The 72,089-nt window shown below is 38.8% G+C and overlaps 2 long non-coding RNA genes across 2 annotated transcripts; both read left to right on the forward strand.

The window, feature by feature from the left end:
- The first annotated feature begins 40,396 nt into the window (after nt 1-40,396).
- On the forward strand, nt 40,397-45,782 carry LOC147353343 (uncharacterized). Its single transcript, XR_015145551.1, has 2 exons — nt 40,397-40,487; nt 42,065-45,782. It is a non-coding gene; the product is annotated as an uncharacterized LOC147353343 (long non-coding RNA).
- Nucleotides 45,783-50,856: 5,074 nt separating this feature from the next.
- Nucleotides 50,857-57,423, forward strand: LOC147353344 (uncharacterized). Its single transcript, XR_015145552.1, has 2 exons — nt 50,857-51,543; nt 56,261-57,423. It is a non-coding gene; the product is annotated as an uncharacterized LOC147353344 (long non-coding RNA).
- The last annotated feature ends 14,666 nt before the right edge of the window (nt 57,424-72,089 follow it).

Genomic DNA, 72,089 nt, shown 5'->3' on the forward strand with positions numbered 1-72,089 from the left:
GAACCAGGGCTTTTCCCTTTTATTGGCCACACAAGTGAGGTTTCTCTGTTATTCCCTTGCACCCTGTATTGAAAGACATGGGACAGTGTTATTGCTAAAGAAATAGAAAATTATGTAAACTAGAAAGAGATCCCTAGACTGAAAATACAGACAGCTGAATTCTAGTGTGAGTTCCAGTGTTTATGAGAGCTTGAATAAAGTACTCAAAATCACTGGATCCCAGTTTCCACGATTTTAAATGAGGGTCTTGTGCCAGATTAGTTCATGGTGAGAGGATTTACAGTATTTCTTACCCTGGCTAGCTAGGTAGCCTGTGAGTGGGAATAAAATCTTTTCCTATGTCTTAGAGTTTCACACCCTCTGGTGTACTGTGTGGAGGGGTATTGTGAGAGTTCACCCCAGGATAGGACCCTATCCCCCATTTGTGAGGGCTGTAAGGGTGGAATTGCATGCCATGTATTACCTTGCTTGACGGTCACTTTAACTGCTAGAGTTTTTCCAGGACCAGGTGTCTTGGCATAATGATAAGAGGGGTTGCTCCACTACAATATGTTGGGAGGTGGGAGGATTAGAATGTGGGAGGAGTCTAGGGTGAGAACTTGTCTTGAGAATCATTATATGTCTTTCTTAGGCATCTAGTATCTTCCAAACACTATGCTGTACATACTATTGTCTCTGAAAATATTATACCTATTAAACATTAAGGACTTCTCTGATAGTTTAGCATGTAAAGAATTATGCCTGCAATGCAGAAGACATGGAAAATGCAGGTTTGATCCCTTGGTTGGAAAGATGCCCTGGAGGAGGGCATGCAACCCACTTCAGTGTTCTTGCCTGGGTAATCCCACGGACAGGGGAATCTGGCCGGCTACGGTCCAAATGGTCAAAAAGAGTTGGACAAGACTGAGTGACTGAGTACATATACACACACGTTAAACAGAAATGAGATATTATTCCAATACTTTGGCCACCTGATGCAAAGAACTGACTCATTAGAAAAGACCCTGATGCTGGGAAAGATAGAAGCAGGAGGAGAAGGGGATGAAAGAGGATGGGATGGTTGGATGGCATCATTGACTTGATGGACATGGGTTTGGGTGGACTCTGGGAGTTGGTGATGGACAGGGAAGCCTGGAGTGCTGCAGTCCATGGGATCGCAGAGTCGGACATGACTAAGCGACTGAACTGAACTGATGTCAGTGAGGAAACAGCAGTTCAGTTCACTTCAGTCACTCAGTAGTGTCTGACTCTTTGCAACCCCATGAACCGCAGCACACCGGGCCTCCCTGTTCATCACCAACTTCTGGAGTCCTCCCAAACCCATGTCCATCGACTTGATGATGCCATCCAACCATCTAATCCTCCATCGTCCCCTTCTCCTTCTGCCCTTGATATTTCCCAGCATCAGGGTATTTTCCAGTAAGTCAGCTCTTCACATCAAGTGGCCAAAGTATTGGATTTTCAACATCAGTCCTTCCAATGAACACCCAGGACTGATCTTTAGAATGGACTGTTGGATCTTCTTGCAGTCCAAGGGACTCTCAAGAGTCTTCTCCAACACCACAGTTCAAAAGCATCAATTCTTTGGTGCTCAGCTTTCTTCACAGTCCAACTCTCACATCCATACATGACCACTGGAAAAACCATACCTTGACTAGATGGACCTTTGTTGGCAAAGTAATGTCTCTGATTTTCAATATGCTGTCTAGGTTGGTCATAACTTTCCTTCCAAGGAGTAAGCGTCTTTTAATTTCATGGCTGCAATCACAATCTGCAGTGATTTTGGAGCCCCCAAAAATAAAGTCTGACACTGTTTCCACTGTTTCCCCATCTATCTGCCATGGAGTGATGGGACTGGATGCCATGATCTTATTTTCTGAATGTTGAGCTTTAAGCCAACTTTTCACTCTCCTCTTGCACTTTCATCAAGAGGCTTTTTAATTCTTCACTTTCTGCCATAAGGGTGGTGTCATCTGCATATCTGAGGTTATTGATATTTCTCCCGGCAACCTTGATTCCAGCTTGTGCTTCTTCCAGCCCAGCGTTTCTCATAAGTTAAATAAGCAGGGTGACAATATACAGCCTTGACGTACTCCTTTTCCTATTTGGAATCAGTCTGTTGTTCCATGTCCAGTTCTAACTGTTGCTTCCTGACCTGCATACAAATTTCTCAAGAGGCAGGTCTGGTGGTCTGGTATGCCCATCTCTCTCAGAATTTTCCACAGTTTATAGTGATCCACACAGTCAAAGGCTTTGGCATAGTCAATAAAGCAGAAATAGATGTTTTTTCTGGAGCACTCTTGCTTTTTCATGATACAGCGGATGTTGGCAATTTGATCTCTGGTTCCTCTGCCTTTTCTAATACCAGCTTGAACATCTGGAAGTTCACGGTTCACATATTGCTGAAGCCTGGCTTGGAGAATTTTAAGCATTATTTTACTAGTGTGTGAGATGAATGCGATTGTATGGTAGTTTGAACATTCTTTGGGATTGCCTTTCTTGGGGATCGGAATGAAAACTGACCTTTTCCAGTCCTGTGGCCACTGCTGAGTTTTCCGTATTTGCTGGCATATTGAGTGCAGCACTTTCACAGCATCAACTTTCAGGATTTGAAATAGCTGAACTGGAATTCTATCACCTCCTCTAGCTTTGTTTATAGTGATGCTTCCTAAGGCCCACTTGACTTCACATTCCAGGATGTCTGGCTCTAGGTGAGTGATCACATCATTGTGATTATCTGGATCATGAAGATCTTTTTTGTACAGTTCTTCTGTGTATTCTTGCCACCTGTTCTTAATATCTTCTGCTTCTGTTAGGTCCCTACTATTTATATCCTTTATTGAGCCCATCTTTGCATGAAGTTTTCCCTTGGTATCTCTAATTTTCATGAAGAGATCTCTAGTCTTTCCCATTCTATTGTTTTCTTCTATTTCTTTGCATTGATTGCTGAGGAAGGCTTTCTTATCTCTCCTTGCTATTCTTTGGAACTCTGCATTCAAATGGGTATATCTTTCCTTTTCTCCTGTCCTTTTCGCTTTCTGTCTTTTCACAGCTATTTGTAAGGCCTCCTCAGACAGCCATTTTGCTTTTTTGAATATCTTTTTTGGGGGGATGGTCTTAATACCTGTCTCCTGTACAATGTCATGAACAGTAGGTAAGAGAAAATAAGTAGCTGATGTTCAAAGAAGTTTTTTTTTTAATTTAATTTAATTTTTTAACTTTACAATATTGTATTGGTTTTGCCATATATCAAAATGAATCCGCCACAGGTATACATGTGTTCCCCATCCTGAACCCTCTTCCCTCCCCATACTATCCTTTCGGGTCGTCCCAGTACACCAGCCCCAAGCGTCCGGTATGGTGCATCAAACCTAGACTGGCGACTCGTTTCATATATGATATTATACGTGTTTCAATGCCATTCTCCCAAATCATCCCACCCTCGCCCTCTCCCACAGAGTCCAAAAGACTGTCTATACATCTGTGTCTCTTTTGCTGTCTTGCATACAGGGTTATCGTTATCATCTTTCTAAATTCCATATATATGCGTTAGTATACTGTATTGGTGTTTTTCTTTCTGGCTTACTTCACTCTGTATAATAGGCTCCAGTTTCATCCACCTCATTAGAACTGATTCAAATGTATTCTTTTTAATGTCTGAGTAATACTCCATTGTGTATATGTACCACAGCTTTCTTATTCATTCATCTGCTGATGGACATCTAGGTTGCTTCCATGTCCTGGCTATTATAAACAGTGCTGCGATGAACATTGGGGTACACGTGTCTCCTTCAATTCTGGTTTCCTCAGTGTGTATGCCCAGCAGTGGGATTGCTGAATCATAAGGCAGTTCTATTTCCAGTTTTTTAAGGAATCTCCACACTGTTCTTCATAGTGGCTGTACTAGTTTGCATTCCCACCAACAGTGTAAGAGGGTTCCCTTTTCTCCACACCCTCTCCAGCATTTATTGCTTGTAGACTTTTGGATCGCAGCCATTCTGACTGGTGTGAAATGGTACCTCATAGTGGTTTTGATTTGCATTTCTCTGATAATGAGTGATGTTGAGCATCTTTTCATGTGTTTGTTAGCCATCTGTATGTCTTCTTTGGAGAAATGTCTGTTTAATCCTTTGGCCCATTTTTTGATTGGGTCATTTATTTTTCTGGAGTTGAGCTGTAGGAGTTGCTTGTATATTTTTGAGATTAGTTGTCAGTTGCTTCATTTGCTATTATTTTCTCCCATTCTGAAGGCTGCCTTTTCACCTTGCTTATAGTTTCCTTTGTTGTGCAGAAGCTTTAAATTTTAATTAGGTCCCATTTGTTTATTTTTGTTTTTATTTCCAATATTCTGGGAGGTGGGTCATAGAGGATCCTGCTGTGCTGTATGTCGGAGAGTGTTTTGCCTATGTTCTCCTCTAGGAGTTTTATAGTTTCTGGTCTTATGTTTAGATCTTTAATCCATTTTGAGTTTATTTTTGTGTATGGTGTTAGAAAGTGTTCTAGTTTCATTCTTTTACAAGTGGTTGACCAGTTTTCCCAGCACCACTTGATAAAGAGATTGTCTTTAATCCATTGTATATTCTTGCCTCCTTTGTCAAAGATAAGGTGTCCATAGGTGCGTGGATTTATCTCTGGGCTTTCTATTTTGTTCCATTGATCTATATTTCTGTCTTTGTGCCAGTACCATACTGTCTTGATGACTGTGGCTTTGTAGTAGATCCTGAAGTCAGGTAGATTGATTCCTCCAGTTCCATTCTTCTTTCTCAAGATCGCTTTGGCTATTCGAGGTTTTTTGTATTTCCATACAAACTGTGAAATTATTTGTTCTAGCTCTGTGAAGAATACTGTTGGTAGCTTGATAGGGATTGCATTGAATCTATAAATTGCTTTGGGTAGTATACTCATTTTCACTATGTTGATTCTTCCAATCCATGAACATGGTGTATTTCTCCATTTATTAGTGTCCTCTTTGATTTCTTTGACCAGTGTTTTATTGTTTTCTATATATAGGTCTTTAGTTTCTTTAGGTAGATATATTCCTAAGTATTTTAGTCTTTCCATTGCAATGGTGAATGGAATTGTTTTCTTAATTTCTCTTTCTATTTTCTCATTATTAGTGTATAGGAATGCAAGGGATTTCTGTGTGTTGACTTTATATCCTGCAACTTTACTATATTCATTGATTAGTTCTAGTAATTTTCTGGTGGAGTCTTTAGGGTTTTCTATGTAGAGGATCATGTCATCTGCAAACAGGGAGAGTTTTACTTCTTCTTTTCCAATTTGGATTCCTTTTATTTCTTTTTCTGCTCTGATTGCTGTGGCCAAAACTTCCAAAACTATGTTGAATAGTAATGGTGAAAGTGGGCACCCTTGTCTTGTTCCTGACTTTAGAGGAAATGCTTTCAATTTTTCACAATTGAGGATAATGTTTGCTGAGGGTTTGTCATATATAGCTTTTATTATATGAGGTATGTTGAGGTATGTTCCTTCTATTCCTGCTTTCTGGAGAGTTTTTAACCATAAGTGGATGTTAAATTTTGTCAAAGGCTTTCTCTGCATCTATTGAGATAATCATATGGTTTTTATTTTTCAATTTGTTAATGTGGTGTATTACATTGATTGATTTGTGGATATTGAAGAATCCTTGCATCCCTGGGATAAAGCCCACTTGGTCATGGTGTATAATCTTTTTAATGTGTTGTTGGATTCTGATTGCTAGAATTTTGTTAAGGATTTTTGCATCTATGTTCATCAGTGATATTGGCCTGTAGTTTTCTTTTTTTGTGGCATCTTTTTCAGGTTTTGGTATTAGGGTGATTGTGGCCTCAAGGAAGTTTTTTAAGTTGCCCAAGATCATTTATGAACAAGTCAACAATTTTGGACTCTGAACCTGCTTGTTACTCTTTCAAAGTCTGTCTTTGAATATACAGAAGGCAAAGTGCCATTATAATACTGAAATCAGTAAAGTCTGTTTCAGATAGTATCTTGTGAGACTCTTCCCTTTTACCAATGAAATTATTTGAATTCAAAGAAAGAGAAAGGTTTATTTTTCTGAGGCCAGCTAGATCAGTCCTAGAAGTAGATAATCAGAACTCCTAGCTACCAAACTGATACTCTTATCACTAGAGAGGGATTTTTTATTTCACAGCATTATGTTACGGTTCCTTTTTTTCCCCATATTATTGAGGGTGTCTATTCTATGAGTTTGCAGATGATGACATCAAGAGGAAAAGATGCTCAAAAGATTGAGCATCTATTTTGGATGAGTTGTTCTGCATTTGAATCCTCCCTCTAATCATGATGTAGCACAGAATAACAGGGATGCTGAGGTCGGAGGTAGCTTGACTTCCCACCACTGACAGCAGAGCCAGGATTCTCTATTGGTCTGACTCCAATTCTCTGTATATAAAACTCTTTGAAAAGTTTAAATTTTTAGTTTTCTATAAAATGTTAAACAGTTTGAATTAGAGGATATATTATGCCATCTCATTATTTGTTACATTTTATAATGCTTCTTAAGTTCTTTTATTCTCATTTTCCTCCCAGAAGGCAAGAATAGTTCCTTTGAACTGTTACTGCTACAGTTTTGTTGTGAGTCATTTTGGATGTGTAAATTCTGTGCATTTGGATAGTTCATGAGCTGCTGCAATCTGTTTTGATGATTCTGCCCTGCTTAAGCTCTAAACCCATGAAGAAAGCAGGAAGGCAATTCATTTGACTTTCTGTAATGCCTTATTAAAAGATGATCTTTCACAATGGCTGATTCAAGTTGAGGTTTGAAAGAAAACAACAAAATTCTAAAAAGCAATGACCCTTCCTTCAATTAAAAACTAAATGAATTAAAAAAGAGATGATCATTCACAGAATTGTGAAATTTAATTGTTGCTTGAAAATTAGTGATATGAGCTTCTTGATGTCACCATCAGTTCAGTTCAGTTCAGTTCAGTTGCTCAGTCGTGCCTGACTCTTTGCGACCCCATGAATCGCAGCATGCCAGGCCTCCCTGTCCATCACCAACTCCCGGAGTTCACTCAGACTCACATCCATCGAGTCAGTGATGCCATCCAGCCATCTCATCCTCTGTCGTCCCCTTCTCCTCCTGCCCCCAATCCCTCCCAGCATCAGAGTCTTTTCCAATGAGTCAACTCTTTGCATGAGGTGGCCAAAATATTGGAGTTTCAGCTTTAGCATCAGGATAACATCAGGATGCCACCATAAGTATATATTTATAGTATCTTTGTTATTTTGGTTTTAATGTAAGTCAGTACATATTTGGAAATGAGTTTAATGAATTCATGAAAAGAAGCTTAGATTATTCTTATTCAGGTTAGATTCAAACAAGGGAGTAAAGGAATTTAGATAGATTGAATAGATGATAAACTGTTAGAAAGAGTTCTATTAGACTATAGTTGATTTATAATGTTGCATTAGCTTTCAGTTCAGTTCAGTTCAGTTCAGTGGCTCAGTGGTTTCTGACTCTTTGGGACCTCATGGACTGTAGCATGCCAGGCCTCCCTGTCTATCACCAACTCCTGGAGTTTACCCAAACTCACGTCCATTGAGTTGGTGATGCCATCCAACAATCTCATCCTCTGTTGTTCCCTTCTTCTCCTGCCTTCTATGTTTCCCAGCATCAGAGTCTTTTCAACTGAGTCAGTTCTTCACATCAGTTGGCCAAAGTATTGGAGTTTCAGCTTCAGCATCAGTCCTTCCAATGAATATTCAGGACTGATTTCCTTTAGGATGGACTGGTTGGATCTCCTTGCACTCCAAGGGACTCTCAAGAGTCTTCTCCAACACCACAGTTCAAAAGCATCAATTCTTCGGTGCTCAGCTTTCTTTATAGTCCAATTCTCACATGTATACATGACTACTGGAAAAACCATAGCCTTGACTAGATGGACCTTTATTGGCAAAGTAATGTCTCTGCTTTTTAATATAGTGTCTAGGTTGGTCATAACTTTTTCTTCTAAGGAGTAAGCGTCTTTTAATTTCATGGCTGCAGTCATCATCTGCAGTTATTTTGGAGCCCCCCAAAATAAAGTCTTCCACTCTTTCCACTGTTTTCCCATCTATCTGTTTGCCATGAAGTGATGGGACCAGATGCCATGATCTCTTGAATGTTGAGTTTTAAGCCAACTTTTTCACTCTCCTCTTTCACTTTCATCAAGAGGCTCTTTAGTTCTTCTTCACTTTCTGCCATAAGGGTGGTGTCATCTGCATATCTGAGGTTATTGATATTTCTCCCGGCAATCTTGATTCCAGATTGTGTTTCATCCAGCCCAGCGTTTCTCATGATGTACTCTGCGTATAAGTTAAATAAGCAGGGATAGTCAGTATTTAATAATTTAAATACAATATTGTGTTAGCTTTAAGTGTTCAGAAAAATGAGTCAGTTAAACATATGTTCACTCTTTCTTTAGATTGTTTGCTCATATAGGTCATTATAGAGTATTAAGTACAGTTTCCTGTGCTATACAGCAGGTTCTTGTTAGTTATCTATTTTATATATAGCCGTGTGTATATGTTCCAATCTCCCAATTTATCCCTACCTGCCTCCCTATCTCCTGGTAACCATAAGTTTTTTTTTCTATATCCAGAGTTTTACTAACTCTTAGCAAGGGTCTAAGTAGTCAGATATAGCCTACCAGACAGAAAGAGAATAGTAGCTTCTCTAGTTTAGAGAAGGAAATAGACGGATGTAGTTCAGTATCTTGGAGTGTTCTTCGAAAGGCAAAACAAACAAAAACACAGCAGGAAAGAGAAGTTCTGCTGAAGGTTTTTATATTCAGATCTCACTTTGAATGTTCAATCTGTTGATTCCCTTAGGACCAGTTTTTTTCTTTCTTGAGAGCAAGCTATAGACAGTTGGCTCTGTTGATTGTACATCATTCTTTTTTTCATGTGTATAGACATTCATAAGAAAAACACCCTCTAGTCTCAGTTGTTCTTTTTTCTCTGGTTATAGAAAAGTTGCACATCATAAAAAGACTTTAGTTATAAATATTTTAGAATGGAAATTATACAATACATCTGTGTGTTGCTTAATATTTAAAGAACTCAGAATAATATGGTTTGATGAAAAAGCAATGCACAGAGGGATTAATGTAGAACACAGTGGTCAGTGGGGCTTCCTGAAGTGGTAAAGAACCCACCTGCCAATGTAGGAGACCCAAGAGATGCGTGTGCGATCCCTGGGTCGAGAAGATCCCCTGGAGCAGGAAATGGCAACCTACTCCAGTATGCTTGCCTGGGACATCCCATGGACAGAGGGGCCTGGTGGGCTATAGTCTCATGAGGTCACAAAGAGTCGGACTCGACTTAGTGTCTAAACACACACAAACACACACGCACACACCGTGGTCAGCAAAACACATTCCCAGGCTAAATTGGACTACCTGGAAGTTAAGAATAGTTTTAACATTTTTGTAGGATTAAAAAAAAAAAGTACGTATTTCGCCTTCAAAACCTAAAGTATTTATTTTTGACTCTTTATGAGAAAAACTTCCTAACTTTTGATTTAGAATAATGTTTTAAAAAATATTTAAACTTTACAACGTACCTCATTTCTATTATTAAACTTTTGTCTCCATGAAATGCAAGATGACTTTTTGTTGTAAGTAAATTATTACTAACCCATTTTATAGATGAAGAAATTGAAGTTAAGTTACAAGTCCATGATTATTTGTCTTTCAAATTTGTGGATAATATGAAGCTCTAAATTTCATCTACTACATAAATGTACAAAGCATTGATAATCAATGATTGTGTACAGTGATATTTGGCCTGTGTGTGAATAAGGTAACAAGATGAATAAAACTTCCATTTATATCCATATAATACACTTTACTCAAATAAAATGTAGATAAACCTTTGACTTGACAGAATGTTTGTAGTAACACCTAACAGGTGACATGAGCCAATTGCAAACTAAGCATATACTATTATTGTTAAAAAGAAATTCTAGCATAAAAACATGCACAGTCCTTGGAAATCTCTACTGGGGCAACTTTGTCCTTCCACAGCTCCAAACTGTGAAAATGGCTAAACATTCAAGGGGCATTTGTATGCCTCTTGTGGTGAATGTGTTGGAATTCATTCATGGCAATGGAAAGTTGATGTGAAACAAATATTTAAGATAGAAACTAGAATGTACTCAGGGAAATATAAAATTTAGTAAAAGAAAGACTAAATTCACCATATTCTCTGGACCAGTAAATGCAATTATTCAAAAATATGTGATGAACTCTGAAAACTGATGAATACTGAAAAATTTCCTAAAGTGTGGGTGACACACACCGAACAAGTAACAGACTCTCTGTCTTCATTATAATATAATCAATAATATGGATAATGATTTAGGAAGCCTCGTTAGCAAATATGTAAATGGCACAAAGCTGGGAGAGGAACATCTCATTCAGTAGTCGTGGGTTTTATTAGTGTGTACCAATAGATGTTCATCTTTTGTACATTTTGCCTGGAGATATTGTAATATATATTGAAATATTCACAGCTAGAAACTGTGAAGTTTCAAAATACCAGTTTGCAACAACAGCTGTTTTAGATATTTTGCTTGACAGGATTTTTATCTCAGGTGATGCTTCTGAATGTCCAGGTTAATGAAAACACAGTCCCAGCTTACTTAGCACCAGTCATTAAATTTATAATTCAATAAATTAAAAAATGATAATTTATATAAAGCAAGTATACAGATACTCACACTTGACAGGAAGCTGTTTTTGAGTCAAACAAGGTCACTAAGAACCAAAAACTGTGTGTGTATGCTCAGTCGTGTCTGACTCTTTACGACTCCAGGGGCTGTAGCCCGCCAGGCTCCTCTGTCCATGGGATTTTCCAGGCAAGAAAACTGGAGGGGGTTGCCATGCCCTCCTCCAGGAGATCTTCCCGACCTAGGGATTAAACCCGCATCCCTTGCATCTCCTGCATTGGGGAGCAGATTCTTTACCACTAGCACCACAGGGAAGCCCAAACACAGTAGTACATATGATATGTACTGTGATCAACTGAAGGGGTTGGGTAGTATTTAGCATATGGGGGCAGATCAAAAAGGTTGTAAAATCTGTATGTTAATCATTTGATCCTTGTGTTTTAACTCCTGGATGAAAGCAACCTAAAATACTACTTTTTGGCTATTTCCAAAATGCTCTGGACTTTTTCATGTATCTCTTAACATTCTAAGGGTTTAAAAAAGAAGAGAACACTCCTGTGGTTAAAAAAAAAAAAAAAATATTGTCATCAACTAGAGTAAAACTTCCAGTCTTCCCTGGTGGCTCAGAGGTTAAAACGTCTGCCTGCAATGCAGTAAACCTGGGTTTGATCGCTGGGTCAGGAAGATCCCCTGGAGAAGGAAATGGCAACCCACTCCAGTATTCTTGCCTGGATAATCCCATGGACAGAGGAGCCTGGTGGGCTACAGTCTACAGGGTCGCAGAGTCGGACACGACTGAGTGACTTCACTTTCACTTTCAGAGTAAAACTTGCTTAGGTCATATACTACGAACAATCTCTTTATTCTGATGCTCTTTAATCCTTTTTGTAAGGGTCACTGTGAGTCCAAGGACTTCTTGAACAGGAGATGTCTGTGACCTAGACTTATTAGATGAGCTGTATTGTAGATGTGCCAATTGTCCATTGTGTTTCCCGGAACAGTGAAAAAGAAAAAGAAAAAAAAAAGTGAAAGGTAATTCTCAGAATAAAAGTATGTAGACTCAAATATTCAGCTTACTAATTTGCAGACTTTCTTCTTTAATAATATAGCCAACTCAGAAAATTATAATAGGGGCTAAGAAGTAAACTAAAGAAGCCAAAGAAATCTTAAAGTTAAGAAAATTGCTGTATACTGAAAAATAATCAAAACAACAGACAGCATCATCAGAAAAAGTTGCTTCTTTGAAAAGACTCATAAAATTACCATTTATTGGCCAGACTGTTGAAGAAACTTAAAGAATATTTTAAAATATTAGGCAAAACAGAGAGCTTCACTACAGCTATATGTAAACATTTTGCAATAAATCTGTGTATAGATTGTACATATAACCTATAACATCTGATTAAAAATTTTTAAACATAAGTACTACACATAATTTGATGGCAAGCTGATATGAATAGTGTAAGAAAGGGAAATTTTTTACAGATGCTTGACATTGGGACCAAATTTCATTGCTTTGGCAGCTACTTTTAGTATGACTTTTTAATTTTTAAAAAATTTTATTGTATCAAGAACACTTAGTATGAGATCTGCCCTCAATTTATTTTTTTTCCTAATGAGTAAGAGTACATTTTTTGGTAGATAGATTACATTCCCCTGGGATTTATATGAAAGAAGTGCTTCCTAGCAAGCTTGCTTTCTTCCATTTCCCTCTTATCGTAATGCCACAAATAGACTGTTTATGACTTTCATCTACAAGTTATTTTGCTGCTACTATTTAATTCATTTTATTTATGAGCTGAATAGAATGGCCCGTACTTTTTCAGCACTCACTGGTATAAATAATCAATAAAAATATAAATAAATAGTATTAATTTACTTAGCAATGCATATAATATAGGCATACCAATTTTGTATTTATATTATCTCATTTTTTTGGCCACACTGCTCAGTGTATGGGACCTTAGTTCCTTGCCCAGGATCTGAACTCATATACCCTGCAATAGAAGCATGGAGTCCTAACCACTAGATCTCCAGGGAAGTTCCTATATTTTCTCATTGAATCCACACAACAGCCTCTTGGTAAACATGATTCCCCCCTTGCAGATGCTCAAACTGAGGCTAAGGGAAGTTTGATAAACTCAGAGTTGGCAAACTCTGAGCTGCTGCTGCTGCTGCCAAGTCTCTTCAGTCGTGTCCAGCTCTGTGCGACCCCATAGACGGTAGCCCACCAGGCTCCCCAGTCCCTGGGATTCTCCAGGCAAGAACACTGGAGTGGGTTGCCATTTCCTTCTCCAATGCATGAAAGTGAAAAGTGAAAGTGAAGTCGCTCAGTCGTGTCCAACCCTCAGCGACCCCATGGACTGCAGCCCACCAGGCTCCTCCATCCATGGGATTTTCCAGGCAAGAGTACTGGAGTGGGGTGCCATTGCCTTCTCTGCAAACTCTGAGCTAGTAAGTACTTAAATTTAATGATAAACCAAATCAGATATTCCAGAGCCTGCATTTTTGATGCTTTTATTTTTCATATGGTATATCCGAGTAAGACTCAAATCTTTTTTGTTATTCAGTCAACCAAAGATAAATGAATTTGGGGTGAAAGTAGCACAAAACTGAGCCACCAACAAAAAGAGGGAGAGGATGCATAATTTTTTCTATCAAGAAATGAGAAGGAAAGTCTCCATGCCTTAGGAAAATCCTCTTGCTTCGCATGGGGTACTCATAATGAAATCTCAGCACAGTTAGTGTCAGCCTGCTTCCTACCATCCAGGAGAGCTCCACAAAGCCTTACTTTAGGGAATCAGTCTGTGGCATTCAAATCTAGTGGGTTCAGTGTGCCAACTACCATCACCCTATTTTTCAATCAACTTAAGGATGAAATGTTAGGGAAAGTAAGTCAGAGGAGCCCTGAAAGTAGCTCAGAGGAAGCTATTTCAAAAAATGAAATTGTCAGTTGCTCAGAGTTGTGTCTGCCTCTTTGTGACCCCATGGATTGGAGCACACCAGCTCCCCTGCCCATGGATTTACCAGGCAAGAATGCTGGAGTGGGTAGGCATTCCCTTCTCCAGGCAATGTTCCTGACTCAAGGGTCGAACCTGGGTTTCTGGCCTTGCAAGCAGATTCTTTACTGTCTGAGCCACCAGGGAACATTCACTTTTCTGAATTTGGCACCTTGGTGAGATCCTGCTCTCCTTGATGGTTACTCTGCTCTCCACATCTGGCACATGTTCTGACTAGAAGAAAATATAGTGAACAAAAACTTAAAATAGCCAATATTCCTGGAGGCAAGGCTCTTGTCCTATCTCATCTTGCCATGTATACCTACAAAAGGGTCACAATATTCCTCTACTAAAATAGCTAAGCCAACAGGAACATGAATATTCTTGATTCATCAGATCAAAATCTATAGCTAGGAATAGTTGCAGTGCAAATTTACAAATGTAGACTCAGATTAGGGAAGGTTAAGTCATCTCAAATCCTGACATTATCTTTTCATTCTAGCTAAAGTCTCAACATTTTTATTACTTCCAGTCATTAACAAGAGGCATTAATTAGCATTTTTACCAGAATACATTTCTGTTTCAAAGTGAAATTTTAAGGAAAGAAAGCTATAGTCTTTGGAATAGTCTTTGATGCAATAGTCTTTGGAAATTACCACTATAATTTCTGTGCTTGACTCAGGTGTTCATGGAGACAATTATGATGAATTCATCCTCCCAATATAATAAAAATAGATGATGTTCACTTGCCACTTATTATGGGTTAGGCACTGTGCCAAACATTTATCATGTATTAACTCATTCAGTGCTCTCATTACCTTATGTATAAGATAGTTTAATTATTTTTACTTTATAGAAGAACTAATAGAATCTCAGAGAAATCCATGTGCCTAACTAAGTTCATATATCTAGTGAACTGATAAAAAATAATTCTAATTCAAATAGTTGATTTTACATACCATGTTCTTAACAGCTATTCTATACTGCCTATAAAAATGTAATGGTACAAAAATATTTTAACGATAAAATGTCAAAGCAAAAACTAAAAAAAATGCACCCTCCATCAACCCTGTTATTGATTTCAATTATTCATTTCCTTTCTCATAATTTTCCCTCATATATTTTCCCTTATTACATGTATTTGAAATAGTACCATATATGCCATTTTATAGTTTCTTTTCATGTAAACAGATAACACATTTTCTATGATAGATTATTTTGGAAATTATAATTTTAGTGTTTGCTTAAATCCCCTACCTTGAACTTTGAATCTATTGCCAACCTTATGTTGTTATATTTAAAGCTTTACTTTGTATTATTTCCTGAGAAAAAGCTACCAGGAAAGTGATTCTTGGGTCATGTTCTTTTGTGTGTAGATGCTCAAACTGTATACTTACAGATGAGAACCAGATGATCTTTCTGAGTTTTTTTTTTTTTTGCACTGTTGTGGAGCACTGATGATCCTTTAAGAGCATCTGCTTGTGGCATCTGATTAACATTATATGATTGATGCTTAGTGGGAAGGTTCTCTTCGTTCTCATTACTATACGTCAGTTTTCTTTGACCATCATGCCCTATTGAACCTGTCTAATAGAGGCAGACTTGTTCTTTCCCAAGGTGTGGAAGGAACCATGTTTCACTACAAGGAGATCTTTAATCATTATCATCTGTCCTCTTGTAGTATATGCTAATTAACATCATAAGGAAATGCTTGTAAAGCATCATTCAGTTCTTTAATAAAACCTGATAAAAGTTTAGATTCACAGCAGCCCACACATACAAGGTACATAAAATAACCAGCTGATGTTAGTGTTTAAATCTCAAAAACAGATACAATTTAGTAGGTCTAAATTCACACAGCTACTAATAGCAGTAGAGCAGAGAGATCTTTGAAAAGGATCTCATGCTCCTCCTATGTGATCTTGGCCCACCTTTTTACTCTAGATGTTGCTCTAGCAAATAGCTACTCCTGATAAATCTGTTGCATATCTAAACCTGGAAATAAAGAATCTATGTGCCAAGCAGAAGACATGGGTTCAATCCCTGGGTCAAGAAAACCCTCTGGAAAAGGAAATGGCAACCTACTCCAGTAATCTTGCCTGGGAAATCCCAGGACAGAGGAGCCTATTGGGTTACAGCCTATGGGACCTCGAAGAGTTGGGCATGACTTAGCAACTAAACAACAATACACTCTGCATGAGACAACTCTTGAGGAGGTGCTGGTGTACAAAGGTATGTGTGCTAATCCCTTCAGTCATGTCTGACTCATTGTGGATTGCCATGCTCTCTTCCAGGGGATCTTCCCAACCCAGGGATCTAACCGGGTCTCTTACATCTCCTACATTGGCAGGCAGGTTCTTTACCACTAGCATCACCTGAGAAGTCCCCAGTTCTCTCTTCTTTACACCGGGGGAGATCTAGTGTGCATTCTACTTAGCTCCCAGAGGCCCTCTTGTGTGTGTCCTCGTTGTGCACGCATTGGTGAACAGATCCAAATCACACTTCTGAATTTGTTTTCTTCTTTCCTCTTTTCCTCTTTCAATTTCCTAAATCCTGTTCCTTGAGGTGATTTCCAAAATTAAACTACCTGTATGAAAACTTTGCTTTTTTGTGGAACTTAAGCTAAAACGTGGATAATTTCTGTGTTTAATTCAAATATATAGAAAGTTTTAAAAGGAGAGTTTAGAATAAAAATTCTGAAACTTAAGATGACTAACAGCAGTTTCCAATATAAGGATTCTTTTGGTTATTTGTTTCCAGTATATGCTAACTGCTAAACACTAAGATTAAAAACCATGGAGTTTTTTAAAAAGAGAAAGAAACTTACTAATATTTTCAATTCCTAGAAGCAGTAGTTATTAATATGTTGATATATATCATCCATAATTTTCATGCATATTAATGTATTTTCTTCAGAAAACCACATGAACTATGTTAGTTTTGTACATGAGGATTTGTACTTTTCCTTATAGATACTTTAAAATGGGCTCCATGGCTCAGATGATAAAAAAATCTGTCCGCAATGCAGGAGACCCGGGTTCAATCCCTGGATTGGGAAGATCCACTGGAGAAAGGTATGGATACCCACTCCAGTATTTTTGCCAGGAGAATTCCATGGACAGAGGAGCCTGGCAGGTTACTGTCCATGGGGTTGCAAAGAGTTGGACATGACTGAAGCAACTAACGCTTTTATATTGAAGCATTATAGTACACCCAGAGAAGGCAATGGCAACCCACTCCAGTACTCTTGCCTGGAAAATCCCATGGATGGAGGAGCCTGGTAGGCTGTAGTCCATGGGGTCATGAAGAGTCGGACACGACTGAGCCACTTCACTTTCACTTTTCACTTTCCTGCATTGGAGAAGGAAATGACAATCTACTCCAGTGTTCTTGCCTGGAGAATCCCAGGGATGGGGGAGCCTGGTGGGCTGCCGTTCTATGGGGTCGCACAGAATTGGACACAACTGAAGCGACTCAGCAGCAGCAGCAGCAGCAGTGCACCACATGGATTCACTTGACTTTTTTACTCTGTCCTAATTTTTGGATATTATCCATAGATTTTCAAAAATTGTCATTTAATAATGTATTTACAGAAATATCAAAGTAAAACAAGGACAATAGAGCCATCTTTCTGCTGGGAATTTTGTATTATGTTATTTTCAATCATTGGTGTATGAAAGTTCTCCCTTCGCTACACTGTCTTTGTTATTCCGTGCGTTCTTGTGTATAATTTGAAAGAAAAATGGTATCTATATTTATTCATAGGTGTTTACATGTTTGATAGTAAAGTTGAGAATTATTTAGGGTTTTTCGTATTCAATTGGCTATTTGTACTTTTTATTTTTATGAATTATTAGAATAGCAATTAACAAAAGAAAAAGTTTCAACTGTTTATAAAGCAGAGGATAAGTAATTATGAAAAAGATAATATTAGTTTTAAAGATAATATTATAGTTATCTTTAATATTTAAGATAATATTAAAGGTAATATTAGTTAAAAAAATATTTAAACCCCATATTCACACACAGAGAGATGGGTATTCATAGAAATTAAACCTGTCAGATAGAACTGTTCCCAGTATTTTAATCTTAAAAGGACATAAGAATACAAAGTATTAAGAATCCTCACAGAACAAAGAGGAATCTTAAAAAAAAAAGACTATCACTGTATTTCATTTCTTCACTGATCCGCATGTATATGTACACCAACATGTACAAACAAATTTATTTTCATGCACAAATATGGGGAATATGGGTACCATGAATATTTAATCATGGGAGATGAATATTAAGGACATAGGATTGGAAAAGGTCAGTTTTCATTCCAATCCCAGAGAAAGGCATTGCAAAGAACGTTCAAACTACTGCATTCACATGCTAGCAAAGTAATGCTCAAAATTCTCCAACAGTATGTGAACCAAGAACTTCCAGATGTTCAAGGTGGATTTAGAAGAGGCAGAGGAACCAGAGATCAAATTGCCAACATCCGTTGGATCATCAAAAAAGCAAGAGAGTTCCAGAAAAACATCTACTTCTGCTTTATTGATTACGTCAAACCTTTGACTGTGTGGATCACAGCAAACTGGAAAATTCTTCAAGAGATGGGAAAACCAGACCATCTGACCTGCCTCCTGAGAAATCTGTATGCAGGTCAGGAAGCAACAGTTAGAACTGGACATGGATAGCAGCCATTCTGACTGGCGTGAAATGGTACCTCATTGTGGTTTTGATTTGCATTTCTCTGATAAAGAGTGATGTTGAGCATCTTTTCATGTGTTTGTCTTCTTTGGAGAAATGTGTTTAGTTGTTTGGCCCACTTTTTAATTGGGTCTTTTATTTTTCTGGAATTGAGCTGCAGGAGTTGCTTGTATATTTTTGAGATTAATTCTTTGTCCGTTGCTTCATTTGCTATTATTTTCTCCCATTCTGAAGGCTGTCTTTTCACCTTGCTTATAGTTTCCTTTGTTGTGAAGTGAAGTAAGCCAGAAAGAAAAACACCAATACAGTATACTAACGCATATATATGGGATTTAGGAAGAAGATAATGATAACTCTGTATGCGAGACAGCAAAAAGACACAGATGTATTGAACAGTCTTTTGGACTCTGTGGGAGAGGGCAAGCGTGGGATGATTTGGGAGAATGGCATTGAAACATGTAAAATATCATATGTGAAATCAATTGCCAGACCAGGTTTGATGCATGATACAGGGTGCTTGGGGCTGGTGTACTGAGATGACCCAGAGAGATGATATGGGGAAAGAGGTGGGAGGGGGGTTCAGGATGGGGAACACATGTACACTCCTGGTGGATTCAAGTCAATGTATGGCAAAACCAATACAATATTGTAAAGTTAAATAATTAATTAAAAAATAAAATTTGGTAAATAACATATAACACAAACACACAAAAAAGAACTGGACATGGAACAACAGACTGGCTCCAAATTGAGAAAGAAGTACATCAGGGCTATATATTGTCACCTTGCTTATTTAACATGCAGAGTACATTATGTGAAATGCATGGATAGAGCACAAACTAGAATCAAGATTGCCGGGAGAAATATCGATAACTTCAGATACGCAGATGACACCATCCTTATGGCAGAAAGAGAAAAACTAAAGATCTTCTTGATGAAAGTAAAGAGGGGAGTGAAAAAGTTGGCTTAAAGCTCAACATTCAGAAAACTAAGATCATGGCATCTGGTCCCATCACTTCATGGCAAATAGATGGGGAAACAATGGAAACAGTGAGAGACTTTATTTTTGGGGGCTTCTAAATCACTGTAGATGGTGACTGCAGCCGTGAAATTAAAAGATGCTTACTTCTTGAAAGAAAAGCTATGACCAACCTAAACAGCATATTAAAAAGCAGAGACAGTACTTTGCCAACAAAGGTCCATCTAGTCAAAGCTATGGTTTTTCCAGTCATCATGGATGTGATAATTGGACCATAAAAAATGCTGAACACTGAGGAATTGATGCTTTTGAACTGCGGTGTTGGAGAAGACTCTTGAGAGTCCCTTGGACTTCAAGGAGATCCAACCAGTCCATTCTAAAGGAGATCAGCCCTGGGTATTCATTGGAGGGCCTGATGTTGAAGCTGAAACTCCAATACTTTGGCCACCTGATGCGAAGAACTGACTTCTTGGAAAAGACCCTGATGCTGGGAAAGACTGAAGGCAGGAGGAGAAGGGGGATGACAGAGGATGAGATGTTTGGATGGCATCACAACTCGATGGACATGAGTTTAAGAAAACTCATGTTTTTGAGTTTCCGGGAGGCCTGGCGTGCTGCAGTCCATGTGGTCCCAAAGAGTTGGACATGGCTGAGTGACTGAACTGAACTGAGGATGATGATTAAGGAACAAAATGTCAAATCAGACTGAAATTTTTGGTGTGGGTCCCACTAAGCAGAAATTCTAGATTTGATGTAGCTCAAGGGGTGAGGAAAAATCCTAACATTTGTTTGGTTGTTTGGCTGAAAGGTGGATCAAAAGGTGGCCAACATTAAATGAAATTGAAATGCCAGAACTTCCCTGGTATAAAGAGCTTCCCAGGTGGCCCTAGTGGTTAAAGAACCCCCCTGCCAATGTAGGAGACATGATCCCTAGATCGGGAAGATCCCCTGGAGGAAGACATGGCAACCCACTCCAGTATTCTTGCCTGGAGAGTCCCTTGAATGAGGAGCCTGGTGGGCTACAGTCCATAGACTTGGAAAGAGTAGGACATGACTGAATCAACTTAGGACACACACATGCATGCCCTGGTATTCTGGAGAGGAAGGGATCCAAAATCTTAGTGAGATTGGAATGTTAGGGTGGATTTATCATGTCAGACCTGCTCACCCATCTTGGGAGGAGGGTCCAAAGGACATACCTTTCACTACTACTGTGAAAGAATTCACCACTGGGAGAGAATCCATAGAATTCTCCAGGCAAGAATACTGGCATTGGTAGCCATTCCCTTCTCAAGGGAATGTTTTCAACCCAGGAATTGAACCTAGGTCTCCTTGCATTGCCAGTGGTTTCTTAGTCATCTGAGCCATCTGGGAAGCAATACTATTAAATACTATCATATCAGACCTGCTCACCCACCCTGGGATTTCAGAGGACACACCTTTCACCATGATTTTGAGAGAGAAAGTTTTGAGGGGAGCCCAGTGTTGCTGCAGAGCTCTATGGTCACTTTTCTCTGTAGGTCAGAGTTATAGTGGGAACCACAGTTACTAAACTAGGATCCTTAAATGCAATAGGGATAATCAGATTCATAGGTGGCAGGGGCCAAAAGTCAGCACTCAGTCATCAAGGACAACAAGGGGGTGGTTACTACAATGGGCAGCAGAATCCAAGCAGTAATCAGCAGAGACCTATGGCATCAGCTAGTTTATCATTGTGTCTCTAGAAAAGAAATAGATGTGCAGTCTACTAAATTCTTACTTGAACTGTCTAAAGAGAAGTATCTGAGGTCAAATGAACTAAATTCTAACTTGAATCATCAGAACCATGTCACGGCCCCTCCATTAATTCCCAAAGTTGAGCCAGTTAACAAACCGAGTATCCCTTGAATGGAGGAGAGGCTGGGTTCCCTGGAGAAAGGACCCTGCTATGCTGCCAAAAGGGTGCACTGTTAGTATAACCCCGGTCTTCCTCCAGTTGGATTTTGTCAGGCATTAAGGAAAAGGAACGGAGAGGGCAATGGCAAGCCACCCCAGTACTCTTGCCTAGAAAATCCCATGGATGGAGGAGCCTGGTAGGCTGCAGTCCATGGGGTCTCGAAGAGTCGGACACGACTGAGCGACTTCACTTTCACTTTTCACTTTCACACAATGGAGAAGGCAATGGCAACCCACTCCAGTGTTCTTGCCTGGAGAATCCCAGGGACAGCAGAGCCTGGTGGGCTGCCATCTATGGGGTCGCACAGAGTTCGACATGACTGAATCGATTTAGCAGCAGCAGCAAGGAAAAGGAAATAATCAGATTCCTCAGGGATTAATGGATGCTGGCTCCAAACTGATGCTAATTCCAGGAGACCTAGCACATTGTTTGGTTCATCAGTTAGAGTTGGTCCTTGTGGAGGTCAGGTGATCAATGGAGTGCTAGTTTAGATCTATCTTGTGGATTCAGTGGTTCTTTGAACCCATTATGATGTTCTTTCTCCAGTTCTGGAATGCATAATTGAAGTAGACATAACTGAGCAACTGGCAGAATTCTCATACTTTAATACTTCTGTTTAACATATTTATATTATGACTATCTCACATAAAGCTGAAAATGCATGTCTCATCCCAAAACCAAAATGACTGTAAGCCATGCTCGGTTGCTGAATCCAGAAAAAAGTCCTGGATCTCTGGACAATTCTTTCTTATATCTCTTAGCATTATATCAACATCTTTCTTATTTCATAAAGTGATCATTGAATAAAATAGTGCACATACAACTTTTGTATAATGTCCGTGTAGTTACTACTACTCACTAGCACTTTCTACCATCATCGTCCCTGTCATTATTCAAAATAAGGGAATTTCAAATTTGCAAGAAATTATACATAGGAAGAGATGAGATAATCTCTACTCCTGGTTAACATTGCTTTGGTTTGTGCCTATTTCTACATTTTCGAAGACTAATGTTTATTATTTGCCATAATAACAGCAGTCACTGTTCATTCTAACTCACATCTAGAGAACAGTAAAATGTAATCTTCCTAAAGCTTGGTGTTCAAGTTACTTTTCAATAAAAAAGATGCAAGTGGTTCAGTTACATTTCCACACACCCCATTTGGTACCGATTTTACTGAAAACTACAGTTCTAAGATGTTTAAATTGTATTTTTGTCCACTGATGTGAAAAGCTACCCTTTCACAAATGTGCTGTATTTTAGTCCATCAACCAGTATATTTCAACCTTGTGCAGTTAACATTGCTAGAAGCATCTTAAGCACACGATGGAAGAAATCTCCAGGAAATGGATATGAAAACAATGATCTCCTTGTTATATGTCCCCAAAGCATTTCTTAAAGGCATTTGTTCAGGCAAGAAATCGTATGAGATTTCATCTGCATTATGTCGCTAATGATCACCAAGTGAATATGCAAAGTAAGGCCAACCCCTTCCACCCACATTGCCTCAGGGGCTGTGATAGATCAACAATTCAGAACATGAGTACTTTATGATTTGGCAGAGAAGAGAGAAAGGAAAGTTAGAAAACTACAGAATAACTTCCACAGTACCACATTTTGACTGCTCTGAAGTGCATGCAGTGGCAGAATTTCTTGTTTTATGTAAAAGTGTACATGGGTGGAAAAGCAAGAATTATGACCTGTAGAAGTCTTTAGCTATCAGGGGAAATTCCCACTGCAAAGGCAGGGGAACTGAGTTGGGAAAACACACAATTTATTGGCCCCTAACTCATACTTTTCTTTTCGCAAAGCAACCTCAATGGATAGAAGCTGCTTCACAGGAAAGAGAGAAAACAGCAATGCTGTGTGGCTTTGTTTTAGAACTTTGGTTTTGTTTTTCCTTCTATTTCTTTTTATTTATTTAATTGTTTTATTTTCAGAAGAAGAAACAAGACAGATCTTAGTTTTTAAAATTCTGTGGTTTGTGAATATTTCTATTGTTAGGAAAAAAGATTTTCAATGATAAATTTGACGGGATTAATCCATAGGAGGTCAAAATATTGGCAGTCTTGTCACAAATGCCCCAAGAAATGCAAATCCTTGCTTCTCTATACAACACTGATGGCTTTTAAGCCCCATTAGCTTTGGCCTCAAAGATGCATAATACAAATCAGCATTTATCTTTGTTTCTGAATTGGCAGCATCTTTTTGGCTTAAAAGGTTCTGGACTGAATGTGTTAACACACATCTTCCATTGTATTAAAATTATATAACAATGACAGTAGTGACATATCCCAACATACATTGATAGTCTATTTTTTATTTTGTAGACTTATAAACATCTTACAAATAAAAGAAATATATATCACCCGATACTTTTAAATTTAATAAACAATATCGTATAAAATAAAACTGTACAAAACAGACTGTGGCAAAAAGCCAGAACTTAATTCTACTATGTTTAAACTGTATCGCATTAAGATAGAATGCCAAGGAAGAAAGAGATTTAAATAAAAAAGTACTTTACTGGAACTGTTAAAGGATAAATCCTAACTCCTTCCTTCCCCCACTACTGCTCCTACCCCACCCCCGGGTGAGAATCCTCGAAACATATAAGGATAGTGATCAGTATTGACTCCCTGTAGATTTTTGTACTGAAACTGAGGAAGTAGGCTATTCTATAACTTAGTTACTGTCTGTGCACGGTATATTGAGTTTCCAAAATCAAGTTAGAAATATTATTCTCTTGTACAAGACCATGGTAAGTGCAAGTGAAACGTACTAAAAGGCAAATATAGTTACTGAACATCAAGACTTAGGACTTACGGATTTAACAGTGGCTTAGGCCAGCCTGATTGAAGTAACAGATGAGTGTAGTTTTGCATATGAAAGCATTCTAATAACAGATAAAATTTACTACAGAATAGAAAGAAAATGGAGAAACTGCAGTGTACCATAGTTTGCCCCTTATGGCTACTCAAATATCTACCTGTGTCTATTTTTCACACATAGAACATATTGGAACTTTGGTTTTCAGTGTCCATTGGGATCCACCCTGATTGGTTATTTGCCTGAAACTAAGAAATATTTTCTTCAAATCAGTTTTTTTTTTTTTCCAATACTTATTTATTTATTCATGTGACCACACTGGGTCTTAGTTGCAGTACGTGGGATCCTTAGTTGCATCATGCAGGATCTAGTCCCTTGATCAGGGATCTATCTAACCCAAGATCCCTGCATTGGGATTGCAGAATCTTTTTTTTTTTTCTATTATTTATTTTTAATTGAAGGATAATTGCTTTACAATAGTGTGTTTGTTTCTGTCATACATCAACATACATCAGCCATAGGCATACATATGCCCACTCCCTCTGGAACCTCCCTCCCTCCTCCTACCCCATCTGACCCCTTTGAGTTTCACAGAGCTCTGGTTGAGTTCCCTGAGTCATACAGCAAATTCCCATTGGGGAGTGCAGAATCTTAGCTCCTGAACCCACAGGAAAAGTCCCCAGTTCAGGGTTTTAGACAATCAACAAAAGGTCTATTGAAGAATAAATCATTTTACATTTTGAACTGAAGGATATGTCCATTTGTTTACACAATTATTTAAACTTCAGCTCTGCATCAGCAAATAGGGTCACAGCATCCTTTATGTTCTGCTTTGGAGCAGTCTCTCCGTTCCTTTGACCAGTTTCTATTTCTCAGTAACTCTTTTTGGAGCACCCAGAATCAAGATTGAATAGCTCTCTCTTTGCAAAAGTGCAAACAAATAAAAATTTAGTCTTTTCATTTTTCTTGCTTCATATTGCCAGTTTGTGAGCTAGACTTTTTGTTTATCTCTACAGATAAATTTGTTTTGGGGCTTGTGGACATAATCTCTTTATCATCAGCACCTCTTCACCTGCTCTCCTCTCCCCTCCCAGAGCAATTAATTCTCTGCTCTTAATAGATTAGAAGGTAGTGGTTGTCCTACGACACATTGGGGCAATACAGAATGAGCCTCATAAACAAACCTTAATGTGTATTTCTGATACAATTCCTTAAAGGCGCCTTTCTTGTTTTATTAAGGAACAGGCAATTGATTGATCCATCTTACTACTGAGGATATGGTTTAAACATCTATTTAATGTCAAAAATGTTCCAGGCATTGAGGAGAGAAAGGGACACCTACAGCAAGTATCTCACCGTCTTGCGGGGAAGGAAAGTGTGAATATGCTTACTGTGATATACAAATCATAGGCATGTTAATTCCAGAGAGATATCCCTGAAGGGCCTTTCAGAAGGTCTGCAAACATCTTTCCAAAAAGTGTTAGTCGCTCAGTCGCATCTAACACTTTGAACCCCATGGACTGTAGCCCACCAGGTTCCTTTATCCTGGGATTTCCCAGACAAGAATACAGGAGTAGGGTGCCATTCCCTTCCCCAGGTGATCTTCCTGGCCCAGGCTTTGAACCTGGGTCTCCTGCATTGCAGGCAGATTCTTTACCGTCTGTTGCTCAGTCATGTCCAACTCTTTGTGATCTCATGGACTGTAGCCCGCCAGGCTCCTCTGTCCATGGGATTTCCCATGCAAGAATACTGGAGTGGGTTGCAATTCCCTTCTCCAGGGGTCTTCCCGACTCAGGGATTGAACCTGGGCCTCAAGCATTGACAGGCAGGTTCTTTGCTGTCTGAGCCACCAGGGAAGGCTAAAACTTCAAAAGATGGCACCAAATCAGCTGGAGGACTTGGGGACATTTGAAGTGGCAGAAGAATGAAAGACTCATAGATGACCAAGTGAACTGACCGGAAGAGTAAGGCACAAATGAAAAAAAAATAAGGTGGAAGACTAGGCTGGAAAAAGGTTGCATTTTATCATGGAAGTGCTTTAATATCATCTGACATAAGAAAAAGTAATAGGTAGTGTGTGTAGGAATGGAGTTAGGAGAAAATGGAGGCAGGGCAGTGATTGCAAGAGAGCAAGCAAGAGGTGATGAAGTCTGGATCGATAATGTGTCAGTGTGAAAAACCTTGCAATAATAATGGGAACCTTTAAAGCCATTTCCTGTGATTAGATTACACTCAGAATATTCAGAATTTAAATGTCCTATCAAATTTTATGTAATCATCCTTATGTAATGCTGTCCATATTAACCTATATCTTCTGGGTCAGTTACTTATTTTTTATTAACTCTCAGCACTGGAGTTTGATAAATCCAACACTATTTTTAACAAAATTCCATAGCACTGATAGAGAGCAGGACTCACTTTCTATAATGTCAATGAATGGGAAATAATTTACATTCTTGTCAGAAATCCAATGTCAATAGATATCACCTCCTAGAAATATACTTGCTATTAAAGTACTGAAAGGATATAAAACTCATAAATGACTAAAGGAGAAAACAGACTTCAACAGGAAACTAAACTTAAAACGCAAGAAAGGACATGATTATTATTGATGTCATTTGTTTAAATTTCCAACACTAAAAAAGCACTTTAATTACCATATGCTTATCATGTTGGTTGAATTCATTTATAGAGAGAATACAATCATTAATTATCATAATTAAGACACCTGAATTGAGAATGAATGGCATTCATTCTAACCTCAGTTGTAGCTATGCTTTATCTCTGACAGTTGGGTTTCCAATCAAATGTTATCTGATTTTTTCTCCTAATCATTAAGAAATGCTTTACTAATTAGCACATGAAATTCATGCCACATCAGAGTGAATTGAATCAAGGCCTATTATCTCGAGCAGTGAGACACTTTGAAATTCTCAGTAATAGGGCATGAATATGTTATACGGTTCATACACATTTCATGAACCTCTGCATTAGCACTATTTTTTTTTCCCCGAGACAGTGCCATTAGTTATGCCATTTTCAGGACCTTTAATTCGATCATGCTGTTTAACAGCCTGTTAGATTGTGGTGCTATAAAGTCATACATTAATTTATCTTTGGTTACACTTTGGCAAAATGATTGTATTTGGTTATAAATATCCTGGGTGGAATGAAAAAGAGTGTGCTGCCTGAAAGGTACAGAGCACTGTGAGATAAACTCTGGCTTCAATACTTTATGGACAGAAATTGAGGATTTGTGCCAGGTATCCACTCTTGACCCTCCAGAGCCTCTCTCCCTGAGGATTCTCTTATTCACTTTGCTCTCAGCAGGCTGACCTGTTTGACCCTATCAGTGGATGCCCTCCGTATCTGGCTTCTATTTGGTCTGGAGCTCTGGCTGGAGGTTCAAGGGATGGAGGGAAAGAGGGAGGGCAGTGATGTCAGGGTTATGATGCTATTCACTCCTCCCCTGTGATGTTGCTGGAGAGTGGCTGTCTCTCTACCGAAGGTCCCTGTGTTGGTCAAAACAAGTGTTGAGGATTCTGCCCTTCCCTGTCTAGTACATGTCCTCTTTCTCATCCCTTCCCATGCTTCTGTGTTACTAGTCCTGCATATTGCACACAAAAATAGTGTACACAAAATTACAGCCATCAGAGTGTTAAAAATAACAGCAAGGATAAAAGTTACCAACATAGCTGGTGGTCAACACTGAGAAAATACCAACAGTTATGGATTTCTTGTCAGAGATTTGTCAGTGCAGAGCTCTTCACTTGGCCACAGTCTGTGGAGGCTACTTGAGTCTGCATTCTTTGGACACAAGGAAGATGTACTTTCTAATCTTTCACACTCCTCATCATATGGCTTCTCTTTTGCTTTACGGCTAGCTTCACTTCTGCATTTCTTTCAATGCTTTCGAGCTTGAATTTTTGGTTGACATTCCAGTGGGCTATTTCTGCACTAAAGGGCCTTATAGTGAATGGATGGTATACCTGTGCAGTTCAAGTATTCTTCTGGAATTAATATGGGATTTCAGTGTATGTTTCCACAAGGATTGTGTAATGGCTGGGTGATAAGCTTGCTTCATTTGGCTAGTTCACTTCTTTAATTGGATCATTGGCCTAAGTAATTTTCAGTTGAGCTTCTCCCTGCATGTTGTACAGAAGAAACAGAAGAAAACTTAAGCTGTTTAAGCCCCACAGATGAGTAGCAGTACTAAAATTAAAACAGAAGTTTGTAAACAAAAAAATCAGGAAAAAAACCTTTTTCAATTTTTATGCAAAGGAAATTTGTAATGCTTATAAAATATAAAATCAATCCATAGTTCTAGAACCTGAGATGACTGTAAATCCTAAGAATTTTAGTATCACATATATTGTATTTCATTTTATTATATACTATTTGTTGTATGTAACATATTAAATAAATTTTAAGTAAATAAGTATAATAATTATATGTTAAAGGTAGCAAATATTTTACTATACATAAAAATTTAATGTACTATATTAGCAAATTATATCGTATTCCTTGAAGTAAATTTAAATCAATGTCAGGCAATAATTATGCAATTTCTATTCTACTGTCTCCTTTACTTAATGATAACTATTATATATATTATTACTCTTTTAAGAATACATCATATAGATGTACCATGATTGTCATTTTTAACAACTTGTATCAAATATTTTGCTATTGTTGATCCTTGGGTTTATTGTTCTTACATATATGCCTTTTGTGTATTTTTAAATTATTTCCTTTAAATGTTCATAACATAATCCCAGATGGAAATAGAAATCTGGGTCTTTTAAACAGTTTGACAAGTTTTCTTTGTTCAAATAAATAGATTAATTACTTAAAAGTTTAGTCTTGCTATGTATCAGGTACTAAGCAGACTGCATTTTTCTGTTATACATTAACTTACTTCATCCACTCAAATAATAATCATGAAATTATGAAATACTAAAATAATTCTATGTAAATATTTAATAGCTTTTACTATGCGCAAGGCAAAGCTATAAGCTCTAATAAGACGTTAACTTGGATTTCCCCAACTTCCTTCACCTTGTGGACTCAATATAGTTAAGTTTTGAGTTTTGATTTTTGTTGACTTAGTGAATCCCTATGCATCATGCCAAATGACATATATATATATATATATATATATATATATATACACACACACAATAACATGCTAATATACTAACACACATGAGTAATTTTTTTTTTTTTTTGCCATGAACTAAGGTTACTTTTGTTCTTGTTTTTCCTCTATATCATTTCAGTAACCACAGAAAGTCTGGACATTGTAAAACCAAGCCTAGAATTAACTCTTTAGCAAAGATTCTGCTTTTTGACGATGTCAAAACCTTGATTTAACTGTGTGTGTCTTTGTGTCTGTGTGTCCACAAAGGGATTCTTTGCAGACAGAGCAAGAATCCCTTTGGATGACTAGGCTGTGTTTCATGATATTAAAGTCCACAAATCCTTTGATTTTCTTCTCTCCTCTTCTTTACACAAGTGAGAAAACTGAAAACCATCAAGATCCATTAACTTATGTAATGTCATGCAGCTAATTAGTGGCAGTACTGTTTTCTATAATTTATTAATCCAAAGGCTACAGTCCAGGTGAGATTTGAGAACATACTGGGTTTTTGTAGTTGACATTGTTTTCCTTCTTTCGTAGAAAGCCCTGAGATTTGCAGTCACACTGTGTGGGGTCTTTCACATCCTCCCAGTAGACTGAATAAACGGCAGCAAATTACATGCAATGTTATTTCAAGATCATAAGATATTCTAAAAACAGATGGCAGTATACATGAAAGATCACAGGAGATAGCAGTTCACAGCAGTAATTAAAACGATCCTGTACAATAAAAAAGGCTTTTAAATTAAGCAGTAAACTTTACATAATTAGGCGCTCTTTTTGTCATTGTTCCTGTTTGGCACAGACTTTATAGACAGGAAGTATTTTTTCTGTCAGTAGTATCTTTTCCCCTATATTTTATGCAGAGAAGTCATTTGAATGCTGTTCCCAGTCAGCAATCGGAAGAGGAGAGTGAAGTTGAATTACTAAATTCAATAGTTTAAGAATTTTCCTAAGACCCTATGGTGAGCCCATTCCATCATCTGAGAAACACGGCAGGAAAATCTACCACAATGACAGAATTGCTTTGAGGAAGAAATGTCATGGAACTTCTTTGAGAAATTAATCATGTCCATGCCATGGCATTAGAATATATCTCACCAATTTGTGGTTCTGAAAATGTGCTTTGTTTCTAAAACAAAGAAGAAACCAAACGAGTAAAAAGAATCTGATACAAATTTCATGAATTGATTTGTTAAATTTCACAAGCAGAGACAGATATGAAAAAATGGTCAGGACTTTCAGAATCAACTGGTCCAAGATTTTCAATCTTTTATTTTAACACTTTCTCAGCAAATACTATGGCCCCATCACTGAGTGAAGTACTTACTAGTGATGGCAAAAACCACTTCAGGTACCTAAGGCACAATGGCACCCCACTCCAGTACTCCTGCCTGGAAAATCCCATGGACGGAGGAGCCTGGTGGGCTGCAGTCCATGGGGTCGCTGAGGGTCGGACACGACTGAGCAACTTCACTTTCACTTTTCACTTTCATGCTTTGGAGAAGGAAATGGCAACCCACTCCAGTGTTCTTGCCTGGAGAATCCCAGGGATGAGGGAGCCTGGTGGGCTGCCATCTCTGGGGTCGCACAGAGTCGGACACGACTGAAGTGACTTAGCAGCAGGGCACTTACCTCCTAAACTTAACTTTGTGTAAATATGTTTTAAGAGTGTGGCATATGAATCCAAATCACCTTTTATGGATTTAAATAATCAAATGTTTAGGATGGGAGAAAGGCATATTGTGGTAGAATACAGAATATTTAGAAATCCTTCTGTGGAAACTAATTTCATCCCTATGTAACAAGGACACCTATGTAATGTCCTATTGCTATATGTAGGATTTTTTTTTAGCCTCCCTTGATGTAACTCTCTACTAATCTCCAGGTTTTTGCTTGCACACTTGTCTGGTCTTCATTTTTGACTTGCCAGAGTCTTGCTAAATTGTAATCTTTCAGCTCCTTCATCATTTGAGACCTACCACTTTATTCTCTCTTTGACATTATCGAATGGAAAGTCTTTCAGGTTCAGGGAGGTATTATGTCAGGAGACTAAAAGGCAACGCAATTTCTACAAATACTGAGCTGCTGTCCATCATCACATATTCCACAAATAAAAAGGAAGTTTCACTTTTCCAATTAGATAACGAAAGCCAGATTTCAGGGTGGCAGGAAGTGCAGGTGACGTTCTTATTCACTTTAAAATTTCACACCCATGTGTGATGTATCTAGATGGGTTGCCCAGATTTCTTTCCTTTAAAGAACTTTCCCTCATCATCCCATGCTGTTGTGTTGGGCCTGTCAGTAGCAAATATCCTTTGCCTGGGCTAATCAGGGTCCTTTCAGACAAGGTAGTGATATCTCGACCAAAGGAGTCACAGGCTGTGAACATGGAGTTCTCTTTGGTCATGTTCCCTCACCTCATGGAAAGAGCACTTGACGTAATTGAACTCACACACTAAGGAAGTCGAAGTGAAAAATGAACAGTTCAGAACCCTGATGGCTCCACTAGGGCACCTGATACAGCCCACCTAGTGATGGATGTTGTTCAGTTGCTAAGTTGTGTCCAACTCTTTTGCGATCCCATGGACTGTAGCCCTCCAGGCTCCTCTGTCTATGGGATTTCCCAGGCAAGAATACTGGAGTGAAAAAAAAAAAAAGAAGAATACTGGAGTGGGTTGCTATTTTTAACTCCAGGGGATTTTTCTCGATCAAGGGTTAGAATCTAGGTGTCCGGCATTGCAGGCAGATTCTTTACCACTGAGCCACTTGGGAATCCAGATGATGGATACTCTTGTTTACTTATTAAAACGTTTTTTTCTTCCTCTCTCTTAAGAACTTGAAAAGTGAAAATTCTGACAAAGGAATTATTGAATATAATGAGAGATCCTAGTATCAGGCTTTTATACGTGTCTTTGAGCTTTAACAGATACACAAGTTATGGCTTCTCTACTAAATTGTAACATAAGTGCTAAATTGTGGCCCTGTTCCCCAGTTAGCTATCCATGAAGAGGGTCTACCTATTTTTCTGAGGCTAGGGTGCAATTCAATAGGTGTTTCCCAGGGACGAGGGAGCCTGGTGGGCTGCTGTCTCTGGGGTCGCACAGAGTTGGACACGACTGAAGCGACTTAGCAGCAGCAGCAGCAGCAGCAGCAGTGAAAGTCATGCTTGACCAAGTGAAGTATGATTTATTTAGGTATGGAGGGGTGGGGTGTATTTTGTGTGGAACTAGAATGAAAAATCTGTGTCAAAAAGTAAGGCACATTCTCAATTGATTAAAAAATGACAATCTAATAATTTCATCTTTGGAAATAGCTTAACTGATTGTGCCCCAGAGAGGGAAAAAACACTGCCCCGTTACTGAAGGTGGTCAAGCAGAAGGCTGCATAATCTTTGCTTGGAGAATTAGCAGAGGAAATTCAGGCATTGAGTAGGAAATGGGAGATTCAGATTCTGTGTAAGAACCCCTATTTTTTTTTCCAAATGCATAGATAAGTAATAAGGGAAGATAGTGATATAAACTGCTATATTTGTTTCTGTTTGAACAGAGGGTCTTATCCCCTGAGCATATGGGTCCTTTGTAGAAGCCATGATGACACTTCAAAAGAAATCTTTCTGGCAAGAAGGAAGCACGTCTATTTCAATTTGTAGGAATAATACATCAATCAAAAACATGATCCAGCAAATCTTAGACATAGGCCACTTGTCAAGCAAACGGGACAGGACACCCAGGAAATCCAGCTCAATCAGACCAAATTCTGTCACTAGATTTGAAAGTAGCATTTTAGATCTATAATCATAGCGATTACAGATATCATGCAATTTATATCCGAGAGATAAATTAATGCAGGCATGCTAAAGCTGCTGAAAGCTAAAAAAGCAAGGGGGCAGTTACATGAAAAACCTTGCCAACCAGAAGAAAGCAGGGAATGAGTTAGAAATCGCTGATCATCAGAGAGATGGAACTTCAGGAAATAACTAATGGTTAACATTTAGGCAAGAATTTGGCTGCTGGTTCTTTGATCATTTCAATGGATTAACAAAAGGTCACAAAGGAAAGGAAAAATAATATTTTCTTTGTGAGACAGATGTTTATCTCTTCTTTATAGAGAAGAGATATTTAACAATGTGATGAAATATTTAACATCACCAAACAAACAGAGCCACAAACCTATGTATATATAGATGTATCTGTGGGCTTCCCTGGTGGCTCAGTGGTAAAGAATCCACCTGCCAATGTAGGAGATGCAGGTCTGACTCCTGGTCTAAGAAATTCCAACTGGAGAAGGAAATGACAACCCATTCCAGTATTCTTGTCTGGGAAATCTCATGGACAGAGGAACTTGTGGGCTACAGTCCATGGGGAGACAAAGAATCAGGCATGACTTAAAGACTGAACAACAATAAAAACAACAGCATAGATGTATATGTAATTTGTGTATATATATGTGCATATATACGATACACATATACATACACAAATGCACACCCTCCTGCATTCTAATGTAAACTATACCTAAGATAGAATCTTGCATTTATTCTTACTTGGAGAATCCCCTTGGACAGAGGAGCCTGGTGGGCTACAGTCCATGGGGTTGCAAAGAGTCGGACATGGCTGAGCAACTAAGCACAGCACAGCACAGAGTCAATAAATATTTGCTAAATAAATTAATGAATGTTTTCTATTTCAGAGGCTGGGATTACAGTGGAAAATTCAACATACAATTTCTAAGTAAATTGTTTTAGTTGTTCACAGACTGGAGTCAGCATTGTTACAAATTCTAATTCCATAATTTGGAACAGCTCTGGGTTTGTAGTTCAGTAGAGTGGATTTGCCCCTATTCTAAGTGAGCATGCTGGATATTTCTAGTTTCCTGGTGCTCTTGTTGCTGTTGTTTAGTCACTAAGTCACGTCTGATTCTTTTGCAACTCCACTGAGCCCACCAGACTCTTCTGCCTATGGGATTTCCTAGGCAAGAATACTGGAGTGGGTTGGCATTTCCTTCTCCAGGGGATCATCCCAACCCAGGGACTGAACCTGCATCTCCTGCACTGGCAGGCATTCTTAGTTGCTATTATTCACTGCTGGCCCAAAGAATGTTCAAGATGCATCATAAGTTTCTGAATGAGTGTATCAAAATCCATCTGCATGGGAACTGAGACAGCTATTTTCATTGCTCATAGCTTTTTTTTTTTAAATTTTTTTGTGGTTCTTTAGCTTTGAAACGGATAGACAAATAATATATGGGTAAGGAAGGAATTAAAGTAAATAAAATATGGTAAAAACACTTTAGTTGAAAGGAGAAAGTTGATGATTAGTGAGATAAGTGAGAAAAAGAGGTCTACTTTGACCTGCTGTGATTTTACAGACATAACTGCCCCTTGTGAAAAAAGTACAAAGTTTAGACTGGGAAATTTCCATAAGTTAACCAGAGTGCAAGGTCGTTAAGTAGGGAAACAAACTAAGTTATCTATTTCAATGCTTAAACCTGCTATTTTTTTTCTTTAAAGACTCAATGTTCATTTTAGCTTTGTATAATAGTATTATCCTCCCTATGGGTGGCTAATTATATATAACCCAATTGAAATATTTTCTATACAACCAGCTAATTTATGAAGATAATATTTAAAAGTTATTCTGCTAGGTATATTTACAGTGAATTTGTGATTTCATTCACAAACTATATAAATTAATATAAAACATGAATACAATATTGTAAAGTTTAAAAATAAAATAAAATTTAAAAAAACATGAAAATAAATATGCATTTACACATAAGTGTGAATATGCATGCACTCACCAAGCGTATGTACACACATACATATTAGTGCATATGCGTACTTGGGCCAGAGTCCTCATTATTTGTTAACTTGATATCTGGATGTATTAAATTGAGAGTAATATAAGACAGAAAACATTTCCAAAATATAAAATCTCTTGTTGGCCTTAAAATTCAAAAATTTAGGGCATTATTTGGCACATTACAAGTCGAAGAACTGACAAAAGTTACTTTTTATTAATAATATTTTTAGAAGATTATAATACACATGGTACAAAATTGAATCTCTTTATTATACCTGACCTTGAAGATATTGCCATGGCTTAATGTTATTTAGATTTCACATGGAAGACTTCTTGCATCCTTTTGTTCACTGTGGTCCATTCTCTGTACCTTCTCATTTAGTCACTTAGTTTTGATTCATGAAGGATATATAAAGCTGCTTGAATATGCATAGGAGGCCTCGTACTCAATCTAATGTCCTCTCTTGGCATCTGCAATTCTCTGAATATTTTAAATGAATAATATATCAAACAGATGGCAAAATTCTCTTCACTGAAGCTCACCTGAAGTAGTCCTTGACCTCAAAGTGAGTTTGGTTGACTTGGATCTGCAAAATGTGCTCCCAAAGGAATTCTGAGTACAAGAGTATGATAGAATTAGTCTAATTTTTTTTTCCTTCTCCCCAGTGGCACCAGATTAATCGCTGAGGTTGATAAATTTAGGCTTTAATCTATCAGATAATTTTAATAAAATCTCACAAATAAACATGAAACATATTGACATGATTGGTTGTACCGAAGTTTCCAAAAGTCTTCAATCACTCTATGGTACTCAGACTATTTGTGATTTTCTAGAATTCTTAAGATACTTTCCCTTTTATTGTAATTCTTTGATGTATCAATATAAATCATATGTTTGAATATCAAAGAGACTTTAAAGAACTGACATATGACCACTTTCAGGGGGGAAAACAGGAAATAGAAATCTCAATGCTTTGTATCCTAGAATTCTACTGTATGACTATTGTCTTGCTCTGGCAAGAGTTAATAGTGGTGTTCTTGGTAGAAGCAGACACTAGAACTCCACACATCAGAAATCATATATGAAATCATATGAACAGAAATCATATGAACAGAGACCAGAAACATGCCTTATGATGGCACATGCTTCTGCTGCTGCTAAGTCGCTTCAGTCGTGTCCGACTCTGTGCGACCCCATAGACGGCAGCCCACCAGGCCCCGCCGTCCCTGGGATTCTCCAGGCAAGAACACTGGAGTGGGTTGCCATTTCCTCCTCCAATGCAAAGTGATTATTTCAATGAAATCAATAAAGGTATATTTAAAGGTAAAGTGCACAGCTACAAAAACACAAAAATGTTCATCTAATTATATCTAGTTGTACATGAGAGCCTTTGTCTTCTAGTCAAAAGTAGGACTGTTATTAGCCTAGCCTGTCTATATTTTCTTATCGTGTTGTGCATGTTAGTTGCTCAGTTCTGCTCAACTCTATGCAAAGGACTGTAGCATGCCAGGCTCTTCTGTCCAAGAAATCCTCTAGGCAAGAATACTGGAGTGGATAGCCATTCCTTTCTCCAGGGGATCTTCCCAGTCCAGGGATTGAACCCATGTCTCCTGCATTGCAGGCGGACTCTTTTACGACTAAGACACCAGGGAAGCCCACATTGTTGTTTACTATTCCATAACAACAGGATTATCTCCATTTCCCTTTTTGAAAACCCATCCTATTGGAAAAAAATGTTTATTTTAAATGGCTATATCTTGTGTAAATTTAAAATAATATTCAATAAAATTTGGTAACTGGATGTACCTAGATTTTAAAAAGTTACTATTCTAAGACATGGCCTTTATAGAACCACTAATCATTAAGGACCGAAGTCTTCAAAATAACAGGTTACAAAAGGAAGTTCAAACAATGTCTGAAAACTTGTGGAAGGTTTTATATATCTTTATGATAATGACAGGAAAATTACAAAAAAGAAAGAAAGGAAAAAAGCACAACATGCCAACACCAACAGCCCCAAACTCCTGCCCAACTAATGAACTTGGACTGAACATAGTGTCTCACAATTCCCTGCAAAGAATAGAATTTCCCCTAAGATTGAGCACTTATTGACACATATGTGTGTGTGTGTGTGAATAAGGAGAGCAGAAAAAAGGGCTCTGGAGCTATGAAATAATAGGATATAGTTTTACTTGTTAAAGAAGAAAAGATTATACTCAACCCAGAAATTTTTTCTCTAATTACCTTGATTTGGGTATATACATTTTGGGTATTTTCATTTGAGCAGTCATTGGTTCATTTCACAAATTTGTTTTCAATCATTCATGGGTAACTGTTTGTTGAATTTATTGAATTTTTGGAAAGAAAAGTCCAAAGAGGATGAGCAGGTAGCAGTGTCATAGTTCTACGGATAAAATAGATTTTATAATGTATTCCTGGTGAGATGGCGAACTCTTTATCTCACCAAGTTTGAATGTGACAAACCTTGGTCTGGGATAGATGCCATCATCAGAGTCCTTTTCTACAGACAAACACATTCAGCTCTGGACAGGGGTAGAGTTGTGAGGCACACTGTTTTACTTAACAAAAAATTTTCTCTTGAGATATCTAGGTATAATGTGGAACTAAAAATAGAGGTTTTTTAATTGAAACACTTGAATTTGAATTCTGGCTCAAAATACTTATAAGACATGTGACTTGGGGCAGTTTATATAAATTGAGGATAATAATATCTACATAAGGATTTTGTAATTATTAAATCAAATGAGCGCCATTCTTGGCACTTAGTCATCACTCAACAAATGTTAGCATAACAGCTACTGTGCATGCTCAGTTGCTTCAGCCATGTCCAACTCTGCAACACTATAGACCGTAGCCTGCCAGGTTTCTCTGGCCGTGGGATTCGCCAGGCAAGACTACTGGAATGGGTTGCATGCCCTCCTCCAGGGGATCTTCTCAACCCAGGGAATGTCTCTTATGTTTTCCGCATTGGTAGGCAGGTTCTTTACCAGGAGCACCACCTGGCAAGCCTAAAAGTTATTATACTTTTCTCTTACTGAAGCTCAATATTTATATATCTGTCTCATAATTCTTAAATATATTGGTGCTATATACCTTAAATCCAAACTATTTAAAGGTTTGCTTACATGAGCTTCAAAATGTCTACTTTTTATAGGTATGTGTACTAGTAAACCACTCATTGCTTAAGGCTAAAGTACTTCCAGGCACCTTCTGCCTCATCAAAAATGACTTTTTTATTTTGCAGCATTAAAAGAAATGAATTGTAATCTGATTCTCTTGAGATTAATTGCATTTGTTATAGAATTATTAAACAAACATACACACAGAAGTATAATTTCTGACATTTAACACCCTAGTCAAAACTGAAAGTTAAATTAAATCTTGGAAAAATGTCATTTATTTTTTAAAGGAGAGCATAGGTGATAAAAATAGTCTTTCAATTAATGCTCATGCCCTCAGAGTCATACTTTGGAATTAATATAAATTAGTCCCCAGAAATCTGTTTCAACAGGTCATGTGAGGAAAGAGAAAAATGATATAAATCATATCTTCTGAGAAATAAATAATTTTTCTTCAAGATGAACTTGACCTTCTAGACCAAAAGTGGCGGATCAAGAAACACGGGCTGAAACAGAAATAGGAAATAAAAAAGTTATTCTTAAGCAGGATGGTCCACTCTTGATGAGATTTGCATAAATCCCAAAGTCCAACAGAGAAAAGTGGGCAGGAAAAAAAATGAGATTAAAATAATAGAATTCACAAGTCTTAGAGGATTAACAAAGACACAACAGAAGACTGCAAAGCCATTTCTGAATCCTTAAAGGGGAAAACATTCAAAGCTATTCTGAAATCAAAGAAAGCAAAAGTCACTTCTCAAATCCATTCCTAGGACAAAAGGAAATAAAATGTAAGCCCAATTTGTATTGAAATTTGCTTCTAAGAATAAATCAGCTTTAAAAACTACATAAATTCACTTTGGTAGGAAGATACCAGATTATGAGAAATGTATCATTATTCATGAGCCTTTTGTCAGTTCTTTCAAAAAATATTATTTAAGATTCCACCCACTGGATAATTTCACTTTTCTAAAATTGCTGTCTCTAAATTGATATTCTCAGTATATAGTTACAAGGTGATTGAATCTTTTTTGTTTTAAATAACACATCCGGGAGTCATCCAAAATTGCAAGTTTGTTGTTGACTTAAAGGTAGACTAAGACATTAGTCTTAGTCTGTCTCTTTATTGGATGTACATTTGTTTTGCCCCAAGCATAGAGAAATCAAAAGCATTCTCTTCTAAGGATTTTATTTTGCTATGTTTACAGTTTATGTTTGTCTAGAATTTTTATTTTTTCATCATTTTTCTTTAGGCCAGTGGGGACATTTCCAGAATCCAAAATGTCTTACTTTGAAGAGATGTCCATAGAAAACCAGTGTTATTAAGATCTTAATATAAGTTTTTTCCTTAATGCTCATCTTGTCCTTAAGAGTAGGAAACCTATTAAGAGAAGTCAGTATCAGGTGAGTCTGCTACTGAGTGTGGTTCTTACCTACAGCGAACAGTCAAAGGCTAATGTCTAAAGCATGAGAGTAAGTTTAGAAAGTTAACAGACCAAGGCATCTGTATCTTCAAAGTGTTTCCTGGAGAAGGAAACGGCAACCCACTCCAGTATTCTTGCCTGGATAATTCCATGAACAGAGGGGATCTTCCCCACCCAGGCGTCAAACCCTGGTCTCCTGCATTACAGGCAGATTCTTTAGCATCTGAGCCACCAGGGAAATACAGTATACTCAAAGGGACCTGACAATATGTTCTCCTTTCCACTGAGACATCACACGGTGTTAAAGAGTTGAGTTAATAATAACAATTAGGGAGCTAAAGAATGCAGAGAAAGTTCTTGAAGCTATACAACAATTTTTAAGCTTGAGTATATATGAGAATCACCTGGGAATCTTGTTAAACAAGATAATTTCTGGGTTTCCACCTTAGAGACCCTAATTCAAGAGGCCTGAGTTAAGTCTGAGGGTCTACATGTCTAAAAGGACTCCCCAGTAAATCTAAGATGGGGATATTTGGCCATCTGTGTTTTGAGGCACAGAAGTGAAGCTGTTGAGGCACAATGACTTTATTTGTTGTTTATGTTACCTGTTGTATGGTCAGGCCATTCCCTGTGGCTTCCGTCTTGCTCTCTGTACATCCCCTGCTCAACCAGTGCCTGCTTCACTGACAGTCCTCTAAATTACAGGGCTTAATTGATTCTTTGTAACTGAGTGCATCTGATGTCAATCCCCTGTATAAAAGGGAGCCTCCTTTCCCCACCACCTCTCCCCGCCCAGCAGCAAAGCTGACTGCTATTCTTCCTGCCATCTGCCACACAGTGGGGTGCAGCTCCAGCACCTTGCTTTGGGTGTGTAAGAGCTCCCTTTTTCATGAACCACTGATACTTCTCTCACTGTCTTTGGGTTCTTTCTTTGGTCTTGGAGCTGGGCAACTATAAGGTTTGCAGGCCTGTGGGGTGTGGCCTAACACCTATTCGTTTTCTTTTTTTTCCTTTCTAGGGGTTGTCTTAACTTGAAGTTCTAAATTTTTTGTTGTACTTTCTCTTTGTACCCTTACAGTTGTTTTTTTCCCCCCTTAATTTGGCTTTGCTGAGATTTTATTAAGGGTTTCGCTTTATAAATCAAGTAACTTAGTGCTGGAATCAGAAACCATAGCCAGCCCCCAGGTGAAATCTGATCATGCCAGTTCATATTTATGTGCTGTCCATGGCTGCTTATGTGCTATAATGAAGAGTTGAGCAGTTACAGCAGAGACCAGCTGTTTGTTACCTGGGAAGCCTAAATATATATTACCTGGCTTTTTACAAAAAACTTTGCCAAACTCTAGTAACCTGGTGAGAGAGGACATCATTGGGCTCATGGAAGAGAATACACTGCCTGAAAAGATGTAAAAATAATCTAATAGAGTCCAGAGGCTAAAACAATCCATGCATTGGACAGGCATTGCCTAGCAGTGTTATGGCAACTGATCCAGTTTTAGGAATGGAACATTATGTACAGAAATCTCAGGATAGAAAACTTTCGTCAGACCAGTTCTTGCCCTAACCACTGCCAAGTGGGTAGCTAGCCATCAGTTGTTGATTTCAGTCTAAAATTCCTTTGTATCATCTTGAGTCTCATAAAAGATACCCTGGTCTGAGGCAGCCAGCACTTACATAGATAAAAATCAAGTTGATAAGGCATTAGAAAGGGATTATGAAAGTTGGCTTAATTAAAGAAACTTCACAGGGATCATAAGTAATCCATGCAAGTTATTAACTTTAGCCAACTGCTCATCCATACTGATTTTGAAAGACTTCTGACCTATAAAGTCCTTAATCTAATTCTGAGTGAATACAGGTCATAAGGGAAAAATATACTTTATAATACATTGACTATAATCAACAATTCTTTGAAGCAGAAACTTCCCCAAGTACAACTAAACATACCCTGCGTTTTCTTACATTTGTACCTCTGGTCCCCCCCCCCTTTTTTTTTTCACTTCAGTCTGTTTTATAAAAACTAATCAAGTACTACTTTCTCTATAAACTATACTTTAGACCTTATTGGAATTATTTTTTTCTCCTTATTTACTCAGTATATTTTAATATTGCAATAACAGTAGTTATCTGTATTTGGCAATTAGAGTTATGTATTGTCTTGTGTTACTCTCTAGATCATAAGATCCAAGTGGTCACAGTTTGTCTTAGTTTATTCTCTAAATCTCTCAATATACGTGTAATGGTGTCCTGTATGGAATAATCAACATACTAATTGAGCTAATCATAGTTTGCTGTCCTGTCTTTCATAGTTTATTTTTATATTCATTCATATGTAGATATCTAAGAAAATTTTTCACAGGAATATATTTTTCTTGTATACTTATTTAGAATTCAGCAACTTTTCTCATTTTGTTAATTTTTGTTTTCTTATTTTTAAATGCGTATCAGAGACTGAACAAAATTAAGAAACACAAGCTGGAATCAAGATTGCTGGGAAAAATATCAATAACCTCAGATATGCAGATGACACCACCCTTATGGCAGAAAGTGAAGAGGAACTCAAAAGCTTCTTGATGAAGGTGAAAGTGGAGAGTGAAAAAGTTGGCTTAAAGCTCAACATTCAGAAAACAAGATCATGGCATCTGGTCCCATCACTTCATGGGAAATAGATGGGGAAACAGTGGAAACAGTTTATTTTTCTGGGCTCCAAAATCACTGCAGATGGTGACTGCAGCCATGAAGTTAAAAGACGCTTACTCCTTGGAAGGAAAGTTATGACCAACCTAGATAACATATTCAAAAGCAGAGACATTACTTTGCCAACAAAGGTCCGTCTAGTCAAGGCTATGGTTTTTCCTGTGGTCATGTATGGATGTGAGAGTTGGACTGTGAAGAAGGCTGAGCGCTGAAGAATTGATGCTTTTGAACTGTGGTGTTGGAGAAGACTCTTGAGAGTCCCTTGGACTGCAAGAAGATCCAACCAGTCCATTCTAAAGGAGATCAGCCCTGGGATTTCTTTGGAAGGAATGATGCTAAAGCTGAAACTCCAGTACTTTGGCCACCTCATGCGAAGAGTTGACTCACTGGAAAAGACTCTGATGCTGGGAGGGATTGTGGGCAGGAAGAGAAGGGGACGACAGAGGATGAGATGGCTGGATGGCATCACTGACTCAATGGACATGAGTCTGAGTGAACACTGGGAGTTGGTGATGAACAGGGAGGCCTGGTGTGCTGCGATTCATGAGGTCGCAAAGAGTTGGACATGACTGAGCGACTGATCTGATCCGAACAAAATTAAGAGTGGTTGTTTTGGAAAGAACTGCCTACTGGTTGATTTAGCAATTTGTCAGAGATCTGTTTTATGTTCTGCATGCTTTTCTATATTAGTGTAATTTTTTACCCATTTTGTTTATATAAAATGGATCACTAATTTTTTTAAGTAGAAATGGGGAATCTAGAAAAATAGTTTAGAACTTACACATGAAATTGTTTCAGGAGCATGCAGTGACCCACAAGAAACTTCCAACACTATGTTAATAGTGGTTCTCCTATGTATAGTCTAGAGTAGATTTTCCTAATTGTGCTTCAAAGGATATTAGTAGTTGTGGCAGATAATGCTTTGGGTAATTATACATAATTAGACATCCTGTTTTAATCTACAGAATTTATACTCATCACTTCTAGATTAGTTATGTTGTGGAAAGTGTAAGAATGTTGATGTGAAAAGGATAAATAGGAAGTGAATTGTGTTTATCAGGATGTAAAATGTATGCACCATAAAATTTACTTCTGTCACATCTGCCTAAGATGGTCCCAAAAACAGTGTCCATGCCTAGACACACATACATACCTTATGATTAGTTTCTAGCTGAGATGGTTCCCTCAAAGAGAGAACTAAAAAGCACGAATGTGATACAATGAAGAACTGTCACAAGATGTAAGGAAAATGGGTGAGGAGATCCCACTCGCGGCACCAATAGAGGGGCAGTACTAATTCTTTTTTAGACTCCTCTTCTGTGGCTCAGCTGGTAAAGAATCCACCTGCAATGCGGGAAACCTGGGTTTGATCCCTGGGTCGGGAAGATCCCCTGGAGAAGGGAAAGTCTATCCACTTCAGTCTTCTGGCCTGGAGAATTCCATGGACTTTATAGTCCATGGGGTCTCAAGGAGTCAGACACGACTGAGTAACTTTCACTTCACTTCTGTACACAGGAAAGTCAAATGGGGAGAGGAACACTCTAAATGGCATTTAGAGAAATTAAGTGACTCATCCCTGGAGCAAACTCAAAGTCTAGAGGAGGAGAGCCATTTAGGAAACAATAACAAAGGCAAATAAACCTTAATTAAGATTTTGAAATTCGAACCCAAAATAGCATGTCCTCAGTTTAATAACCTTGGTTATTCCAACAACTTTAGTAATTGCTGGTTAAAGAACATTATACATGTTTTGTTTATTTGTTTTTAATATAGGGTTTCTCAGATGTAATAGGAAACATGTCTTTTTTCCAGAGTGGAGGTTTTCACAGAGTGGTCTAGGGAAGCTTAGGGTTCCCTGTGATGTTTTTAGGCAGTCAGTGAGGTCCCTCTTTTTTCAACTACATCCCTCTGAGGTTGAATGTTCTTCATTTACTTCAACCAAAACAACTTGTGCAACTGACTGAATGCAGAGGCAGATAGGAGAATCCAGCTCTCTTCCATTAAATGAGACATTGAAGAGATTTGAAAATAACATAAAACATATCATGTTTCTTATTCTTCTTTATTTAATAAAGGTTGTTATTTATGTTATTTTAGAAAAGGCAGAGGAACCAGAGATCAAATTGCCAACATCCGCTGGATTATTGAAAAAGCAAGAGAGTTCCTGAAAAACATCTATTTCTATTTTATTGACTATGCCAAAGCCTTTAACTGTGTGGATCACCACAAACTGTGGAAAATTCTTAAAGAGATGGGGATACCAGACCACCTGACCTGCCTCTTGAGAAATCTGTATGCAGGTCAGGAAGCAACAGTTAGAACTGGACATGGAACAACAGACTGGTTCCACATAGGCAAAAGAATACATCAAGGCTGTATGTTATCACCCTGCTTATTTAACTTATATGCAGAGTACATCATGAGAAATGCTGGGCTGGATGAAGCACAAGCTGAAATCAATATTGCCAGGAGAAATATCAATAACCTCAGATATGCAGATGACACCACCCTTATGGCAGAAAGTGAAGAGGAATTAAAAAGCTTCTTGATGAAAGTGAAAGTGGAGAGTGAAAAAGTTGGCTTAAAACTCAACATTCAGAAAACGAAGATCATGGCATCTGGTCCCATCACTTCATGGGAAATAAATGGGGAAACAATGGAAATAGTGAGAGACTTTATGTTTTTGGGCTCCAAAATCACATGAAGATAAAGACTGCAGCCATGAAATTAAAAGACGCTTGGCTCCTTGGAAGAGAAGTTATGACCAAACTAGATAACATATTCAAAAGTAGAGACATTACTTTGCCAACAAAGGTCCATCTTGTCAAGGCTGTGGTTTTTCCTGTAGTCATGTATGGATGTGAGAGTTGGAGTGTGAAGAAAGCTGAGCACCAAAGAATTGATGCTTTTGAACTGTGGTGTTAGAAAAGACTCTTGAGAGTCCCTTGGACTGCAAGGAGAGCCAACCAGTCCATCCTAAGGAAATCAATCCTGAATGTTCATTGAAAGGACTGATGTTGAAGCTGAAACTCCAATACTTTGGCCACCTGATGTGAAGAACTGACTCATTTGAAAAGACCCCAGTGCTGGGAAAGATTGAAGGTGGGAGGAGAAAGGGATGACAGAGGATGAGATGGTTGGATGGCATTACTGACTCAATGGACATGAGTTTAAGCAAGCTCTGGGAGTTGGTGATGGACAGGGAGGCCTGGCGTGCTGCAGTCCATAGGGTCTCAAAGAGTCAGACACGACTGAGCAACTGAACTGAACTGTTATTTATGTTAACATGTAATGGATTTATTATTTTAAATGAATTATTAAATTAAAAACTTTAAATCTCTATTTTACTTTTAATACATTAAATATTAACAGGTAAAACCCACATCAACCAAACCTCATTAGAGTCCTCATTTATTTTTAAGAATGTAGAATTTTCATGAGACCAAAAAAATAAAAAACCTCAATCCCAGAGGGAAGTCTGGTATGGTGTGTTTCCAACATTATTTAAACAATAACAAGCAATCACACTTTTGCATGAACTAATAGTTCCAAAAGAATGTCATCACTGTGCAGGGATCATTGAATAATAAGAGTACACAATTGCCATGTTTTATTCATCTTTTTTCTTCTCTGGATAATTTCAAGTACTTTGAGTGCACAGACTCTTCTGCTTGATCAAGCTTGCTGCTGATGCTTTCTGTTCTACCTTTCCCCCTCCCTTTATTTCATTGTATTCTTTAACTCCAGAATTTGTTTCATTCTTTTTTTTTATGATTTCTGTTGAAGCAGTCACCTTGTCTAGTCTTTGCTGAGTGGCTTTGGGAGAAAAATAGTTTCACCAGTCAGTATGGTTAAGAAGAGTTCTGATGCTCTCTATGGAGTCACCCACTCTACATCTACTGTTCCTCTTGGGAGCAAATTACTGGATTGTATGTATATACTCATGCACACACATGTTCAGTCACATCCAACTCTTGAGACTCCATGGACTGTTTTCAGCTAGACCCCTCTGTCCATGGAATTCTCCAGGTGAGAATGCTGGAGTGGGTTGCTATTTCTTCCTCCAGGGGATCTTCCTGACCCAGGGACTGAACCCAGGTCTCTTGTGTCTTCTGCATGGGCTGGCAGATTCTTTACCCCTGTGCCACCTGGGAAACCCTACTAAGGTTGTGTGCACTGCTCAATTCTCTAAAGCCAGGCCAGGTGCGGAAAACCTCATGTTTCCCCTGGTGGGGCGGGGGTGGTGCCCTGATTGTGCCTTCTTCCCTACCTGCAGTCAGGTTGACTTTCTGCATATGCTCACAAGCCATCTGCAAAAACTGGCATTCACAACTCACCAGAGTGTTCTCAGAGGGCCAGTGATGGGTTGGGGAGGAATATTAGGGTAAGTGAGGCACACAGAGCTTTGGGGCACCCATGGGCCAGTCGGGGGGACCTGTGGCCAGGTGTCCCAAGTGGCTTATGGGGCATCTTCCTCATAGGATTCACGATCCTCTTAGCTTCTCTCAATGTCTCAGTGGTGGTGATTACTCAAGTATTCTGGCTTGCGTAAGAAAGAAGCAAACCTCATGGGCAGTGTCTCACATGACCACGGGAGCAAGGCACTCACTATACTCTTACTTCCCCACAAGGAGAAACTGTTGGTGGCTGAGGAGGTGTTTCTCTTGGCACTGAGATGTGCCCCTTTGGGGGAGAGGTGATATGGGTAAAATGAAACTGTTCTTACTTTTTTCAATGGACTTATTTTCAGATTTCTGTTTGCTCCAATGTTGTGCTGAGACTTCTCCACTGAACTCCTGGATTCCTACAAAGGTAGGTGTGGTGGTTAAATTCAATGTTCTATTTGAGGATGACAGTTATAGAGAGAGAGAGAGAGAAAGAAAGAAAAAAAAATGATATCTTGCTGATGTCAGTCCTTGGGATTTATATTTTGGATACGCATTCTCAGTTGCTGGTTAGGATAAAGAAAATTTGGGATATTTGTAGCTCCCTGTGGGAGGCAATATCCAGAGAATATTATGAGTAATTTTTCAAATATCCAGAGAATGTTCTGGATAATTTCTCAAATTGGTGCTAGAACATATAGAGACAGTGAACAAACTGGATTGAATAGAAGGGTCAGGTTTGTAATAGGGTTTAGTGGATCAGATTGAATTAAGCAAGTAGAGATTTTATGGATATTTGTTTAAAAAATGGTGGGGAAGTGAGTGGAAGAGTCTGAAAGATTTGATTAAAAAGATTGTTCAGATGAATTTCAGCTGGTTCATGCTCGTTTATAAATGGACGTTGGACAAAAGTATCATTGGCATGAAAACATCCTTAAAATTGAAGGGGAATTGTAAATGGAGATTGTGAAAATCCATAAGTCCTGGCATTTTAAAGGTCCACCTCTTCTGTAGTTGGCTCATTACTCCTTTCCTTATGATAGGCTAATGGAATTGTTGTTTGCTTTTTCTGTGTTATGATGTGTACTGTTATGATAATAAGAGTGTGTCTAAGGAGAGGAGAAACCAGAAGGACACTGGTCATAGTAGTGGTATGGGTTGGACGGCAAAGAGAAGATGGTTACTGCAAAGTGGAGGAGGGCAGATGGGTGAAAGTTTTACGTTTTGCAGAGCCTCACTTCCTGTATGATAGGTTTGAAATACTGCTTTTAGTTCTTCTCTCTCCCAACTGCAGACAGGTGACTGGGACAGCACATGTTCACTAAGTTGCTGCAAATAGAGTCTATCTGTTCTCAGCTCATCACTGTGATGGCCTTAGAGAAAAGTGCCACTAGGGTGTATGAGAGCACATGTCCTCACAGAACACATCCTGTATATCACATTAGTCCAAGGGCAGATCCAGAAGAACACCGACTTTATGCAAAGGCAGCCTGAGTATTGAAACATGTTGTTTTTAAAACGCTGTGTGACTTTTGCTGTCAATGAGCAAGGCTAAATGATATACAGCTCACAGATTGTTCCTCTTTCTTTGTGATGAAAGGGACTGCAAAATAAGATTTTAAGTATTTACAATCACCTAATAAAATGCTTCATGAGTATTTATGAGGTACTTCTTTAACTGGATAAATTGTAATATTAATCAAAATCAAGACTACTACTTGGAGTTCTTCCAAGAACCCAGATCTTAGACAAAGCTCTTCGGGTATTTCTCAATTCATTAATTCTCAGTTGTTTACCTCATTCTTTCTGCATGTACAAGAATGCTGCTATTTGACAGGAAGTCAAACAATTCCAATATGAATTGTTGTTTGCTGGTTTATTAGCTAAATCACGATGACTTAGGATATTGTTAATATTAAATAAAATTCTTCTAAGTGAATATGCATGAATGCAATTTTATTATGTTATGATTTCCTCTCTGTTCTGTGATTGAGACCCTGTGGGAGGCAAATTCATACATCAAAGTTAATTCTTTGTGCATCCTCTTTTCTCACCCTCTGCCCCTTTCTCAGTGAGGTAGGGGTTGAGGCATAGTGTTCTATGGAACTGAGACAGACCAAGGTGGAATTTAATGTTTTATGGACTACTGACACAAAGGCATCTTTATTTTGAAATCATCTGTATTAGTTCCTGAAAGAATATCAGTAATGATTTCAGTTGCTTTAATTTTTTGAAGCCCAGTCTGATAACATGTAGAATGAGTCAATACTGCACAGGTGGTTTGTTTGGTTTTAACCCTAGGAGGTCTGTTTCAGCAAAGTTGGTTTTGAGACTAATGGAATCTCAGACAATATTTATAATTGACACTCCATGTTTTTATCCTGCTCCAAAAGCTCTGTTAAAGCTCCCAACGTAGAGAAAAAAAGTGAAAAAGACAGTTAAACAATATGACCTGCCATGATAAGAATTCTATTCTAAAAAGGCTAGTGAAAATTCTATTCTAAAAAAAGGCTAGTGGAACTTTACCTGAGTCCTTTTCTCCTTGAAAACAGGAACAACAGTCAAGAAATCTCCCCCAACCATTTTTGTGTTTCTGAAAATTGTTTATTGCAGAGATCCATTCTTACTCATATCACTTACACCAGAAGTTATCTTCAAATTTCATGTATCTGTAACAAGGCTGCTTGTTAGACTCTTTAAATTCCCATCCTTGGTCTCATAAATGATTAGCTGAATGTGTACCCCCACTTAAATGATCTCTGATCAATTGTGTAGTCAAGCAACACCCTCATCACTCCCTCACATCCAGTTCTTTCTAGCCTCCTTGTATTAAAAGAGTATTCAGCATTTGCTTTAATCAATTACGATAAGACCTGCAGATGTGTTCTAACTTACCTTAGGTAAAAGAAGTTTTGTATACTTATACCTCCTTGGAGACAGGGAACAAGAAGCATGATATACCATGCAGGGCCATATAGAGAAGCCCCAGGGTCAATCAGGAAGCAGAGGGAGTGAGTGGACAAGGGACTATATAGTGACTTCTTCAAGAAGGAATAGGTGAGGTAGGTAAATAGGCTTAGGGTTGGCTAGTTAGAATAATTTTGGCATGCTCTGTGGGCTGTTTTTAGTTGTCTGATACTTGGCCCTGGCAAGAATTTCCCAGAGTGTAAGTCTTAATGAGAGGAGTCCAGTAAAGGAGGTGTTGGCAGGGGTGTGTTGATCTATGCCAAATAGACTGCCAGCTATTTCTCCAGCTAAGATGGATTTATTGGGGATCAGCAGAGAGTTACTGTTTGTGTCTGCAACCGTGATGAGAAAAAGATGGGATCTGATCATTGGTCTACCTAAGAGCAAGTGGGTTCACCAAACCCTTCTTTAAGGAATTAAAGGCTGTATCATTCAGTTCTACCCATGGAATTGGGTTGTGATTTTTATTGATGAGTAAAACCTGCAGAGGTTTGGCTGTGAGAAACTTGGAATCCAGTTTTGGCAATAACCTGTTAACCCAAGAAAACCCCACAGTTGGTGCTTAGTTTTAGGTTTGGGGAAACTTAGGACACTATGAAGCTTATCTGGATCTAGAATTAGCCCTTGTTCTGGTATGAGGTGTTCTAAACATTGAATTTGGATTTGGGCAAACTGCATCTTTTCTTTGGTAACTTTTATGTCCCTTTAAGGCTAAAAGCTTTAGAAAGTGGATACTGTCTTCCTCTGAGGAGGCTTGAGAAGGAGAGCAAAGAAGCAAATTATCCCCCTATTGCAGTGAAGTAGAACCTCTGGGGAACTTTATATTATCCAGATCAGCCTTCAGGATTTGCAGGAAAGAAGGACTCTGAGTAAAAGCCTGAGGCATGACTAGCCAGGTGAATTACTTTTCTTCCCTAATGAAAGCTAAAAACATACTGGGTAGCTTCATCAACTGAAATACTAAAGAATGCACCGTGTAAGTCAGTTACAGTAGAGAACTTACTTTTGGTGGGAATGGACGGTAGGAACTGGTGAGGGTGAGGAACATCAGGGCGTCAAGGGATAACGATGTTGTTTATTGTCCAGAGCTTGACGGGCCTCCATCCTTTGCCCTGAGGCTTTCCCACTGGTAAATAGGAATGTTACAGAGACTGGTGCAAGGATGACAGGGCCTTGAGTCTTGTAATCAATTACAGGCTTTGCCTGTTAAAGGGCTTCTTATAGGGTATTGATTAATTGGGGGAAGAGGCTTTGATGGTTTGTTTGAATCTGATGGGAAACATGCTGTGAATTTTGCCAGTATCAGTTGGAGATTTTGCCTATAAGGAATGTGATAGCTGATTCAAAAGGGAGGCATGAGAGTTTTTTAAGAATCAGTTTCATCTGTCAGAGATGAAACAAATGAAAGATGTCAAAAGGACATTTCGTTCACCTGGCTGGTTACTTTGACTACTATCCAATTCCAGAGTTATTTTCACCTTTTATAATTCTTTAGGTTTCAGCCTAATTGGTAGGAGGATCAAATCTAAGGAGAGAATGGTGTGCACCTCCCAAAGGGCCTAGAAAGGGGATAGGTTCAGAGACAGGAATCTCTCGAGGTCCATTAGAGATCTGCACTACTTGAGTTATCTTAACACTCTGATGCAAGGGCTTCTTTGTAGAAGTGGGGTCAGGCACTGAAAGTATGGCTCCAGGCCCATTAGGACTGGGAGAGTTTCATCCCCTCTATGGAGAAATGTTTCTCAAAGCTGATTAAGGGGGAGGGTTGGGAAGAGCCCCTGTCATTCCTTGGGTACATGCTCAGTCATTCAGTCATATCTGACTCTTTGTGACCCCCTGGGACTTGACCCCATGGACCCTGTCTGTAGGATTTCCTAGGTAAGAATACTGGAGTGGGTTGCCATTCTTTTCTCCAGGGGATCTTCCCAACCCAAGTACTGAACTTGTATCTCCTGCACTGCAGGCAGATTATTTACCGTCTGACCCACCAGGGAAGCCTGTCATTCCTTGGAGCTCTGTCAGTTGAGGATTGGGAGGATATTAGAAAAGCTGGTTAGAGGGCTGAGGCACCTGAGGCACTTGAATTTGTAACAATTTCATTTCCAATGTCCTGGCTCTTTGCAATAATAGCAGAGACTAGGAGCATTTTGGTTTCATTTTGGAGCCTTTGTTCACTGGACTTGAAGTACAAGGTAAATAATTTTAGCCATCTTCCTTTGAGATGGCACATCAAAAGGGTAAGAAGGTTGGTTTGCCAGATTAACTAACTGCAGTGGACATGGTTTCCCATTCCATCCCGGTCCTTTTTACTAAAAGAGAAAGGTCTCAGTTCAGCCCATTAATAAGCATAGAGTTAAAAGCTACCTGGATGGAATGAAAATCTGAGGAAGGATCAGAATTTACTTTAAAAACTTTCTGAAGTCAATTGTCCTAGTCATGAACAAGCTTATTGGATTTTTGTGTACAAGCCTGAATTTTGTTGCAATCAATAGGCTTTGGAAAAGGCTTACGATTGATTGATGAGGTCACCTAGTGATTGTTGGAGCCTGATTGTGAGTTACTGGGCTGGTCCTCTGCTTGTAAATAATTCTAGGATCCAAAGGAACTGGGTTCTCACCAGTTTACAAAGAACTGCCCCAATTCCAAAGGAATGGACTGAGGGTTGAAAAACTAGCAGTTTGAGTGAAACAGTTCCTGTTGCTAATGAAATGGTCTGAGAGGTTCTCAGCCAGCTTTGGTCAAAACCCTCTAATCTCAAAAGCTAGACTGATGTGCCAAATGAGTACTTGGGTATAGAACAGAGCCTTAGCCAGAAAGAACAAAAGACCCAAAATAAAGCAGAGAACTCCACGTGTAAAGAGGGTTTAAGCTCGGATCAAGGAGAGACATACCTTCAAATTCCATGTTAATGAGAAAAGCAGCGAGCACAGTGGCTCAATTATGGGTGCCATACTTGTTTACTCATCAACTCAGAGCTTCTGAGTATCTTCTCTGCTCTATTGATACCTTGGTTGGTTTGTATATCAAAGACATTCACTCTCTAGAAGGCAAATTGTTTACTATCTCTAGGAATTGGCTAGCCCTAATAAGACAGTTTTCTGTGAGTATGGTTTCAGTGTGTTTGCCCTCTGATGCCCTCTTGCAACACCTACCGTCTTACTTGGGTTTCTCCTACCTTGGGTGTGGGGTATCTCTTCGCGGCTGCTCCAGCAAAGCACAGCCATTGCTCCTTACCTTGGATGAGGGGTATCTCCTCACCACCACCCTTCCTGACCTTCAACGTGGGATAGCTCCTCTAGGCCCTCCTGCGCCCACGCAGCCACAGCTCCTTGGATGTGGGGTTGGTCCTCCCGGCCACTGCCCCCGGCCTCGGGCGTGGGGTTGCTCCTCCTGGCCGCCGCCCTTGGCCTAATGTTCCTGACTAAATGTAAATCTTCTTATGGGGAAGCCCTGCTTTTAAGTTGTCTTATAAAGATCACAGACTGTGTTCTTCCCTTTCCTCTCTCTCCATAATTTCATGCAGCTGGGAAGTTATTCTAAACTTAGAGGTCAGACCTGAGGAAAAAGGAATAACAACTGAGACCACAAAAGCCCTCTACTCGTGTGCCTCAGAGCTTCTTCCAGCCAAATTATAGAGCCCACACTGAGACAATAGCCAGAATAGCTCTTTCTGGTCAAGCCCTGTTCCCTTGAGGAAAGGATAACAAGAGCTACAGATAGCAAGCATGTTCACCAAAGTCCATATGCACTAATGGTGAATTTGTCCATTTAAAGGTTTCATCAGTGGATTCCTCCAAAACAACATAAAGTCTCCATTCTGCAATTGTAGGACCTAGTATTTCCTGAGTAGACACCCTAGCTGTTGCCTGGCCAACTTCCAGTTTGGAGTTTCTGACATTAGAAGTGGTTATTCCCAATCTCCTGAGAAGAGAATGAAAAAATTTGAAGTAAAGTCTTCCTAGAACCATGAGACTGGTGACTTCACAGGGTAAACTAGTATTTCCAAAATTCTGAAAGAGATGGGAATACCAGACCACCTGATCTGCCTCTTGAGAAATTTGTATGCAGGTCAGGAAGCAACAGTTAGAACTGGACATGGAACAACAGACTGGTTCCAAATAGGGAAAGGAGTTCGTCAAGGCTGTATATTGTCACCCTGTTTATTTAACTTATATGCAGAGTACCTCATGAGAAATGCTGGACTGGAAGAAACACAAGCTGGAATCAAGATTGCTGGGAGAAATGTCAATAACCTCAGATATGCAGATGACACCACCCTTATGGCAGAAAGTGAAGAGGAACTCAAAAGCCTCTTGGTGAAAGTGAAAGTGGAGAGTGAAAAAGTTGGCTTAAAGCTCAACATTCAGAAAATGAAGATCATGGCATCCGGTTCCACCACTTCATGGGAAATAGATGGGGAAACAGTGGAAACAGTGGCAGACTTTATTTTTCTGGGCTCCAAAATCACTACAGATGGTGACTGCAGCCATGAAATTAAAAGACGCTTATTCCTTGGAAGGAAAGTTATGACCAACCTAGATAGCATATTCAAAAGCAGAGACATTACTTTGCCAGCAAAGGTCCGTCTAGTCAAGGCTATGGTTTTTCCTGTGGTCATGTATGGATGTGAGAGTTGGACTGTGAAGAAGGCTGAGCACCGAAGAATTGATGCTTTGAACTGTGGTGTTGAAGAAGACTCTTGAGAGTCCCTTGGACTGCAAGGAGATCCAACCAGTCCATTCTGAAGGAGATCAGCCCTGGGATTTCTTTGGAAGGAATGATGCTAAAGCTGAAACTCCAGTACTTTGGCCACCTCATGTGAAGAGTTGACTCATTGGAAAAGACTCTGATGCTGGGAGGGATTGGGGGCAGGAGGAGAAGGGGACGACAGAGGATGAGATATCTGGATGGCATCACTGACTCGATGGACGTGAGTCTGAGTGAACTCAGGGAGTTGGCGATGGACAGGGAGGCGTGCTGCGATTCATGGGGTCGCAAAGAGTTGGACACGACTGAGCAACTGATCTGATCTGAATAAGCCAGTCTCTGCAAGATCAGTGAGTCCTCAAGATATCAAAGCATCAAAAATATTAAGCAGAAAGATATGATTCATAAAATTGTTTATTCCTTCTTATAAAAGAAAAACCCCTTTTCTGTCTGACCTTTGAAATTTTTGTAGATATTATGACCAGAGCATTCTCCCCATTGCTACAATCCCTCTTTCCTTATTGGGAAACACTTTGTGAATAAAATCTCTCCTTACTTGTGTCTGAAGGTTTTTATCTGATGCCAGAAAGACTAACCATTGGGTTTGTCTTAGTCATTTTTCAGCAAGGTTGGGGTGGTGATGGTGGATTGAAGAAGATGGACCAAATGCGAGCCTATAGGGAGCTGAGCCTGTTCCCTTCTTCTTTGTCCTAGGGAAGAGATCTTTTATTTCAAACAGTTTTACCATAGTCCGTGTATGAGTCTCCTACTTCCTATTGCTATTGTCTCTTATTGTGTAATAAATTACCACAAACTTAGTGGCTTAACACAAAAAAAATTCATTGTCATACAATTATGAAATCAGAAGTTCCAAGTTAGCCTCACTGAGCAGCAGTCAAGGCATCAGCAGGACTGGCTCCTTCTGGATTCTCTAGGAAGACTATTTCTTAACATTTTCCAGTTTCTAGAGACTGCTTGCTGTCCTTGGCTTGCAGCCACCTTCCATCTTCAAAGTCAACAATTAGCCAGTTGTGTATTTCCTGTAACGTATCACTTTGACTCTGACTCTTCTGTCTCTTATGCACTCAGAAAGGACCTTGTGATTAGATGAGGCTCATCAAGATAATCTAGGATAATCTTTCCTTTCCTAATGTTTTGACTTGTTCTGTAGATTCTTTTGGATTTCCCACCCCCTCCCCTGTTGTAGTTGTCAATTTTATTGGCACTATGAAATCTAAGCTTTTTATTTCCTCAGTAACATTTTTTATTGTTGTTATAAACTTCTGCCTCTATGCTGGGCTTTTGTAGTGCTGTGGAGTTTTCCAGTTTTTTTTTTCCTTTTTGATTTCTTCTTCCTTTTTTTCCCCCTTTTTTTATAATTTTAACTTTTAAAACCTATTATATTTTTTATACATTTATTCCTCTGTATGCCTTTCCTAATGTTCTTTTCCCCTTGCAGTTAATCTTTAATGTATATAAATCTTCTCCTACATCTATTTAACTTTGCATATCTATTATTTCTTTCTTTTCTTTCTTTCCTTTCCTCTGAACATGCTTGTTAGTTTTGTTTTCATTGCTTTATTCCCCATTTGGCAATTTGCTTTAGTTTTCTCCAGTTTGTGATTTAGTTAGTTTTGTTCTTAACTGGTAAATATCATTGTGATTTCTTTTATTTACCAGGTCAGTCTACTGTAACTTTTTGTTGGACTGTTTTGATTTTGCCCATGGGTGTATATGTATATGTGTGTATTCCATTATTTTAACTATTATTTGCCTGATTTTGTAACTGCCATTTGCGGTTCATCTTTGGATTCTCATTTTTGGATATTTGTTTTAATCTCACCTAATGCCATAACAAACCACTTATGGAATCTTTGTTCCTGACCAGAGATCAGCCCTGAGCCTTTGGAGTGGGAGCACTGACTTCAAGACCCTAGACTACCATAGAACTAACCCTATGGAGAATCAAACAGTGAGAACTTACACCAAGGAAACCACTTGAATACAAGATCTGGCATCAACCAACCATCAGTACCATCCTGTGCAAGATGCCTCATCTAAACAACAAATAAAACAAAAATACAATCCTAGTCATCAGCAGACAGGACTACCACCTCACTCAGCCTTGCCCTGGAGAAAGCAATGCAACCCACTCCAGTACTCTTGCCTGGAAAATCCCATGGATGGAGGAGCCTCGTAGGCTGCAGTCCATGGGGTTGCTGAGAGTCAGACACGACTGAGCAACTTCACTTTCACTTTTCACTTTTCTGCATTGGAGAAGGAAATGGCAACCCACTCCAGTGTTCTTGCCTGGAGAATCTCAGGGACAGGGGAGCCTGGTGGGCTGCCATCTATGGGGTCTCACAGATTCGGACACGACTGAAGTGACTTAGCAGCAGCAGCAACAGCAGCCTTGCCCATCAGAGGAAAAACAAACAAACAAACAAACAAAAATTCAGCACAAATTCCACCCTATAGGAAGCTTACACAAATCACTGGACCAACCTTAGAAGGGCAGAAACCAAAAGGAAGAAAGAAATCAACCATGAAGCCTGAGCAAAGGAGACCTCAAACACAATAAGTTAAAAAAAAATAATGAAAAGGCAGAGAAATACTACACAAAGAAGGAAGAAACTAGAAACACAAAAGTCCAAATAAATGAAGAGGAAATAAGCAAACTACCTGAAAAAGAATTCAGAATAATGTTAGTGAAGATGATCAAAAACCTTGAAAACAAATGGAGAAAATACAAGAATCAATTAACGAAGACCTAGAAGAATTAAAGAATAACCTTACAGAGACAAACAACACAATTACTGAAATTAAAAATACTCTGAAAGGAATCAATAGCAGAATATCTAAAGCAGAAGAATGAATCAGTGAGCTGGAAGAGAAAATGGTGGAAATAAGTTCTGAAGAGCAGAATAAAGTAAAAAGAGAGAAAAGAACTGAGGATAGTCCCAGAGACCTCTGGGACAATATCAAACACACCAATATTCAAATTATAGGGGTTCCAGAAGAAGAAGAGAAAAAGAAAGGATATGAGAAAAATTTTGAAGAGATTATAGTTTAAAATTTCCCCAGCATGCAAAAGGAAATAGTCAATCAAGTCCAAGAGGCACAGAGGATATCCTGTATCCCATACAGGATAAACCAAAGGAGAAACACACCAAGGCACATACTAATCAAACTAACAAAGACTAAACACAAAGAAAGAATATTAAAAGCAACAAGGGAGAAGTAACAAGTAACGTACAAGGGAAACCCCATATGCTTAACAGCTGATCTTTCAGCAGAAACTCTGCAGGCCAGAAGGGGATGGCAGGGTATATTTAAAGTACTAAAAGGGAAAAATCTACAACCAATATTATTGTACCTGGAAAGGATCTCATTCAAAATTGATGGAGAAATCAAAAGCTTTTCAGACAAGCCAAAGTTAAGAGAATTCAGTACTACCAAACCAGCTGTGAAGAAAGCTGAGCGCCGAAAAATTGATGCTTTTGAACTGTGGTGTTGGAGAAGACTCTTCAGAGTCCCATGGACTGCAAGGAGATCCAACCAGTCCATTCTTAAGGAGATCAGTCCTGGGTGTTCTTTGGAAGGACTGATGCTAAAGCTGAAACTCCAATACTTTGGCCACCTCATGCAAAGAGTTCACTCACTGGAAAAGACTCTGATGCTGGGAGGGATTGTGGGCAGGAGGAGAAGAGGATGGCAGAGGATGAGATGGCTGGATGGCATCATGGACTCAATGGACATGAGTTTGGGTGAACTCTGGGAGTTGGTGATGGACAGGGAGGCCTGGCGTGCTGCAATTCATTGGGGTCTCAAAGAGTCGGACACGACTGAGTGACTGAACTGAACTGAATTGAAACCAGGTTTACAACAAATGTTAAAGGGACTTATATAGTCAAGAAGTACAAGAGAATAAAAAAAAAACCTATAAAATCAACTGAAAACAATTAAGAAAATGGCAATGCTGCTACTGCTGCTGCTAAGTCGCTTCAGTCATGTCCGACTCTGTGCGACCCCATAGACAGCAGCCCACCAGGCTCCCCCATCCCTGGGATTCTCCAGGCAAGAACACTGGAGTGGGTTGCCATTTCCTTCTCCAATGCAGGAAAGTGAAAAGTGTAAGTGAAGTCGCTCAGTCGTGTCTGACTCTTAGCGACCCCATGGACTGCAGCCTACGAGGCTCCTCCATCCATGGGATTTTCCAGGCAAGAGTTCTGGAGTGGGGTGCCGTTGCCTTCTCCAAAGAAAATGGCAGTAGGAACATATATATCAATAATTACTTTAAATGTAAATAGACTAAATGCTCCAACCAGAAGACACAGACTAGCTGAATGTATACAAAACAGGACCCATATATATGCTGTCTACAAGAAATCCACTTCAGACCTACAGACACATATACACTGAAGCCTAGAGGATGCAAAAATATATTCCATGTAAATGGTAAGCAAAAGAAAGCTGGAGTAGCAATCCTCATATCAGACAAAATAGACCTTAAAATAAACAAGATTACAAGAGATAAGGAAGAACACTACATAATGATCAAGGGGTCAGTCCAAGAGGAACACATAACAATTGTAAATATGTATGCACCCAACATAGGAGCACCTCAATACATAAGACACTAACAGACATAAAAGGAGAAATTGACAATAACACAATAATAGTAGGAGGCTTTAACACCCCACTCACACCAATGGGCAGATCATCAAAACAGAAAATTAATAAGGACACGCAAGTCTTAAGCGATACATTAGATGAAATGGATCTCGTTGATAACTTCACGACATTCCATCCAAATGCAGAAGAATACACCTTCTTCTCAGTGCACATGGAATGTTCTCCAGGATAGATGACATCTTGGGTCACAAATGAAACCTCAGTAATTTTAAGAAAATTGAAATCATATCAGTAATCTTCTCTGACCACAACACTATGAGACTAGATATCAATTCCAAAAAAAAAAAAAAACCTGTAAGAAACACCAACACATGGAGATTAAACAACACATTTCTAAATAACCAACAGGTTACTGAAGAAATCAAAATGGAAATCAAAGTATTTCTAGAAACAAAGGACAATGAAAACACAACAACTCAAAACCTATGGGATGTAGCAAAAGCAGTTTTAAGAGGGAAGTTTATAGCAATATAATCCTACCTAAAGAAACAAGAAAAACATTGAATAGACATCCTAACTTTACACCTAAAACAACTGGGAAAAAAAGAGCAACAACAAAAACAAAAAACCCCAAAATTAGTAGAAGGAAAGAAAGAATAAAGATTCAAGCAGACATGAATGAAAAAGAAATGAAAGAAACAATAGTAAAGATTAATAAAACTAAAAGCTGGTTCTTTGGGAAGATAAACAAAACTGACAAACCTTTAGCCAGACTCATCCAGAAAAAAAGGCAGAAGAAACAAATCAACAAAATTAGAAATGAAAAAGAAGAGGTTACAACACACAATGCAGAAATACAAAAGATTGTAAGAGACCATTATGAACAACTATATGGCAAAGAAATGGATAACCTGGAAGAAATGGACAGATTCTTAGAGAAGTTCAATCTTCCAAGACTGAACCAGGGAGAAATAGGAATTATGAACAACCCAATTATAAGCACTGAAATTGAAGCTATGATCAAAAATCTCCCCAAAAACAAAACCCCAGGACCAGATGGCTTCACAGGAGAATTCTGTCAAACATTTAGGGAAGAGCTAATGCCTATACTTCTTAAACTCTTTCAAAAAATTGGAGAGGAAGGAACACTTCCAAACTCATTCTATGAGGCCACCATCACCATGATACCAAAACCAGACAAAGACCACCCCAAAAAAGAAAACTACAGGCCAATATTACTGATGAGCATAGAGGCAAAAATCCTCAACAGAATTTTAGCAAACAGTGTTCAGCAACATATCAAAAAACTATATACCATAATCAAGCTGGGTTTATTCCAGGAATGCAAGGATTCTTCAATATATGCAAATCAACCAGTGTGATATAGCCTATTAACAAATTAAAAGATAAAAACATATGATTATCTCAATAGGTGCAGAAAAAGCATTTGACATAATTCAGCACCCATTTATGATGAAAACTGTTCAAAAAATGGGCATAGAAGGAACCTACTTCATCATAATAAAGGCCATATATGATAAGCCTACAACAAACATTAGTCTCAATGGTGAAAAACTGAAAGCATTCCCCCTAAGATCAGGAACAAGGCAAGGGTGTCCACTTTCACCACTATTATTCAACATAGTTCTGGAAGTCCTAGCTACAGCAATCAGAGAAGAAAAAGAAATAAAGGGAATCCAGATTGGGAAAGAAGTAAAGCTCTAACTGTTTTCAGATGATGTGATACTGTACATAGAAAACTCTAAAGACACTATCAGAAAATTACTAGAACTAATCAGTGAATTTAGCAAAGTTGCAGTATACAAAATCAATACACACAAATAACTTGCATTTCTATATACTAACAATGAAAAATCAGAAGAGAAATTAAGGAATCAATCCCATTCACCACTGCAACAAAAAGAATTAAATATCAAGGAATAAACCTACCCAAGGAGACAAAAGAAGTGTACACAGAAAATTATAAGACACTAATGAAAGAAATCAAAGATGACATAAACGGAGAAATATTCCATGTTTCTGGGTAGGAAGAATCAATATTTGGAAAATGTCTATACTACCAAATGCAATCTACAGATTCAATGTGATTACCAATGGCATTTTTCACAGAACTAGAAAAAACATTCACAAGTCATATGGAAACATAAAAAACCCTGCATAGACAAAGAGTCTTGAGAAAGAAGCATGGAGCTGGAGAAATCAACCCTCCTGACTTCAGATTATACTACAAAGCTACAGTCATCAAGACATTATGGTACTGGGACAAAAACAGAAATATAGACCAATGGAACAAGATAGAAAGCCCAGAAATAAATCCATGCACCTATGGGTATCTTATTTTTAACAAAGGAGGCAAGAATATACAATGCGTTAAAGACAGCCTCTTCAATAAGTGGTGCTGGGAAAACTGGACAGCTACATGTAAAAGAGTGAAATTAGAACACTTCCTAACACCATACAGAAAGATAAACTCAAAATGCATTCAAGTCCTAAATGTAAGACCAGGAACTATAAAACTCTGAGGAAAAACATAGGCAGAACACTCGATGACATAAAGCAAGATCTTTTATGACCCACCTCCTAGAGTAACAGAAATAAAAACTAAAGTAAACAAGTGGGACCTGATTAAACTTGAAAGCTTTTGCACAGCAAAGGAAACTATAAGCAAGGTGAAAAGACAATCCTCAGAATGGGAGAAAACAATAGCAAATGAAACAACGGACAAAGGATTAATTTCCAAAATATACAAGCAGCTCATACAACTCAATGCCAGAAAAACAAACAACCCAGTCAAAAAGTGGGAAAAAGACCTAAACAGAAATTTCTCCAAAGAAGATGTACAGATGGCTAACAAACACATGAAAAGATGCTCAACATTGCTCATTATTAGAGAAACGCAAATCAAATTTACAATGAGATATCACCTCACAAGAGTCAGAATCAGTTCAGTTCAGTCGCTCAGTCGTGTCCGACTCTTTGTGACCCCATGGACTGCAGCACAACAGGCTTCCCTGTCCATAACCAACTCCCGGAGCTTACTCAGACTCATGTCCCTTGAGTCAGTGATGCCATCCAACCATCTCATTCTCTGTCATACCCTTTTCCTCCTATTCTCAATCTTTCCCAGCCTCAGGGTCTTTTCAAGTGAGTTGGTTCTTCACATCAGATGGCCAAAGTACTGGAGTTTCAGCTTCAGCATCAGTCCTTCCAATGAGTATTCTGGACTGATTTCTTTTAGGATGGACTGGTTGGATCTCCTTGTAGTCCAAAGGACTCTCAAGAGTCTTCTCCAACACCACAGTTCAAGGCATCAATTCTTTGGTGCTCAGCTTTCTTTATGGTCCAACTCTCACATCCACACATGACTACTGGAAAAACCATAGCCTTGACAAGATGGACCTTTGTTGGTAAAGTAATGTCTCTGCTTTTTAATATGCTGTCTAGGCTGGTCATAACTTTCCTGCCAAGGAGTAAGCGTCTTTTAATTTCATGGCTGCAGTCACCATCTGCAGTGATTTTGGAGCCCAGAAAAATAAAATCTGCCACTGTTTCCCTATCTATTTGCCATGAAGTGATGGGACCAGATGACATGATTTTAGTTTAATGAATGTTGAGCTTTAAGCCAACTTTTTCACTCTCCTCTTTCACTTTCATCAAGAGGCTCTTTAGTTCTTCACTTTCTGCCATAAGGGTGGTGTCATCTGCATATCTGAGGTTATTGATATTTCTCCTGGAAATTTTGATTCCAGCTTGTGCTTCCTCTAGCCCAGCGTTTCTCATGATGTACTCTGCATATAAGTTAAATAAGCAGGGTGACAACATACAGCCTGGATGCAATCCTTTTCCTTTTTGGAACAAGTCCATTGTTCTATGTCCAGTTCTAACTGTTGCTTCCTGACTTGCATACAGATTTCTCAAAAGGCAGGTCAGGTAGTCTGGTATTCCCATCTCTTAAAGAATTTTCCACAGTGTATTGTGATCCACACAGTCAAAGGCTTTGGCATAGTCAATAAAGCAGAAATAGATGTTTTTCTGGAACTCTCTTGCTTTTTTGATGATCCAGCAGATGTTGGCAATTTGATCTCTGGTTCCTCTGCCTTTTCTAAAACCAGCTTGAACATCTGGAAGTTCACAGTTCACGTATTGCTGAAGCCTGGCTTGGAGAATTTTGAGCATTACTTTGCTAGTGTGTGAGGTGAGTGCAATTCTTCGGTAGTTTGAACATTCTTTGGCATTGCCTTTCTTTGGGATTGGAATGAAAACTGATGTTTTCTGGTCCTGTGGCCACTGTGGCACACACTGCAGCAAATTTTCCAAATTTCCTGGCATATAGCTACCTACATCAATGCTTGCTAGAAAATCTCAAAGCGTCTTTTACTCATCCTATGTTAAATCAAGCTCAATATTCCCATTAAAACCAAACAAAAGCAAACTTTCCACATTTTAAAAATCTCCTTCTATTCCATTCTCTCTGTATTCCTAGAAAGATTTTTTTTTAATAATAGGAGCAATGGGAATCTACTTTAGCATCTTAAGCATATATAATTTATATACTTTGTATTTTTAGGATTAAAGTACATATCTTGGATGGCAAGATGTTTCAGGGTCTTTCCTTCTGGCCCCACATTGTTCTTTACTTTCTGCTCCAAAGTGACTTGTCTTTTCCATCTCTAGGTCTTTACATGGATTAAATCCTCTATGTGGAAATATTCTTGCTCAAACTCATCCTTAACTCACAGTGACTTAGTAAGTTTTCCTCAGATATCAGCTTAAAACCATAGGAAGATCACTTTGAACTGTCTTATCTGGTCTGGTTCGTCCATTATTTTCCCTTAAAAGTCAATATTTATTTCCTCCATGACATACACCAGAATTTTATTTTAATATTTAAATAAAATTACTCCAGTGCCTGTCGTCTGCACTAAACTGTGGTATGCATTAGGGCTGGAGTATTTTCTGTCTTCCTCACTGTTTGAATCCACAGTGTCTTACTACCTGGGTAAGTGTCTTACTTACCTGGATAGTAAGACACTATCCACAGTGTCTTACTTACTACTTACTTACTACAAAGCAGACATTCAATAAATACTTGTTGAATAAAAGTAAACGCTACTCAGAAACCACTAAGCAACTTTAGAATGATTGCATAAAATTCTAAAGTATAAGGTTAAATGATAACTCCTGTACAAATACATAAAGAAAAGCTATCAAAGGTGTATGTAACATTAATGGGAACCAGAAAGATACTAATACTGGGTTCACAGGTGAATTTGGAAGACAGATATACTCAGGCAATCAGGAATGCAGAGATAAATGTAATAATAGGTGCTAAACTGGCTAAACATCTGTTGGGCAATAAAATGTAATGTTTGGAGTCATCTTTTCTACAGATTGGAAAATCAATTTTATCTTTACTAGACAATGTTAATTTTTACTGCTATGGACAATAATTATTTGCTTGATATTCAGTTTTATACAACTTCTACCGCTAAAGAGGAGTAGAAATAAGCCAATTGAAAGACAATTGACGGTGCTTATCCTGTGGAATCAGCTAATACCCAAAGGATCCCCATTCCTCTTAAAAGATATTTAATCTTTCTTGCCCTTTTTAAAATATTCAATGCTTTTTCCTGAAGAAAGTATCTTCACTTCTGCAAAAATTTCTAATTTTATTCCCATCCCCATTCCAAATCTGTTAATCCTCCTAAGGTTTCATCTATAGATCATAAATCTAAAAGTTTATCTCTTTATCCAAATGCTGAAAAGTATTTTGAATCCTTCTGCATCATTTAAGAATTCAGACTATCCAAACAAATACTTTTATTAGGAAGAAAATGTCATGTAATTTATCTACACTCATCACTTGTCTCTTTCTAGGGGATGAGGCTGAGACTATGAAAGACAGCCAGATCCACACTTCTCACTTTCATAGATGTTTCACCTAGTCTTTTCAGCTGATCAGACAGGATACAGTTATATAAATTATTGTAAAAATATTTTTATGACAACAAAAACAAAGGCTAGAGGGGTTATATCTATTAAGCACATTGGCACAAGGGGGAAAAACAATTCAGAATTAATACAGCTCAATTTATCCAACTGATGGGTGTGTGATCTTGAGCAAATGCCTGATCTTTTCTGCACCATAACAAAAGAAATGGTATTCTCATTGTTGAAGCCCTCAGATGTCTTAAAGTCCTGATGCTTTGGGCTCCCAGGCCACACTCTTGGGTGACTCTGAAGCCTTGTGTTTAAGACCCCACTCCTAAGCCTTGCCAGTAGATTTCCACTTTGAAATCTTGCTGTTCCCTGGAGTTACTAGTCTGGAAGCAGGCACCACTTACCCCACTGTTGGAGCGCTGGAGGAACCTATAGCGCTTTTTCTTTTGTTTTTTCCCCTCAATGGGCTGTTAAGTCTCCCTTCGCTCTTTCTTCCTGTGGTGGATTATCTTCTGTTTGCCCTCCAAATGCACTTTCTACCCTTTGTCTACTCTGCTTGTGTCCTAGAAGCCTGATGTACATGGCCAACATACAAACAAAAATAAGCTTTTTGCTTTCTGCCATCAGTGGATGATTTTAGCCGGAGATTAGAGAATGGGGTGGAAGACAATGAAATGAAGGTGTTTATTCCCCCAGTTCTGCCCTTGCTGAATTCCTGTGGTTTGGCTCCATCCCTCTACTGAAGGCCACAGCACCTCTTGGGAAGGTCTACCTTGCAGCTACCTACGCTGTATTTTGTTCCGCTACCTGAAAGCCTAAGTAGAGTACTAGTTCCACACTTTTGCTGGCCTTGGTGCATTGCATGAATCACGGCTGTCTTCCCTAAATTCTGCCTGTGCATTAACAAGCCATCTTCATTAAGTGCTTCTCAATGGACCAGTCTGAATGTACTGTCATTGCTGCTTGGGCCCTGACTGCTATCAGAACATCACAGCATAAAGCTCAGGCTCAAGGGCTATTGACCTCAGAGTGCTTCTTCTTTACCCTTCCAACATTTTGGACTTGAAAAAGGGATGCTTCACTAAAAAAGATGGAAACAGAGGGGAGGAGGGGGAAGAGAAGGCACCAGTTTAAATAAATTGTTCTGTTGCACCATGTTAATGAATTAGTTTCCTCACTGCTGGCCATCTATATCATATGTATGTAAAAAAAAACAAATCTTTCCCTAACTCCCTTCTCAGTTCTCTTGACTAAAAAAAAAAAAGTGAAAATACACTAACACATCTAGAATGGTAACAGTGTTCAAAGTATATATTTGCCATGTGTTAGAAAGGTTACTTTTCAGGTGCTCTTACCTGCTCTTCAGTTACTCTTGGTTTTCCGGATATTTGATCCTGTCTGCTATAACAAAATACAAGAGGGTGGGTAGTTTAAACTACAGAAATGAATTTTGTCACAGTTCCAAAAGCTAGAAGTCTGAGGGTGCAAGCATGGCCAGTTTCTGGTTAGAGCCTTCGTCCTGGCTTGCAAATTGTCACCTTCAGCTAAGAGAGAAAGCATACTAATTTTTCTCCTTATAAAGAGACTAATCCCCTACTTCTCTGGCAATCCAGTGGATAAGACTCCACACCTCCAAATCAGGGGGTGCAGGTTCGATCCATGGTCAGGGAAATAAAATCCCACATATAAGGTGGTATGGACAAAATTTTTTTTTAAAGATACTAATCCCATCAGAAAGTCTAACCCTAATTACCCCACAAAGGCTTCATCTCCATATATCATCACATTGGGGGTAAGGCTTCAAAATATACATTTTAGGGGGAAACATTCAGTCTAATAGACCCAAATTTATCAACTATATTAACTTGATTTTTAAAACATTTTTTCCCAATTCTTACAAGAGAGAGGTAGGGTCTCTCTATATATTTTTTCCTGTAGAAGGTGGTTCTTTCCTCTCCTATTTCACTTAGTCTTCCATGTCCTTTAGTGGTTTCTATCAGAATTTGCCATTTTTTTCCTCTGTGTTCTCCTCATTGCTACATACTTCACTTTATTGGGTGGTTGCAAGTCTGTTGGCTGTTAGGCTATTAACACACAAAACAGTTAATAATAGCAATAAGAAGAGCATTATCATTTCCTCAAAGTTTTATTTCACTGGCTTTATACACAGTTTAATTTTCTTAACAATCTCTTGAAGGAGGTATTCATTGATTCACCATTTTCAGATAGGTAAGCTGAGTGAATGGAGAAGGCAATGGCACCCCACTCCAGTACTCTTGCCTGGAAAATCCCATGGGTGGAGGTGCCTGGTAGGCTGCAGTCCATGGGGTCGCTAAGAGTCGGACATGACTGAGTGACTTCACTTTCACTTTTCACTTTCATGCATTGGAGAAGGAAATGGCAACCCACTCAAGTGTTCTTGCTTGGAGAATCCCAGGGATGGGGGAGCCTGGTGGGCTGCCATCTATGGGGTCGCACAGAGTCGAACATGACTGAAGTGACTTGGCAGCAGTAGCAAGCTGAGTGACAGTTATGTGCTGAAAGTACACTTTTAAGAGGTAACATGAACCTGTGTGCTTGACATAGTGCCCAAGCTCTTAACCACTTTAAAAACAAAGGGAGCATAAAAAGGCAGTGTGATTTTATGGCAAAGTAAGGAGACTTTGGGGAGAGAACACCTGTGTTCAAATCCTGGTTGTTCTCCAATCTAGCAGGGTGACTGAGGGAATCATATAAGCATTCTGTGTCTTGATATCCTCATCTTTAAAATGACAGAGGTAATCCAAGTCTATGCCCTACCAGTAATGCTGAAGAAGCTTAAGTTGAACACTTCTATGAAGACCTACAAGACCTTTTAGAACTAACACCCAAAAAAGATGTCCTTTTCATTATAGGGGACTGCAATGCAAAAGTAGTAAATCAAGAAACACCTGGAAAACAGGCAAATTTAGCCTTGGAGTGCAGAGTGAAGCAGGGCAAAGGCTAATAGAGTTTTGCTAAGAGAATGCACTGGTCATAGCAAACACCCTCTTCCAGCAACACAAGAGAAGACTCTACACATGGACATCACCAGATGGTCAACACTGAAATCAGATTGATTACATTCTTTGCAGCCAAAAATGGAGAAACTCTATACAGTCAGCAAAAATAAGACTGGGAGCTGACTGTGGCTCAGATCATGAATTCCTTATTGTCATATTAAGACACAAATTGAAGAAAGTAGGGGAAACCACTAGACCATTCAGGTAATGACCTAAATCAAATCCCTTATGATTATACAGTGGAAGTGAGAAATAGATTTAAGGGACTAAATCTGATAGATAGAGTGTCTGATAAACTATGGATGGAGGTTTATGACATTGTACAGGAGACAGGAATCAAGACCGTCCCCAAGAAAAAGAAATCCAGAAAAGCAAAATGGCTGTCTGGAGAGGCCTTACAAATAGCTGTGAAAAGAAGAGAAGCAAAAGGCAAAGGAGAAAAGGAAAGATATACCCATTTGAATGCAGAGTTCTAAAGAATAGCAAGGAGAGTTAAGAAAATCTTCCTCAGCGATCAATGCAAAGAAATAGAGGAAAACAATAGAATGGAAAAGACTAGAGATCTCTACAGGAAAATTAGAGATACCAGGGGAACATTTCATGCAAAGGTGGGCTCAATAAAGGACAGAAATGATATGGACCTAACAGAAGCAGAAGATATTAAGAAGAGGTGCCAAGAATACACAGAAGAAATGTACAAAAAAGATCTTCACGACCCAGCTAATCAAGATGCTGTGATCACTCAGCTAGAGCCAGACATCCGGGAATGTGAAGTCAAGTGGACCTTAGGAAGCATCACTACAAACAAAGCTAGTGGAGGTTATAGAATTCCAGTTGAGCTATTTCAAATCCTACAAGATGATGCTGTGAACATGATGCACTCAATATGTCAACAGATTTAGAAAACTCAGCACTGGCCGCAGGACTGGAAAAGGTCAGTTTTCCTTCCAATTCCAAAGAATGCTCAAACTACTGCACAATTGCACTGATCTCACATGCTAGTATTCTTGCCTGGAGAATCACAGGGCTGGGGGAGCCTGGTGGGCTGCTGTCTATGGGGTCACACAGAGTTGGACACGACTGAAGCAACTTAGCAGCAGCAACAGCACACGCTAGTAAAGTAATGCTCAAAATTCTCCAAGCCAGGCTTCAACAATACGTGAACTGTGAACTTCCAGATGTTCAAGCTGGTTTTAGAAAAGACAGAGGAACCAGAGATCAAATTGCCAACATCTGCTGGATCATCAAAAAAGCAAGAGAGTTCCAGAAAAACATCTATTTCTGCTCTATTGACTATGCCAAAGCCTTTGACTGTGTGGATCACAAAAAACTGTGGAAAATTCTTTAAGAGATGGGAATACCAGACCACCTGATCTGCCTCTTGAGAAACCTGTATGCAGGTCAGGAAGCAACAGTTAGAACTGGACATGGGACAACAGACTGGTTCCAAATAGGAAAAGGAGTACTTCAAGGCTGTATATTGTCACTCTGATTATTTAACTTATATGCAGAGTACATCATGAGAAATGCTGGGCTGGAAGAAGCACAAGCTGGAATCAAGATTGCCGGGAGAAATATCAGTAACCTCAGATATGCAGATGACACCACTTTTATGGCAGAAAGTGAAGAAGAACTATAGAGCCTCTTGATGAAAGTGAAAGAGGAGAGTGAAAAAGTTGGCTTAAAGCTCAACATTCAGACAACTAAGATCATGGCAAATGGTCCTGTCAGTTCATGGAAAATAGATAGGGAAACAGTGGAAAGAGTGGCAGACTTTATATTTCTGGGCTCCGAATCACTGCAGATGGTGATTGTAGCCATGAAATAAAAAGACACTTGCTCTTTGGAGGAAAAGTTATGACCAACCTAGACAGCATATTAAAATGCTGAGACATTACTTTGCCAACAAAGGTTCATCTAGTCAAGGCTATGCTTTTTCCAGTAGTCATGTATGGATGTGAGTTGGACTATAAAGAAAGCTGAGCACCAAAGAATTGATGCTTTTGAACTGTGGTGTTGGAGAAGACTCTTGAGAGTCCCTTGGACTGCAAGGAGATCCAACCAGTCCATCCTAAAGGAGATCAGTACTGGGTGTTCTTTGGAAGAAGTGATGTTGAAGCTGAAACTCCAGTAATTTGGCCACCTGATAAGACGAGCTGACTCATTTGAAAAGACCCTGATGCTGGGAAAGATTGAGGGCAGGAGGAGAAGGGGATGACAGAGGATGAGATGGTTGGATGACATCACAGACTCAATGGACATGAGTTTGGGTAAACTCCCGGAGTTGGTGATGGACAGGGAGGCCTGGCTTGTTGCGGTTCATGGGGTCATAAAATGTCAGACATGAATGAGCGACTGAACTGAATGCCCTTAACAGACACTTAGGGATGTGGTGAGGGCTAGGTTCATCAACATGCATGAGGGACCCCCACAGTAGCAATTTTTAAATATTAGTGCTATCAGTTCAGTTCAGTTCAGTCACTCAGTCATGTCCAACTCTGCGACTGCATAAACTGCAGCACACCAAGCCTCCCTGTCCATCACCAACTCCCAGAGTCCACGCAAACCCATGTCCATCCTGTTGATGATGCCATCCAGCCATCTCATCCTCTGTCGTCCCCTTCTCCTCCTGCCCTCAATATTTCACAGCATCAGGGTCTTTTCCAATGAGTCAGCTCATCAGGTGGCCAAAGTATTGGAATTTCAGCCTCAACATTAGTCCTTCCAATAAACACCCAGGAGTGATTTCCCTTAGGATGGACTGGTTGGATCTCCTTGCAGTCCAAGGGACTCTCAAGAGTCTTCTCCAACACCACAGTTCAAAAGCATCAATTCTTCGGCACTCAGCTTTCTTTACAGTCCAATTCTCACATCCATACATGACCGCTGGAAAACCATAGCCTTGACTAGACGAACCTTTGTTGGCAAAGTAATGTCTCTGCTTTTTAATATGCTGTCTAAGTTGGTCATAACTTTCATTCCAAGGAGTAAGCGTCTTTTAATTTCATGGCTGCAGTCACCATCTGCAGTGATTTTGGAGCCCAGAAAAATAAAAGTCTGCCACTGTTTCCACTGTTTCCCCATCTATCTGCCATGAAGTGATTGGACCGGATGCCATGATCTTAGTTTTCTGAATATTGAGCTTTAAGCCAACTTTTTCACTCTCCTCTTTCAGTTTCATCAAGAAGCTCTTTAGTTCTTCTTCACTTTCTGCCATAAGGGTGGTGTCATCTGCATATCTGAGGTTACTGATATTTCTCCCGGCAATCTTGATTCCAATTTGTGCTTCCTCCAGCCCAGTGTTTCTCATGATGTACTCTGCATATAAGTTAAATAATCAGGGTGACAGTATACAGCCTTGAAGTACTCCTTTTCCTATTTGGAACCAGTCTGTTGTCCCATGTCCAGTTCTAACTGTTGCTTCCTGACCTGCATACAGGTTTCTCAAGAGGCAGGTCAGGTGGTCTGGTATTCCCATCTCTTTCAGAATTTTCCACAGTTTATTGTGATCCACACAGCAAAGGCTTTGGGATAGTCATTAGTGCTATACTTACTTTTAATAGAACTTTGGGAATGAATTGGAAGTTTCTTCCAGAGTAGGAAAGACCAGGAGCATGAAAATCTTTACAAATACTGGATAAAACAACAGTCTTCGCATGACATTAAGTTAGTGACAGTTAAAGGAGAGTTTCAAATATCTCTCAAACATAAAAAAACAGGCAAAAAAAAAAAAAATCACCTCTCCTTGTGAAGCTGCATCTAGGTTGTTCCTCTTCCTGCTTCTTCATTTCTGAAGCAGAAATATTATCAGAAGATTTTATCAAAAAGCTTCACAGACTTAGATCTCCTTGAGCAGAGCCTTTGTTTTTATAATCATTTCATCTTAGTCTTGAGGACTACAGTTCCCACAATGGTGGTTGATTGTAAGGATAAACGAATGTATCTACAGAGTGAATGTTCAAAACCTGTGTATTGTCTAGGAAACTGGCAGGCAAATATAATCACCACCTCACCCCTTAGATCAGTAGGTAAAAAATTGCCCTCTACCTATTAATACCTTAAATTTCCATAGCTTAATTT

The sequence above is a fragment of the Bos grunniens genome, chromosome 18, assembly GCF_055505025.1.
Source record: "Bos grunniens cultivar Pamir isolate PY7600 chromosome 18, Bosgru_T2T1.0, whole genome shotgun sequence".
NCBI lineage: Eukaryota > Metazoa > Chordata > Mammalia > Artiodactyla > Bovidae > Bos > Bos grunniens.